Here is a 59,485-nt window from a genome sequence, read left to right on the forward strand (position 1 = left end):
CCTTTTCCTTCCTGTCTATTCTTCCTAAACGCCTGATACCCCTGGATATTCATCTCCCAGTCCTGGTCACCTTTCAGCCACGTTTCTGTAATGGCCACTAGATCGTACCCACTTGTGCTGATTTGCACCATCAACTCATTTACCTTGTTCCGAATGCTTCGTGCATTCAGGCAAAGTGTCCTTATTCCAACTTTTATCTGGACCCGCTTTGATGAGTTGCGAACACCCTCTCCCTCTACTCCCTTATCTAAATTACCGCCTTCATTCACTTGCACCCTCTCCTCTACCATTAATTTTGTAATTCCCCTACCCCTGCATCCTCCCCCCCATCAATTAGTTCCTTGATCCTAGTCAACTCTTCTAGCTCCCCTCCCCCCAACCTATCTAGTTTAAATTCTCCCCAGTAGCCTTAGCCAACCTCCCGGCCAGGATATTGGTCCCCCTGTGATTCAAATTCCACCCGTTTTTTGTATACAGATCACCCCTGCCCCTAAAGAGGTCCCAATGGTCCAGGAACCTGAATCCCTGCCCCCTGCACCAGTCCCTCAGCCACACATTCATCTTCCACCTCACTCCATTCCTGCCCTCACCTTCCCGTGGCACAGGCAGTAATCCTGAGATTACTACCTTTGCTTTCCTCTTTCTCAGCTGTCTCCCTAATTCCCTGTACTCCCTTTTCACGACCCCTTCTCCCTTCCTACCCACATCAGCGGTACCAATATGTACCGCTACCTCAGGCTCCTCTCCTTCCCACCTCAGGATTTCCGGGACGCGACTAGCGACATCCTGGATCCCGGCCCCAGGGAGGCAGAGCACCATGCGAGACTCCCGCCTACCTCCGCAGAAACGCCTGTCTGTCCCCTTCACCATTGAGTCCCCGATTAATACCGCCTTCCTCCTCTTTTCCTTAGCCCTCTGAGTTACAGGGCTGGACTCCACTCCGGAGACACGGCCACTGCTGCTTCCCCCAGGCAGGCTGTCCCCCCCAGCAGTACTCAAGCAGGAGTACTTGTTGTGCAGAGGCAAATCCACCGGGGTGCTCTCAACCACCCTAGCCTTACCCTTCCTGGCCGTCACCCACTTGGCCTCCTCCCGTGGCCCTGGTGTGACCACCTGATGATAGCTCTTGTCTATCACCTCCTCATTCTCCCTCATCAGCCTAAGATCCTCGAGCTGCAGTTCCAGCTCCCTAACACGGTCCCTCAGGAACCGCAGCTCGACACACCCCTCACAGATGTGGATGTCCGGGAGGCCAGGTGCCTCCAGGACCTCCCACATCCTACACTGGGAACAACTCACTGGTTTCACACTCATACTGGACACTTTATGTCAAGTAAGACAGTGAAAAGTTAATAAGAATGTAAGGAAACAAAAACTCACCCCTGCTCGTCCAAGCCCTGTGAGCCAAAGCCCTGACAGCTCACTCAACTTCCCACTCACTCTGCTGCCCGCTGTATACTTTGGTGCGCTTTTAAACCCTCCAAAAACTTCCCCAGGCCTCTCCTGGGCCTACTTCCGGTTTTGAAAAAAACCTCCGATTTTAAATCCAAAATTAACTGAAAAAATAAATAATTAATTAAAGTCAGAAAACCAACTCTCTTACCCTCAGCCTGCTCCTGGTACATTGGCCTTCATAAATCGGAGTATCGAGTATAAAAGTTGGAGTGTTATGGTAAGGTTATATAAGGCATTGGTGAGGCCGAATTTGGAGTATTGTGTGCAGTTTTGGTCACCTAGTTACAGGAAGGATGTAAATAAGGTTGAAAGAGTGCAGAGAAGGTTCACAAGGATGTTGCCGGGACTTGAGAAGCTGAGTTACAGAGAGAGATTGAATAGGTTGGGAATTTATTCCCTGGAGCGTAGAAGATTGAGGGGAGATTTGATAGAGTTGTATAAGATTTTGATGGGTATAGATAGAGTGAATGCAAGCAGGCTTTTTCCGCTGAGGCTAGGGGAGAAAAAAACCAGAGGGCATGGGTTAAGGGTGAAAGGAGAAAAGTTTAAAGGGAATATTAGGGGGGGCTTCTTCACGCAGAGAGTGGTGGGAGTGTGGAATGAGCTGCCGGATAAAGTGGTAAATGCGGGGTAACTTTTAACATTTAAGAAAAACTTGGACGGGTTCATGGATGAGAGGGGTGTGGAGGGATATGGTCCAAGTGCAGGTCAGCGGGACTAGGCAAAAAATGGTTCGGCACAGACAAGAAGGGCCAAAAGGCCTGTTTCTGAGCTGTAATTTTCTATGGTTCTATGGTGGGAAGATCATATGAGGAAAGGCTGAGGGACTTGAGGTTCTTTTCGTTAGAGAGAAGAAGGTTAAGAGGTGACTTAATAGAGACCTACTAGATGATCAGAACATTAGATAGGGTGGATAGTGAGAGCCTTTTTCCTCGGATGGTGATGGCTAACACGAGGGGACATAGCTTTAAATTGAGGGGTGAGAGATATAGGACAGATGTTAGAGGTAGGTTCTTTACTCAGAGAGTAGTAAGGGCGTGGAATGCCCTGCCTGCAGCAGTAGTGGACTCGTCAACATTAAGAGCATTCAAATGGTTATTGGATAAACATATGGATGATATTGGAATAGTGTAGATTAGAGGGGCTTTAGATGGGTTTCACTGGTCGACGCAACATCGAAGGCCGAAGGGTCTGTACTGCGCTGTAATGTTCTATATTCTATGTATGTATTTGTCAAGATGCCCCTTAAAAGTCTCTACCATATTCGCTTCCACTACTTCCCCGACAACGAGTTCCAGGCATCCACTACTCTCTGTGTAAAAAATCTGCCTCGTACATCTCCTTTAAACCTTGCCCCTTGCATCTTAAACCTGTGCCCCCTAGTAATTGACTCTTCCACCCTGGGAAAAAGCTTCTGACTATCCACTCTGTCCATGCCTCTCATAATCTTGTAGACTTCTATCAGGTCTCCCCTCAACCTCCATCGTTCTAGTGAGAACAAACCAAGTTTCTCCAATCTCTCCTCATAGCTAATGCCCTCCATACCAGGCAACATCATGGTAAATCTTTTCTGTACCCCCTCCAAAGCCTCCACATCCTTCTGGTAGTGTGGCGACCAGAATTGAACACTATATTCCAAGTGCGGCCTAACTAAGATTCTATAAAGCTGCAGCCTGACTTGCCAATTTTTAAACTCAATGCCCCGGCCGATGAAGGCAAGCATGTCATAGAAACCCTACAGTGCAGAAGGAGGCCATTCGGCCCATCGAGTCTGCACCGACCACAATCCCACCCAGGCCCTACCCCCACATATTTACCCGCTAATCCACGCATCCCAAGACTCTAAGGGGCAATTTTTAACCTGGCCAATTAACCTAACCCGCACATCTTTGGACTGTGGGAGGATGAGACGTGAGCACTCGGGTAGTGCACTAGAAAGCTTTAGATTGGCTAAGAGGGAGTTGAAGAGCGAGCTTAGAAGGGCTAAAAGGGGACATGAGAAGACTTTGGCGGATAGGGTTAAAGAGAATCCTAAGGCGTTCTATAGGTATGTCAAGAACAGAAGGTTGGTTAGGGCAAGTTTAGGGCCAGTTATAGATGGCAGAGGGAAGTTATGTGTGGAACCGGAGGAGATTGGTGAAGCATTGAACCAATATTTCTCTTCGGTGTTCACGCAAGGGGACATGAATATAGCTGAGGAGGACACTGGGTTGCAAGGGAGTAGAATAGACAGTATTACAGTTGATAAGGAGGATGTGCAGGATATTCTGGAGGGTCTGAAAATAGATAAATCCCCTGGTCCGGATGGGATTTATCCAAGGATTCTCTGGGAGGCAAGAGAAGTGATTGCAGAGCCTCTGGCTCTGATCTTCAGGTCGTCGTTGGCCTCTGGTATAGTACCAGAAGATTGGAGGTTAGCGAATGTTGTCCCATTGTTTAAGAAGGGGAACAGAGACTTCCCCGGGAATTATAGACCGGTGAGTCTCACTTCTGTTGTCGGCAAGATGTTGGAAAAAATTATAAGGGATAGGATTTATAGTTATTTGGAGAGTAATGAATTGATAGGTGATAGTCAGCATGGTTTTGTGGCAGGTAGGTCGTGCCTTACTAACCTTATTGAGTTTTTTGAGAAAGTGACCAAGGAGGTGGATGGGGGCAAGGCAGTGGACGTGGTATATATGGATTTTAGTAAGGCGTTTGATAAGGTTCACCATGGTAGGCTTCTGCAGAAAATGCAGATGTATGGGATTGGGGGTGATCTAGGAAATTGGATCAGGAATTGGCTAGCGGATAGGAAACAGAGGGTGGTGGTTGATAGTAAATATTCATCATGGAGTGCGGTTACAAGTGGTGTACCTCAGGGATCTGTTTTGGGGCCACTGCTGTTTGTAATATTTATTAATGATCTGGATGAGGGTATAGTTGGGTGGATTAGCAAATTTGCTGATGACACCAAAGTCGGTGGTGTGGTAGACAGTGAGGAAGGGTGTCGTAGTTTGCAGGAAGACTTAGACAGGTTGCAAAGTTGGGCCGAGAGGTGGCGGATGGAGTTTAATGCGGAGAAGTGTGAGGTAATTCACTTTGGTAGGAATAACAGATGTGTTGAGTATAGGGCTAACGGGAGGACTTTGAATAGTGTGGAGGAGCAGAGGGATCTAGGTGTATGTGTGCATAGATCCCTGAAAGTTGGGAATCAAGTAGATAAGGTTGTTAAGAAGGCATATGGTGTCTTGGCGTTTATTGGTAGGGGGATTGAATTTAGGAGTCGTAGCGTTATGTTGCAACTGTACACAACTCTGGTGCGGCCGCACTTGGAGTACTGTGTGCAGTTCTGGTCCCCACATTACAGGAAGGATGTGGAGGCTTTGGAGAGGGTGCAGAGGAGGTTTACCAGGATGTTGCCTGGTATGGAGGGGAGATCCTATGAGGAGAGGCTGAGGGATTTGGGATTGTTTTCGCTGGAAAGGCGGCGGCTAAGAGGGGATCTTATTGAAACATATAAGATGATTAGAGGTTTAGATAGGGTGGATAGTGATAGCCTTTTTCCTCTGATGGAGAAATCCAGCACGAGGGGGCATGGCTTTAAATTGAGGGGGGGTAGTTATAGAACCGATGTCAGGGGTAGGTTCTTTACCCAGAGGGTGGTGAGGGATTGGAATGCCCTGCCAGCATCAGTAGTAAATGCGCCTAGTTTGGGGGCGTTTAAGAGATCCGTAGATAGGTTCATGGACGAAAAGAAATTGGTTTAGGTTGGAGGGTCACAGTTTTTTTTTTTAACTGGTCGGTGCAACATCGTGGGCCGAAGGGCCTGTTCTGCGCTGTAATGTTCTATGTTCTATGTTCTATGAAACCGGAGCACCCGGAGGAAACCCACGCAGACACGAGGAGAATGTGCAAACTCCACACAGACAGTGACCCGAGCCAGGAATCGAACCCGGGACCCTGGAGCTGTGAAGCAGCAGTGCTAACCACTGTGCTACCGTGCCGCCCTGTCATGTCATATGCCTTCTTGCCTACCTTCTCCATCTGCATTGCCACTTTCAGTGACTTGTGAACCTGTACACCCAGATCCCTCTGCCTATCAATACTCTAAAGGGTTCTGCCATTTACTGAATATTTCCTATCTGTATTAGACCTTCCAAAATGCATTACCTCACATTTGTCCGGATTAAAGTCTATCTGCCATCTCTCCGCCCAAGTCTCCAACCGATCTATATCCTTCTGTATCCTTTCCTCAAATCTTCTTGCAATAAAAGCTAACATTAGCCATCCTAGTAGTTTGCTGCACCTGCATGTTAGCCTTCAGTGACTTTTGGACAGGGGGACCTGGAGGTCCTTCTACATCTACACTTTCTAATTTCTCATCATTTCGGAAATACTCTGCACAAACATGATTCTGAATTTAAACAGGATGAGGTGAATTCCATCATTGTGAAGACAAATTCAGATGTTTATTAGGTTGAGACTTTTTGCCAAGACTGGACATTAATAAACATGCAGACATAAAAGAAAATGGAGATCAGGAATTAAAAGCTGAACAGCGAGGTTCAGTCTCTGTATCAAACAGTGGAAACCCGTATGACCATTCAGTGTCTGGCTTTAAAGAAGAACAAAGAAAATTGATGAGCCCAGAGGTTAAGGAGTGATATGACAGGGAATTTCGCCTTGCATACCAATTCACAGCTTCTCGTACCCAGAAGTCAGATGAGTTGCCAGCAGTCTCCAGTGTTATTCCTGATATAGTTAACTAGACCAAACAAGTTGGTCCCCTTTGGATCCCTCACAAATCCTAATTCCAAGTCCTGACTGTACAAAATCCAATCCAATTTTTAAAAGCAACATGAGGAACACAAAGTTAAGATGCAACCTTTGAACCAAAGACCTGGAAAACTTTAAATACAATGCAAATGTAAAGCGAGATGTGCAGTGATTGAAAGAAAGCGAATTGACCAGTAATAAAAGATACATACAATTACAAGGAAGTTGGGACTCTAAACACTCACATACATTGGACTTTAAGTCATAATTGACACATTTGGGTTCAAAATCGATAAGGAGGAAGTGTTGATTCAACTGTCAGTACTTGACATTGAAATCGGAGCAGGAGGAGGCCATTCGGCCCTTCGAGCCTGCTCCCCCATTCAATGTGATCATGGCTGATCCTCAATCTCAATGCCATATTCCCGCTTTCTTCCCATACCCCTTTAAAATCTAAAAAAAATGTACCTCTTTCTTGAACACATTCAGTGACTTGGCCTCCACAGTCTTCTGTGGTAGAGAATTCCACAGGTTCACTACCCTTTGACTGAAGAAATTTTTCCTCTTCTCAGTCCTAGGTGGTTTACCCCGTATCCTGAGACTGTGTCCCTGGTTCTAGATTCCCAACCAGGGAAGACATCCTCCCTGCATCTAGTCTGTCCAGCCCTGTTAGAATTTTATACACTTCAGTCACATCTCCTCTCATCTTTCTAAACTCTAGTGAATTCAGGCTCAGTTGAACCAATCTCTCGTCATAGAACATTCCCACCAACCCTCATATCAGCCTAGAGACCTTCCGCTGCACTCCCTCTTTGACAAGTATATCCTTTCTTAGGTAGGGAGACCAAAACTGCATGCAATACTCCAGGTGTGGTCTCATCAAGGCCCTGTATAACTGAAGTAAGACATCCCTACTTCTGAACTCAAATTCTTTATATACCATTTGCCTTCCTAATTGTTTGCTGCACCTGCCTCTCCACTTTCACTGACTGGTGTACAAGGACACCCAGATCCTTTTATACATCCACGTTTCCCAATATGTCACCATTTAAATAATACCCTTTCTGTTTTTCAAAACCAAAGTGTATAACTTCACATTTAACCACGCTGTACTGCATCTGCCATGTGTTTGCACACTCACTCAACTTATCTAAATCACCCTGAAGCCTCCTCACAACCTCCTCACAACTCACAATTCCGCCCAGTTTTGTATCAACAGCAAACTTGGAAATGTTACATTTGGTTCCCTCATTCAGGTCATTTATATATATTGTGAACAGCTGGGGCCCAAGCACTGATTCTTGCAGTACCCCACTAGTCACTGCCTGACACTCGGAAAAGGACCCATTTATTCCCATTCTCTGTTTACTGTTTGTCAACCAATTCTTGATCCATGCCAGTACATTACCCCCTATCCCACAAGTTTTAATCTTACCCGTTAACCTCTTATGAGGGACCTTATCCAAAGCTTTCTGAAAGTCCAAATACACCATATCCACAGGTTCTCCCTTATCTATTCGACTAGTTTCATCCTCAGAAAACTCCAGTAGATTAGTTAAGCATGATTTGACTTTCATAAACCATGCTGGTTTTGTCCAATCTGTTTATGCCTTCCAAATTTTTGTTATCACATCTTTTATATACTCCAGCATCTTCCCCATTACTGATATCAGTCTCTAACTGGTCTGCAATTCTCCTTTTTTTCTCTCCCTCCCTTTTTAAATAGTGGAGTCACATTTGCTGCCCTCCAATTTGAGGAACTGTTCCAGATTCTATAAAATTTTGGAAGATGGCCACCAATATATCCAATATTTCCACGGCTACTTCCTTTAACATTCTGGAATGTAGATTAATAGGCCCTGGTGATTTGTCATCCTTTAACCCCATTAATTTCTTACAAATACTGACTTCCTTCAATTCTGCCCTCTCACTGGACCCTCAGTTTCCCCAACACTACTGCATTCTCCACCTTAATGAAGAATTATTTCATATTATGGTCACTCTTCCCCAAGGGACCCCACACAACAAGATTGTTAATTAATCCTTTCTCACTGCACAACACCCAATCTAGAATAGCCTATCCTGTGGTTGGTTCCTCAATGTATTGGTCTAAAATCCATCACATACACACTCCAGGAACTCCTCCTCAACTATACCATTGCAGGTTTGATTTCTCTAACCTATGTGTAAATTAAAGTCACCCACAATTGCAGTTGTACCTTTTTTGCAAACACCTCTGATTTCTTGTGCAATAGCTTCCCTTATACTACTGTTCCCTTATACTTCCCTTCTACTACTGTTTGGGGACCTATAGACAACCTCCAACAACGTTTTCTGTCCCTTAGTGTTTTTTATCACCACTCAAATTCTGAACCAATATCCTTCCTCACTATTGCATTGAGTTTCTCCTTTACTAACAATGCTACTTCTTCTCCTTTCCATTTCTGTCTGCCCTTCCTAAATAATGAATACCCCTGGATGTTCAGTTCCCATCCTTGGTAAACCTGCCGACATGTCTCTGTAATTGCAACAGTTTATATCTATTTGTGCTGTTACTTCATCTACCTTATTGTGAATGCTTTGTGCATTAAGACACAAAGCTTTCAGAATTGTCTTTTTAATGTTATTCATCTTAGCTTTAATTTGTATTCTGGCCCCATTTGTTTGTTCTGCCTTCCACTTTTGCTTCTTACATTTCTTTCTTTTGTTTCTATCCTTGTTTCTCCCTCCTCTGTCTCTCTGCTTAGGTTCCCATTCCTCTGCCATTCCAGTTTAAATGATGTGGAGATGCCGGCGTTGGACTGGGGTAAACACAATAAGGAGTCTAACAACACCAGGTTAAAGTCCAACAGGTTTATTTGGTAGCAAACGTCACTAGCTTTCGGAGCGCTGCTCCTTCGTCAGGTGAGTGGGAGATCTGCTCATAAACAGCAAACAGGGCATATAAAGACACAAACTCAATTTACAGAATAATGAATAATGATTGGAATGCGAGTCTTTACAGCTAATCAAGTCTTAAAGGTACAGACAATGTGAGTGGAGGGAGCATTAGCACAGGTTAAAGAGATGTGTATTGTCTCCAGACAGGACAGCCAGTGAGACTTTGCAAGTCCAGGCAAGTTGTGGGAGTTACAGATAGTGTGACATGAACCCAAGATCCCGGTTGAGGCCGTCCTCATGTGTGTGCGGAACCTGGCTATCAGTCTCTGCTCAGCGACTCTGCGCTGTCGTGTGTTGTGAAGGCCGCCTTGGAGAATGCTTACCCAAATATCAGAGGCCGAATGCCCATGACCGCTGAAGTGCTCCCCAACAGGAAGAGAACCGTCTTGCCTGGTGATTGTTGAGCGGTGTTCATTCATCCGTTGTCGTAGCGTCTGCATGGTTTCCCCAATGTACCATGCCTCGGGACATCCTTTCCTGCAGTGTATCAGGTAGACAATGTTGGCCGAGTTGCAAGAGTATGTACCGTGTACCTGGTGGATGGTGTTCTCACGTGAGATGATGGCATCCGTGTCGATGATCCGGCACGTCTTGCAGCGGTTGCTGTGGCAGGGTTGTGTGGTGTCGTGGTCACTGTTCTCCTGAAGGCTGGGTAGTTTGCTGCGGACAATGGTCTGTTTGAGGTTGTGCGGTTGTTTGAAGGCAAGAAGTGGGGGTGTGGGGATGGCCTTGGCGAGATGTTCGTCTTCATCAATGACATGTTGAAGGCTCCGGAGGAAATGTCGTAGCTTCTCCGCTCCGGCGAAGTATTGGACGATGAAGGGTACTCTGTCCACTGTGTCCCGTGTTTGTCTTCTGAGGAGGGCGGTGCGGTTTTTCGCTGTGGCGCGTCGGAACTGTCAATCGATGAGTCGAGCGCCATATCCTGTTCTTATGAGGGCATCTTTCAGCGTCTGGAGGTGTCTGTTGCGATCCTCCTCATCCGAGCAGATCCTGTGTATACGGAAGGCTTGTCCATAGGGGATGGCTTCTTTAGCATGTTTAGGGTGGAAGCTGGAGAAGTGGAGCATCGTGAGTTTATCCGTGGGCTTGCGGTACAGTGAGGTGCTGAGGTGACCGTCCTTAATGGAGATGCGTGTACACTAGATACATCGATTACATTTTCTTCCTTTGGACTCATGGCGAACAATCACTGAAACAACTATATGATGACATCAACAAGTTCCATCCCACCATCAGACTCACCATGGACTACTCTCCGGAATCGGTTGCATTCTTGGACACACGCATCTCCATTAAGGATGGTCACCTCAGCACCTCACTGCACCACAAGCCCACGGATAACCTCACGATGCTCCACTTCTCCAGCTTCCACCCTAACACGTTAAAGAAGCCATCCCCTACGGACAAGCCCTCCATATACACAGGATCTGCTCGGATGAGGAGGATCGCAACAGACACCTCGACGCTGAAAAATGCCCTCATAAGAACAGGAGATGGCGCTCGACTCATCGATCGACAGTTCCGACGCGCCACAGCGAAAAACCGCACTGACCTCCTCAGAAGGCAAACACGGGGCACGGTGGACAGAGTACCCTTCGTCGTCCAGTACTTCCCCGGAGCGGAGAAGCTACGACATCTCCTCCAGAGCCTTCAACATGTCATTGATGAAGACGAACATCCCGCCAAGGCCATCCCCACACCCCCACTTCTTGCCTTCAAACAACCACGCAACCTCAAACAGACCATTGTCCGCAGCAAACTACCCAGCCTTCAGGAGAACAGTGACCACGACACCACACAACCCTGCCACAGCAACCTCTGCAAGACGTGCCGGATCATCGACACGGATGCCATCATCTCACATGAGAACACCATCCACCAGGTACACGGTACATACTCTTGCAACTCGGCCAACATTGTCTACCTGATACGCTGCAGAAAAGGATGTCCCAAGGCATGGTACATTGGGGAAACCATGCAGACTCTACGACAACGGATGAATGAACACCACTCGACAATCACCAGGCAAGACTGTTCTCTTCCTGTTGGGGAGCACTTCAGCGGTCACGGGCATTCGGCCTCTGATATTCGGGTAAGCGTTCTCCAAGGCGGCCTTCACAACACACGACAGCGCAGAGTCGCTGAGCAGAGACTGATAGCCAGGTTCCGCACACATGAGGATGGCCTCAACCGGGATCTTGGGTTCATGTCACACAATCTGTAACTCCCACAACTTGCCTGGACTTGCAAAGTCTCACTGGCTGTCCTGTCTGGAGACAATACACATCTCTTTAACCTGTGCTAATGCTCCCTCCACTCACATTGTCTGTACCTTTAAGACTTGATTAGCTGTAAAGACTCGCATTCCAATCATTATTCAGTAAATTGAGTTTGTGTCTTTATATGCCCTGTTTGCTGTTTATGAGCAGATCTCCCACTCACCTGATGAAGGAGCAGCGCTCCGAAAGCTAGTGGCATTTGCTACCAAATAAACCTGCTGGACTTTAACCTGGTGTTGTTAGACTCCTTACTATTCCAGTTTAAACCCACCCTGACAGCACTAGCAAATACCCGCCTAGGACATTGTCCCCGGTCCTGCCCAGATACAACCCGTCCTGCTTGTACCAGTCCCACAGTCCCCAAAACCAGTCCCAATGTCCCAGGAATCTTAATCCCTCCCTCCTGCACCATTTCCCCAGCCATATATTAATCTGGTATATCCTTTTTTTCTACTCTCGCTAGCATGTGGCACTGGTAGTAATCCTGAGATTTCCACCTTTGAGGTCTTACTTTTTATTTATATCTAACTTTCCATGTTCTGCTTGTCGGACCTCATCCTTTTTTTACCTTTGTCATTGGTACCCATGTGTACCCTGACAACTGGCAGTTCATCCTCCCCTTTCACCCTTGACCCTGACACCAGGGAGGCAACACACCAGCCTGGAGTCTCTTTTGCAGCTGCAGAAGTGCCTGTCTGTTCCCCTTACTATTGAATTCCCTATCATCACAGCCCTGCCAGGTGTCCCAGTGTTGAGTGTAGGGCCAGGGAGATGGCGTTGCTGTGGACCTGTTGGGGCATAGGCGAACTGTACTGGATCCAGGCAAGCTGGGAGGCCGAAATTGATCCATGCCATGACTAACCTGTCGAAGCACTTCATAATGATGGTTGTTGGAGCCACCGGACGATAGTCATTAAGGCACACTGCCTGGCTTTTCTTTGGTACAAGGGTGATGTTTGTCTTCTTGAAACAGGTAGGGACCTGTTTCAAGAAGAGAGGTTAAAGTTGTCTGCAAATACCCCCCGGTACACCCGGCTCTGTCCCAAACTTGACAGAGCCTGGGTGCTCACTTACATCACTGTGTGGGTAGTACTTTACTCAGTTTCACATTAACCCTATATGTGCCAGACCCTGATAACACAATTGAGATTGATGTGATGAATTTGGTGAGAATTATGCAATAAAAAAGCTAGGTTTGCTGTTGGTGTGATTGCTTCTAGTGCAGAGATTGGTGTTGGTGCCAAAATTGGTTTTGGGATTAGGATTGTGTTGGGATTGTATTTGGGATTGGGATTGTGTCTGGGATTGGGATTGTGTCTGGACTGGAATTGTGTTTGGATTTGAGATTGTGTTGGGATTGGGATTGTGTTGGGATTTGGGATTGTGTTGGGATTGGGATTGTGTTGGGGTTTGGGATTGTGTTGGGATTGGGACTGTTGGGATTGGGATTGTGTTGGGATTTGGCATTGTGTTGGGATTGGGACTGTTGGGGTTGGGATTTGGGATTGTGTTGGGATTGGGATTGTGTTGGGGTTTGGGGTTGGGATTGTGTTGGGATTGGGATTGTGTTGGGGATTGGGATTGTGTCTGGATTGGGCTGGTGCCCCAACATTGGGTTGTGTTGGGGATTGGGATTGGAATTACGTTGGGATTGGGATTGTGTTGGGATTGGGGTTATATTTGGGATTGGGATTGGGATTGTGTCTGGATTGGAATTGTGTTTGGATTTGGGATTGTGTTGGGATTGGGACTGTGTTGGGATTTGGCATTGGGACTGTGTTGGGATTTGGGGTTGGGATTGTGTGGGGATTGGGACTGTGTCTGGGATTGGGATTGTGTTGGGGATTGGTGCTCGGATTGGTTTTGGGATTGTGTCTGGATTGGGTTGGTGCGGCATTGGGGCTGGAATTGGGATTGGTGTTGGTTTTGGGATTGTGTTGGGTTCCTCTCTGCCTCCTGGCCAATTCCCCGTTGTCTGAGCTGCTTCACAGTCGCTGCGATTCTCTCGCCTGCGGCGGCCGCTGGCCGGCGGCTGGGAGCCGGGGAACGGAGACCGGGGAGCGGAGACTCTGGGAGTGGAGCCTCTGGGAGTGGAGCCCCGGTACACTCGCTGCTTCGAGCCGCTGCGAGGGGTCGGCACTAGCGGCTCAGCCCGGCCTCGGGATGCTCTCGGCCGCTCCCAGGATGAGAGGCGCCTGGAAGCTGCTCCATCTGCTGCTGATGTGCCCCGTGTCCCGGGGCTGGCAGGTACCGGAGCCGGGACAGGGATGGCGGGGGGGTGAGGGGGAGGGAGGAGGGGATGGAGTGAGAGGGGGATCGACTCCTGATTGAAACAGAATGAACCCACATCTCAGCGAATCTGAATATTCTTCAGGGTGCAAATGGAGGATATTTCCCTGCCTGCTCCTCTCGCCTATTCTGTGTGTCTCTGACTCTCCTGTTTTCCGCCTCCCCTATTCTCTGTGTGTGTCTCTCTCCCCTATTCTGTGTGTGTCTCTCTGACTCTCCTGTTCTTTATCTCTGCATCTTATTGCTCAGTCAAAAGGCAGCTGTTTTTTCACACACTGCCAGTTGGGCCCCGAATATTTCTGTGATTTCAATGCATTTACAATCAGCGATATTTGACATCTAGAGGGTCCTCACTGTTGTAGATTGCAGAAAATATTAGTTCTTGTGCAATTACAGATGGTCATATCACATATTTTACCAGAAGATTGTTCACCCACGACTCAGTAGGGTACCACTTTGGTCTGTGAAGTGGCACCTAGAAAGAAATCATAGAAACCCTACAGTCCAGAAAGAGGCCATTCGGCCCATCGAGTCTGCACCGATCACAATCCCACCCAGGCCCTACCCCCATATCCCGACATATTTTACCCACTAATCCCTCGAACCCACGCACCTTAGGACACTAAGGGGCAATTTTAGCATGGCCAATCAACCTAACCCGCACATCTTTGGACTGTGGGAGGAAACCGGAGCACCCGGAGGAAACCCACGCAGACACGAGGAGAATGTGCAAACTCCACGCAGACAGTGACCCGAGCCGGGAATCGAACCCAGGTCCCTGGAGCTGTGAAGCAGCAGTGCTAACCACTGTGCTACCGTGCCGCCTGGATATACTGTACCTGGATTTAGTCTGATCAAAGATTTGAGCCCATAATCTAGGTTGAATCAGTGCACTTACCAAGAGCAAGGCTCAGTGGCAGGGGCAGTACCAAGATTTGATTTTTAAAATTTGATTTATTATTGTCACATGTATTAATATACAGTGAAAAGTATTGTTTCCTGCGCGCTATACAGACAAAACATACTGTACATAGAGAAGGAAACGAGAGAGTGCAGAATGCAGTTACAGTCATAGCTAGGGTGAAGAGAAAGGTCAATTTAATGTGATGTAGGTCCATTCAAAAGTCTGACAGCAGCAGGGAAGAAACCGTTCTTGAGTCGGTTAGTATGTGATCTTTTCCCTGACAGAAGTCGGTGGAAGAGAGAATGTCCGGGTGTGTGAGGTCCTTGATTATGTTGGCTGTTTTTCCGAGGCAGCAGGAAATGTAGACAGAGTCAATAGATAGGAATTTAAAGTTTATTTATTAGTGTTACAAGTAGGCTCACATTAACATTGCAATGAAGTTACTGTGAAAATCTCCTAGTCATTATACTCCGGCACCTGTTCAGGTACACTGAGGGAGAATTTATTATGGCCAATGCATGTCTTTGGAGTGTGGGAGGAAACCGGAGCACCTGGAGGAAACCCACATGGACAGGGGGAGAACATGCAGACTTCGCACAGACAGTTGACCTATGCCGAGAATCGAACCTTGGTCCCTGGCACTGAGACAGCCATGCTAACCACTGTGCTGCCCAGACTGGTTTGCGTGATGGGCTGGGCTTTGTTCACGACCTTTTGTAGTTTCTTGCGGTCTTGGACAGAGCAGGAGTCATACCAAGCTGTGATTCAACCAGAAAGAATGCTTTCTATGGTACATCTGTAAAAGTTGGTGAAAGTCATAGTGGATATGCCAAATTTCTTTAGCCTCCTGAGAAAGTAGAGGCATTGGTGGGCTTTCAGGAGCAGTACCAGGAAGGCTTGGTGACAGGGGCAGAGAGTTGCTTCTGTGTATGAGCTGACATCTTTTCCCGATGAGATGGTACATTGTCTTCTTAGGTACAGGTAAAAGATCCCTAAGCACACTTCACAGGAGAACAGGAGAGCACTCCCTGATGTTCAGGCCAATATTTATTCCTCAGCAACATTTCATAGAATCGTAGAATCCTACAGTGCAGAAGGAGGCCATTCAGCCCATCGAGCCTGCATCAACAAGAATCCCACCCAGGCTTTATCCCCATAACCCCACATATTCATGCTTCTAATTTCCCTATGTCTAAGGGCAATTTAGCATGGCCCATCAACCTTTGGACTCTGGGAGGAAACCGGAGCACCCGGAGGAAGCCCACACAGAAACGGGGAGAATGTGCAAACTCCACACAGTCACCCGAGGCTGGAATTGAACCTGGGTTCCTGGCGCTGTGAGGCTGCAATGCCATCCTCATACTGCCACCCATTGTGATTGGGGACTCCACAATTAAGGGGACAGATAGGACAGATAGGAGGGTCGGAACTAAAGGTAGGGACTCAGGGTTGGTGTGTTGCCTACCAGGGGCTGGGGTCCGGGATGTGTCTGACAGGGTATTCAGGACTCTTAGGGGGGAGGGAGATAAACCACAAGTTATTGTACATGTGGGGACACACGACATAGGGAGGATAGGGGAAGGGGATATTAGGCAGGGATTTATGGAGTTGGGGTGGAAACTAAAGGCCAAGACTGACAGAGTGGTTATCTCTGGACTCTTGCCTGTACCACGGGATAGTTTAGAGAGGAATAGGGAGAGGGAAGGTTTGAATTCATGGCTGAGGGGATGGTGCAGGAGGGAGGGGTTCAGGTACTTAAGCAATTGGGGCTCGTACTGGGGAAGGTGTGACCTCTATGAGAAGGATGGTCTACACCTTAATCAGAAGGGGACCAATATCCTGGGGGGTAAATTTGCTAAGGCCATGCAGGGAGGTTTAAACTGATTCGGGGGGGGGGAGGGATCCTGAGTAGTGGGGCTGAAAGTGAGGGATGCATGGATGGGGACTGCAATGCACGGCATTGCAGAGGTGGGGTGGAGCAGGGTTTGAAATGTGTATACTTCAATGCCAGGAGTATTCGCAATAAAGTGGGTGAACTTGCAGCGTGGATCAGTACCTGGGACTTCGATGTTGTGGCTATTTCAGAGACATGGATAGAGCAGGGGCAGGAATGGATGCTGCAGGTCCCGGGGTTCAAATGTTTTAGTCGAAGTAGGGAAGGAGGTAGAAGAGGGGGAGGGGTAGCATTATTGGTCAGAGATTGTATCACAGTGTCAGAGAGGAGGTTTGATGAGGACTTATCTGTTGAGGTAGTATGGGCGGAGATTAGAAATAGGAGAGGAGAGGTCACCCTGTTGGGAGTCTTTTATAGACCTCCTAAAAGTTCTAGAGAGGTTGAGGAAAGGATTGCGGAGTCAATCCTGCTTAGGAGTGAAAGTAATAGGGCAATTGTTATGGGGGATTTTAACTTGACTAATATTGACTGGAATTGTTATAGCTCTAGCTCGTTAGAGGGGTCAGTTTTTGTTCAAAGCGTGCAGGAAGGTTTTTTGACTCAGTATGTAGACAGGCCAACTAGAGGTGAGGCTATATTGGATCTGGTGCTGGGAAATGAGCCAGACCAGGTGCTAGACTTGGAAGTTGGTGTGCATTTTGGTGATAGTGACCACAATTCGGTTACGTTCACCTTAGTGATGGAAAGGGATAGGCATGAACCTCGGGCCAGTGGTTTTAGCTGGGGGAAGGGTAATTATGAGGCTATTAGGAGAGAATTAGGAAACATAGGTTGGACTAGGAGATTACAGGGACTGGGAACGTCCGACATGTGGAGTTTTTTCAAGGAGCAGCTACTGCGAGTCTGTGATAGGTATGTCCCTGTCAGGCAAGGAGGAATTGGTAGGGCTAGGGAACCGTGGTGCACCAAAAAAGTTTCTTTGTTGGTTAAAAAGAAAAAGGAGGCTTATGTTCGGATGAGACGTGAGCACTCGGGTAGTGCACTAGAAAGCTTTAGATTGGCTAAGAGGGAGTTGAAGAGCGAGCTTAGAAGGGCTAAAAGGGGACATGAGAAGACTTTGGCGGATAGGGTTAAAGAGAATCCTAAGGCGTTCTATAGGTATGTCAAGAACAGAAGGTTGGTTAGGGCAAGTTTAGGGCCAGTTATAGATGGCAGAGGGAAGTTATGTGTGGAACCGGAGGAGATTGGTGAAGCATTGAACCAATATTTCTCTTCGGTGTTCACGCAAGGGGACATGAATATAGCGGAGGAGGACACTGGGTTGCAAGGGAGTAGAATAGACAGTATTACAGTTGATAAGGAGGATGTGCAGGATATTCTGGAGGGTCTGAAAATAGATAAATCCCCTGGTCCGGATGGGATTTATCCAAGGATTCTCTGGGAAGCAAGAGAAGTGATTGCAGAGCCTCTGGCTCTGATCTTCAGGTCGTCGTTGGCCTCTGGTATAGTACCAGAAGATTGGAGGTTAGCGAATGTTGTCCCATTGTTTAAGAAGGGGAACAGAGACTTCCCCGGGAATTATAGACCGGTGAGTCTCACTTCTGTTGTCGGCAAGATGTTGGAAAAAATTATAAGGGATAGGATTTATAGTTATTTGGAGAGTAATGAATTGATAGGTGATAGTCAGCATGGTTTTGTGGCAGGTAGGTCGTGCCTTACTAACCTTATTGAGTTTTTTGAGAAAGTGACCAAGGAGGTGGATGGGGGCAAGGCAGTGGACGTGGTATATATGGATTTTAGTAAGGCGTTTGATAAGGTTCACCATGGTAGGCTTCTGCAGAAAATGCAGATGTATGGGATTGGGGGTGATCTAGGAAATTGGATCAGGAATTGGCTAGCGGATAGGAAACAGAGGGTGGTGGTTGATAGTAAATATTCATCATGGAGTGCGGTTACAAGTGGTGTACCTCAGGGATCTGTTTTGGGGCCACTGCTGTTTGTAATATTTATTAATGATCTGGATGAGGGTATAGTTGGGTGGATTAGCAAATTTGCTGATGACACCAAAGTCGGTGGTGTGGTAGACAGTGAGGAAGGGTGTCGTAGTTTGCAGGAAGACTTAGACAGGTTGCAAAGTTGGGCCGAGAGGTGGCGGATGGAGTTTAATGCGGAGAAGTGTGAGGTAATTCACTTTGGTAGGAATAACAGATGTGTTGAGTATAGGGCTAACGGGAGGACTTTGAATAGTGTGGAGGAGCAGAGGGATCTAGGTGTATGTGTGCATAGATCCCTGAAAGTTGGGAATCAAGTAGATAAGGTTGTTAAGAAGGCATATGGTGTCTTGGCGTTTATTGGTAGGGGGATTGAATTTAGGAGTCGTAGCGTTATGTTGCAACTGTACACAACTCTGGTGCGGCCGCACTTGGAGTATTGTGTGCAGTTCTGGTCCCCACATTACAGGAAGGATGTGGAGGCTTTGGAGAGGGTGCAGAGGAGGTTTACCAGGATGTTGCCTGGTATGGAGGGGAGATCCTATGAGGAGAGGCTGAGGGATTTGGGATTGTTTTCGCTGGAAAGGCGGCGGCTAAGAGGGGATCTTATTGAAACATATAAGATGATTAGAGGTTTAGATAGGGTGGATAGTGATAGCCTTTTTCCTCTGATGGAGAAATCCAGCACGAGGGGGCATGGCTTTAAATTGAGGGGGGGTAGTTATAGAACCGATGTCAGGGGTAGGTTCTTTACCCAGAGGGTGGTGAGGGATTGGAATGCCCTGCCAGCATCAGTAGTAAATGCGCCTAGTTTGGGGGCGTTTAAGAGATCCGTAGATAGGTTCATGGACGAAAAGAAATTGGTTTAGGTTGGAGGGTCACAGTTTTTTTTTTTAACTGGTCGGTGCAACATCGTGGGCCGAAGGGCCTGTTCTGCGCTGTAATGTTCTATGTTCTATGTTCTATGTTCATTTAAAAGCAGAAAATGCTGGATAAACTCTGCAGGTCTGGCAGCATCTAGAGAGAGAAACAGAGTTAAGGTTTTGAGGCTGTATGATGGTTTAAGAGCTTGAAGAGGGTCAGAAATGTGATGGATTATCTAGTGTGAGAGGGGATGGAGCAGAATAGAAGGTCACAGATAGGTCGCAATGAAAGAGAGATTGACAAAGAGATTTGGACACAAGACAAAAGGAGTGTTGGAATGGTAAGGTGCTGACCCTCGCAGAAAGGTAACATAGCAGAATAAAGGTCAGTGTCGAGTGAAAGCAAAACTGAAGAACAAATGACTGATGGCCCTGTGGAGGAGGGGGTTTGTGTTCAGATAAACAGAAAACAAAAAAGGAGTCAAGATGGAGAAGAAAGGTCACATTCTAAAGTTGATGAACTCAGTGTTCAGTCCAGAAGGCTGTAACGAGTCTAATCGGAAGATGAGGTGTTGTTCTTGCAGTTTGCGTTGGGCTTCCCTGGAACATTACAGCAAGCCAGGGACAGACATATGGACATCAGAGCAAGATGGTGAGTTGACATGGCAACAGGAAGGTTGGGATCATGCTTGCGGATGGAGTGAAGGTGTTCCTCAAAGTGATCACCCAGTCTGCGTTTGGTCTCCCCAGTGTAGAGGAGACCACATTGTGAGCAGCGAAGGAGACACAAGTGAAACTCTGCTTAACCTGAAAGATGTGTTTGGGACCTTGAACGGTGAGGAAGTAAAGAGGCAGGAGTTGCACCTTTTGTGATTGCGAGGGTAGGTGGCGTGGGAGGGAGATGAAGGGTTGGGGCAATAGAGGAGTGGATCAGAGTGGCACAAAGGGTGTGATCCCTATGGAATTCTGTGGGGGAGGCAGTGGCGTAGTGGTATTGTCACTGGACTAGTAATCCAGAGACCCAGGGCAACATTTGGGGACCAGGGTACAAATCCCACCACGGCAGATGGTGAAATTTGAATTCAATAAATATCAGGAATTACAAGTCAAATGGTGACCATGAAACCATTGTCGTAAAAGCCCATCTGGTTCACTACTGTCCTTTCGGGAAGGAAATCTGCCATCCTTACCTGATCTGGCCTACATGTGACTCCAGATCCAGAGCAATCTCAAATGCCCTCTGAAATGGACAGCAGTTAGGGATGGGCAATAAATACTGGCCCAGCCAATGATACTCATCCTGTAGATGAATTTTAAAAAAATCACATTTCTATCCCTCTTTAGTTAGAACAAAGAACAAGAACAAAGAAAATTACAGCACAGGAACAGGCCCTTCGGCCCTCCAAGGCTGCACCAGCCATGCTGCCTGGCTTTGAACTAAAACCCCCTACCCTATCCCTCTATTCCCATCCTATTCATGTACTTGACAAGACGCCCCTTAAAAGTCACTATCGTATTTGCTTCTACTACCTCCCCCGGCAGCGAGTTCCAGGCATCCACCATCCTTTGTATAAAAAAAAACTTGCCTCGTACATCTCCTTTAAACCTTGCCCCTCGCACCTTAAACTTATACCCCCTGGTAATTGACTCTTCCATCCTGGGAAAAAGCTTCTGACTATCCATTATCCATGCCCCTCATAATCTTGTAGACTTTCCACCAGTAGGAAAAACTAGAACCAGAGGGCAGGCACAACCTCAGACAAAAGGGGTGATCCTTTAAAACAGAGATAAGGAGGAATTCTGAGAGGAGATATATTCGAGGGTTCGGGCACTGAGTCTATATGGTTAGAACTGAGAAATAAGAAGGGGGAAATCACTTTGATAGGGTTGTACTATAGGCCCCCAAATAGTCGGCGAGAAATTGAGGAGCAAATATGTAAGAAGATTACAGATAGCTCCAAGAAAAATAGCATGGTAATAGTCGGAGATTTTAACTTTCCCAACATTGACTGGGACAGCCATAGTATTAGAGGGTTGGATGGAGAGAAATTTGTTGAGTATATTCAGGAGGAATTTTTCATTCAGTATGTGGATGGCCCGACTAGAGAGGGGGCAAAACTTGACCTCCTCTTGGGAAATAAGGAAGGGCAGGTGACAGAAGTGTTAGTGAGGGATCACTTTGGGACCAGTGACCATAATTCTAAGATAGCTATGGAGAATGATAGGTCTGGTCCAAAAGTTAAAATTCTAAATTGGGGCAAGGCCAATTTTGATGGTATCAGGCAGGAACTTTCAAAAGTTAATTGGGGGAGTCTGTGGGAAGGCAAAGGGACGTCTGGTAAGTGGCATGTTTTCAAAAGTGTGTTAACCAGGGTTCAGGGTAAACACATTCCTCTTAGAGTGAAGGGCAAGGCTGGTAGAAGTAGGGAACCCTGGATGACTCGGGATATTGAGGCCCTGGTCAAGAAGAAAGAGGCACATGACATGCATAGGCAGCTGGGATCAAGTGAATCTCTTAAAGAGTATAGGGGGTGTAGGAGTAGAGTTAAGAGAGAAATCAGGAGGGCAAAAAGGGGACATGAGATTGTTTTGGCAGATAAGGCAAAGGAGAATCCAAAGAGCTTCTATAAATACATAAAGGGCAAAAGAGTAACAAGGGAGAGAGTAGGACCTCTTAAGGATCAACAAGGTCATCTATGTGCAGATCCATAAGAGATGGGTGAGATCCTAAATGAATATTTCTCATCAGTATTTACTGTTGAAAAAAGCATGGATGTTAGGGAACTTGGGGAAATAAATAGTGATGTCTTGAGGAGTGTACATATTACAGAGAAGGAGGTGCTGGAAGTCTTAAAGCGCATCAAGGTAGATAAATCCCCGGGACCTGATGAAGTGTATCCCAGGACGTTGTGGGAGGCTAGGGAGGAAATTGCAGGTCCCCAGCAGAGATGTTTGAATCATCGACAGTCACAGGTGAGGTGTCTGAAGATTGGAGGGTGGCCATTGCTGTGCCTTTGTTTAAAAAGGGCTGCAGGGAAAAGTCTGGGAACTACAGGCCAGTGAGCCTCACATCAGTGGTGGGTAAGTTGTTTGAAGGTATTTTGAGAGACAGGATCTACAGTCATTTAGAGACGCAAGGACTGATTTGGGACAGTCAGCACGTGAGTGGAAAATCATGTCTCACAAATTTGATTGAGTTTTTTGAAGGGGTAACCAAGAAGGTCGATGAGGGCAGTGCAGTTGATGTTGTCTACATGGACTTTAGCAAGGCCTTTGACAAGGTACCGCATGGTAGGTTGTTGCATAAAGTTACATTTCACAGGATCCAGGCTGAGGTATCTAAATGAATACAAAATTGGCTTCTTGACAGAAGCCAGAGGGTGGTTGTAGAGAATTGTTTTTCAAACTGGAGGCTTGTGACCAGCAGTGTGCCTCAGGGATCAGTGCTGGGTCCACCGTTATTTGTCATTTATATTAATGATTTGGATAAGAATAAGTTTGCAGATGACACTAAGATTGGTGGCACAGTGGACAGTGAAGAAAGTTATCTCCAATTGCAACGGGATCTTGATCAATTGGGCCAGTGGGCTGATGAATGGCAAATGGAGTTTAATTTAGACAAATGTGAGGTGATGCATTTTGGTAGATTGAACCAGGGCAGGACTTACTCAGTTAATGGTAGGGCGTTGGGGAGAGTTACCGAACAAAGAGATCTAGGGGTACATGTTCATAGGTCCTCGAAAGTGGAGTCACAGGTGGACAGAGTGGTGAAGAAGGCATTCGGCATGCTTGGTTTCATCGGTCAGAACATTGAATACAGGAGTTGGAATGTCTTGTTGAAGTTGTACAAGACATTGGTACGGCCACACTTGGAATACTGTGTGCAATTCTGGTCACCGTATCATAGAAAGGATATTATTAAACTAGAAAGAGTGCAGAAAAGATTTACTAGGATGCTACCAGGACTTGATGGATTGAGTTATAAGGAGAGGCTGGATAGACTGGGACTTTTTTCTCTGGAGCGTAGGAGGTTGAGCGGTGATCTTATAGAGGTCTATAAAATAATGAGGGGCACAGCTCAGCTAGATAGTCAATATCATTTCCCAAAGGTGGGGGAGTCTAAAAGTAGAGGGCATAGGGAGAGATACAAAAGTGACCAGAGGGGCAATTTTTTCACACAGAGGGTGGTGAGTGTCTGGAACAAGCTGCCCAAGGTAGTAGTAGAGGCGGGTACAATTTTGTCTTTTAAAAAGCATTTAGATAGTTACATGGGTACGATGGGTATAGAGGGATATGGGCCAAATGCGGGCAATTGGGATTAGCTTAGGGTTTTTTTAAAAAAAGGACGGCATGGACAAGTTGGGCCGAAGGGCCTGTTTCCATGCTGTAAACCTCAATGACTTTATGACTCTATGAATTTCTTCAGCCAGAGAGTAGTGAATCTGTGGAACTCTTTGCTGCAGAAAGCTGTGGAGGCCAGGTCATCGAGTGTCTTTAAGACAGAGATAGAGGCTGCCCCTCAACCTCCATCGTTCCTGTGACAACAAACCAAGTTTCTCCAACCTCTCTTCATAGCTAATGCCCTCCATACCAGGCAACATCCTGGTAAATCTTTTCTGTATCCTCTCCAAAGTGTCCACATACTTCTGGTAGTGTGGCGACCAGAATTGAACACTATATTCCAAGTGCGGCCTAACTATGGTTCTATAAAGCTGCAACATGACTTGCCAATTTTAAAAATCAATGCCCTGGGCCAATGAAGGCATGATGTGGAGATGCCGGCGTTGGACTGGGGTAAACACAGTAAGAAGTTTAACAACACCAGGTTAAAGTCCAACAGGTTTATTTGGTAGCAAAAGCCACACAAGCTTTCGGAGCTCTAAGCCCCTTCTTCAGGTGAGTGGGAATTCTGTTCACAAACAGAGCTTATAAAGACGCAGACTCAATTTACATGAATAATGGTTGGAATTCGAATACTTACAACTAATCAAGTCTTTAAGAGACGAAACAATGTGAGTGGAGAGAGCATCAAGACAGGCTAAAAAGATGTGTATTGTCTCCAGACAAGAAGGCAAGCATGCCATATGCCTTCTTGACTACCTTCTCCACCTACGTTGCTACTTTCAGTGACCTGTGTACCTCTACATCCAGATCCCTCTGCCTATCAATAATCTTAAGGGTTCTGCCATTTACTGCATATTTCCCATCTGTATTAGACCTTCCAAAATGCATTACCTCACATTTGTCCGGGTTAAACTCCATCTGCCATCTCTCCGCCCAAGTCTCCAACCCATCTATATCCTGCTGTATGCTCTGACGGCCCTCATCGCTATCCGCAATTCCACCAACCTTTGTGTCGTCCACAAACTTACTAATCAAACCAGTTACATTTTCCTCCAAATCATTGATATATATTACGAACAGCAAAGGTCCCAGCACTGATCCCTGAGGAACGCCACTAGTCACAGCCCTCCATTCAGAAATGCACCCTTCCACTGCTACCCTCTGTCTTCTATGACTGAGCCAGTTCTGTATCCATCTTGCCAGCTCACCTCTGATCCCATGCGACTTCACCTTCTGTACCAGTCTGCCATGAGGAATCTTGTCAAAGGCCTTACTGAAGTCCATGTAGACAACGTCCACTGCCTTAGCCTCATCAATCATCTTTGTCACTTCCTCGAAAAACTCAATCAAGTTCGTGAGACACGACCTCCACTTCACAAAACCATGTTGCCTCTCGCTAATACATCCACTTATTTCCAAGCGGGAGTAAATCCTGTCCCGAAGAATCCTCTCCAATAATTTCCCTACCACTAAAATAAGGCTCACCGGCCTGTAATGACTCGGATTATCCTTGCTACCCTTCTTAAACAAGGAACAACATTGGCTATTCTCCAGTTCTCTGGCCAATTACTCCATTTGAGTATTGTGAGCAGTTTTGGGCCCCATATCTAAGGATGGATGTGCTGGCCTTGGAAAGGGTCCAGAAGAGGTTCACAAGAATGATCACTGGAATGAAAAGCTTGTCGTATGAGGAATGGTTGAGGACTCTGGGTCTGTACTCGTTGGAATTTAGAAGGATGAGGGGGGGATCGTATGAAACTTACAGAATACTGCGAGGCCTGGATTGAGTGGACGTGGAGAGGATGTTTCCACTAGTAGGAAAAACTAGAACCAGAGGGCAGGCACAACCTCAGACTAAAAGAACGATCCTTTAAAACAGAGATGAGGAGGAATTTCTTCAGCCAGAGAGTGGTGCATCTGTGGAACTCTTTGCCGCAGAAAGCTGTGGAGGCCAGGTCACTGAGTGTATTTAAGACAGAGATAGATAGGTTCTTGATTAATAAGGGGATCAGGGGTTATGGGGAAAAGGCAGGAGAACGGGGATGAGAAAAGTATCAGTCATGATTGCGTGGCGGAGCTGACTCAATGGGCCGAGTGGCCTAATTCTGCTCCATGTCTTATGGGACTTCCCCTGTAGCCACTGAGGATGCAAAGATTTCTATCAAGGCTCCAACAATTTCCTCCCTTGCCTCTCTCAGTATTCCCACATATATCCCATCAGGTCCTGGGGACTTGTCTACATTCATGTTTTTCAAGAACCCCAATACCTCCTCTTTTTTGATCTCAACATGACTCAAACCATCTACATACCCTTCCCCAGACTCATCATCCACCAAGTCCTTCTCTTTGCTGAATACTAATGCAAAGTACTAATTTCCTCTGGCTCCACACATAGATTCCCTCCCCTGTCCTTGAGTGGTCCAACCCTCCCCCGGCTACCCTCTTGCTCTTTATGTATGTATAAAAAGCCTTGGGATTTTCCTTAATCCTGCTGGCCAATGACTTTCCGTGACCCCTTTTAGCCCTCCTTACTCCTTGCTTAAGTTTTTTTGTACTTTCTTTGTAGACCACACTTGCTTCGTGTGTTCCCAGCCTCCTAGCCTTGACAAATGCTTCCTTTTTCTTTTTGACTAGGCTCACAATATCTGAATAAAAGTCACACGGACTCAAAATGATAACTCTGTCTCTCTTCACAGACACTGCCAGATCTGCTGAGTTTATACAGCATTTTATGTTTTTATTTCAGATTTCCAGTATTCACAGTATTTTGCTTTTATTATCACCTAAACATATTATCTGGTCGTTTATCTCTGTGCTGTTTGTGTGATCTTGCTGTGCACAATTTGGCTACCAGATTCCTACATTATGACAGTAACTACACTTCAAATGTATTTAATTGGATTAAAGCGTTTTGTGATGTCCTGAAGTTGTGAAAGTTGCTATTTAGCTGCTTTTAGCCTTTTATTTGGAACTTGGTCTGTGGCATTGCAGAAAGAATGTCTAATACCACAATAAGCAGCAAGTGTAATGTAAAGTTAAAGAAGCAGGATGAAATAAGGATACAATATTTTACGCAGCAAGTTGTAACCTGGAAGGTGCTGCCTCAAAGGGCAGTGGAAACTGATTCAATAGGAACTTGCAAATGGGAATTGGATAAATATTTGAAAGGAAAAATTTGCAGAACTCTGGGGAAAGAGCCAAGAAGAGTGGGATTAATTACATAGCTCTTCCAAAGAGCTAGCACAGGCACACTGGGCCAAATGGCCCCCTTCTGTGCTGTACCATTCTGTGATTCTAGGTACAGATTTAAAATTATATGACACTTTTCAAGTCCCAAAATGATTTAACATAGAACATAGAAAGCCACAGCACAAACAGGCCCTTCGGCCCACAAGTTGCGCTGATCATATCCCTACCTCTAGGCCTATCTATAGCCCTCAATCCCATTGAATCCCATGTACTCATCCAGAAGTCTCTTAAAAGACCCCAACGAGTTTGCCTCCACCACCACCGACGTCAGCCGATTCCACTCACCCACCACCCTCTGAGTGAAAAACTTACCCCTGACATCTCCTCTGTACCTACCCCCCAGCACCTTAAACCTGTGTCCTCTCGTAGCAACCATTTCAGCCCTTGGAAATAGCCTCTGAGAGTCTACCCTATCCAGACCTCTCAACATCTTGTAAACCTCTATCAGGTCACCTCTCATCCTTGGTCTCTCCAGGGAGAAGAGACCAAGCTCCCTCAACCTATCCTCATAAGGCATGCCCCCCAATCCAGGCAACATCCTTGTAAATCTCCTCTGCACCCTTTCAATGGCTTCAACATCTTTCCTGTAATGAGGTGACCAGAACTGCGCGCAGTACTCCAAGTGGGGTCTAACCAGGGTCCTATAAAGCTGCAGCATTATCTCCCGACTCCTAAACTCAATCCCTCGATTAATGAAGGCTAGTACGCCGTACGCCTTCTTGACCGCATCCTCCACCTGCGAGGCCGATTTAAGAGTCCTATGGACCCGGACCGCAAGGTCCTTCTGATCCTCTACACTGCTAAGAATGGTACCCTTCATATTATACTGCTGCTTCATCCCATTGGATCTGCCAAAATGGATCACTACACACTTATCCGGGTTGAAGTCCATCTGCCACTTCTCCGCCCAGTCTTGCATTCTATCTATGTCTCGCTGCAACTTCTGACATCCCTCCAAACTATCCACAACACCACCTACCTTGGTGTCGTCAGCAAACTTACCAACCCATCCCTCCACTTCCTCATCCAGGTCATTTATGAAAATGACAAACAGCAAGGGTCCCAGAACAGATCCCTGGGGCACTCCACTGGTCACTGACCTCCATGCAGAGAAAGACCCCTCCACAGCCACTCTCTGCCTTCTGCAGGCAAGCCAGTTCTGGATCCACAAGGCAACAGCCCCTTGGATCCCATGCCCTCTCACTTTCTCAAGAAGTCTTGCATGGGGGACCTTATCGAACGCCTTGCTGAAGTCCATATAGACCACATCCACCGCTCTTCCTTCGTCAATGTGTTTGGTCACATTTTCAAAGAACTCAACCAGGCTCGTAAGGCACGACCTGCCCTTGACAAAGCCGTGCTGACTACTTTTGATCATACTAAACTTCTCTAGATGATCATAAATCCTGTCTCTCAGGATCCTCTCCATCAACTTACCAACCACTGAGGTTAGACTCACCGGTCGGTAATTTCCCGGGCTGTCCCTGTTCCCTTTCTTGAATATAGGGACCACATCTGCAATCCTCCAATCCTCCAGAACCTCTCCCGTCTCCATCGACGATGCAAAGATCATCGCCAAAGGCTCCGCAATCTCCTCCCTCGCCTCCCACAGTAACCTGGGGTACATCCCATCCGGTCCCGGCGACTTACCAACCTTGATGCCATTCAATAGTTCCAACACATCCTCTTTCTTTATGTCCACATGCTCGATCCTTTCTGTCCACCGCAAACCAGCAGTACAACCACCCAGATCCCTTTCCACCGTGAATACCGAGGTAAAGTATTCATTAAGCACCTCCGCCATTTCTAACGGTTCCGCACAAACAATCACGTGGTCACAATTGTAATACAGTCAATACAGACCAACAATGAGGCAAATATTCAGATGACACTTTTAGTGGTTGAGAGATAAATGTTGACCAGGACACTCGGAGAGCTGGAAGGGGCTAAATGAGAAATGGAAGCAGGTAAAGTGAGTACTTTCAAAAATGAATGATATAAGTAATTAAAAAGAGGCCTGTGGAGGAAGGGTGTTGGACTGATTGGTTATTCAAATGGCTCCCTTGACCATTCTGTGATCCTATGAACTCGTCTGCATCTCAGATAGTCTGCCTAAGATTTTGTACATCAGGCTGGAAGTGTCCCATTTAAAGTAAAAGTAGCTGCTCCTGCCTGTGTCTCAGAAATGGATCTACCTGGCCCTTTGATAGGCTGAATGGCCTTTTCTGCACTGTATCTTAGAATCTTAGAAACCCTACAGCACAGAAAGAGGCCATTCGGCCCATCGAGTCTGCACCGACCACAATCCCACCCAGGCCCTACCCCCATATCCCTACATATTTTACCCATTAATCCCTCTAACCTACGCATCCCAGGACACTAAGGGCAATTTTAGCATGGCCAATCAACCTAACCCGCACATCTTTGGACTGTATGACTCTGTAACACAGCAAAGAGGAAAAGTATTCCAACTGTGACATCATTTTGCTAATGTTCCATTAAGGCACAAAAAAGTCTTACTACTGCTAAGTAATTACAGATAAGTTCAGAGTTTAATTTTTAGTGAGGTAGATTTGCAGATTCAAAGATTCTTGCAAATTTTAGGCTTTCGCTCAGAGAAAGATGGTGAGAATCTTTGTTTCTCTCCCTTTTTTTGAATAAATTAACTTCTAGATTTTGCACCCAATTACACCACATCAGCACATGCTAAACTGGCCAGGCCCAGTTTAAAATCAGGCAAAAGGTCATTGGCTGTAATCGCAGCTGACTTGACTGCTCTCACTTTACCCCCTCTTGTCTTCACAGAATCACTCTTGCCTTTTTTTAAAATACTTTTCCAATTCAATCAAATCAAATCCAATTCAGAGTCTCAACAAGTTGAGACATTTCAGATCCAGGCTGACAAGACAGGGCGAGCGACCAAACCACCCTGTCCTGGGCCTGATCTACATGAGCCAAGCTGATTGGAGAAGGGGGAGGATCCTTCTCCAAGACTTGAGCTCATTTGCATCTTAGCCAAAAGGCCGAGATGCCGCTTTAAAAAATTGCTTCATATGAAACATATGAAGCTTCAGTATAACCTAATGACCTCAACCAAGTGCGGCCGACCATGGGCTGCCGACCATACTACACTTGATCTTAGCCAAAAGGCCGAGAAGCGATTTAAATTTTATTCTTTCATGGGATATAGACACAACTTTCTTTCTTTTCCATCTTCTGGGCTCTGACTGTGTTTTGCCTTTTTCCTGATCTGTTCTTTTTCAAATGATCTTTATGATTCTCCAGTTCTGATCAAGTTATTAGTCAAAACTAACCCATTCCTAATCATCCCCACTGGATATTTGTAAATCTCATGCATTGGGTTACATACATCTCCCCAGTCCACCTCTGGAAGCTGCACCAGCCTATCCGCCTTATTTATCCATTGTCTTCTTGCCGTTGATAATTTTGACATTGTCGCGTGTCTCCCTGGTTGGTGACTTGATAATATTCATCTAATTTCTCTGGGATTAATCCAGGCTTTCATAGTGTACTCCATCTTTGTTATGAACTTTTATGCAGCATACTTGCAACTAAAATTGTTTGTGTATTTTTGGCAGAAACGTCTCCCTGGTGTTAAAGTGAAGTACGTATTCTTGGTGTGGTTAGGAATCCTGGTGGGCAGCTGGGTGCTTTACATGCACTACTCGTCCTACTCAGAATTGTGCCGAGGTCACATTTGTCAAATGATAATTGTAAGTACTAAGAGTTTGGATATTTTGCCTTTTCCAATTAGTACAAAGTCTGAGACCGGAAGAGAGCCAGGAATTAGCACAGTGCTCATTCTTGAGTCATTAAACCTATCATTTAATTTTTAAAAAATCATTATGGGAGTGAAATATCAGATACAAAAATAGCCAGGATTCTTGATTTTGATTGCTTTCCAAAGCAAGAACTCCTGATCTTGATTGCTTTCCAAAGCCAGAATTCCTGATTTTGATTGGTTTCCAATATCAATGCCTCAATCTGCTTCCGGACTACAGAATAACTATTCCACACGATGAATAAAAGTGAATCAGGTAAAAGGCATTCGTGAATCCCTTAATTTTACCAAACATATTGCAGAGCTGTGCATCCATCTCAGACCCCTAATTTCATAAAGGAATTTTATCTTACTGGTAAATCTTCTCCCATAAACTTCAGGAAGATGAGGCAGGAGGAAATTGATCAACTTTTGAAACAGAAAGAGTTTCAAACCCCAAATTCTGAAGTTGTGAAAGGATTGGTTCATTCCCTCTTGTCAAAAATCTGGATATGTCTTGATCGAGGCAACAATTATAACCTGCAGAAATTATTTTTCTTCTAGTGTGATCGCTACAAGAAAGGGATTATTTCTGGCTCTGCCTGCAAGGACCTGTGTGAGGAAAACACACTGCTCTTCCAACAATGTCTGTCGTCAGACCCAGTCCATCAGGTACGCAATTTATTGGTGCAACTAGATGAGTGTGAGCAAAATAGTTCCTGTACTGCAGTTTACAGTTGTTAGGGTCCAGTGACAGTGAAGCAGATGTTTAAGTACAGACAAAATAATTGCAGTGCATGTGATGTAGGTACACCCACTGTGCTGTTAGAGGAAGTTCCAGGATTTTGACCCAATGACAGTGAAGGAACGGCGATATATGTCCAAGTCAGGATGGTGAGTGACTTGGAGGTGACTTGGTGGTGTTCCCAGATATTTGCTGCTTTTGTCCTTCTAGATGGTAGCCGTCATGGATTTGGAAGGTGCTGTCTAAGGAGCCTTGGTGAGTTGTTGCAGTGAATCGTGTGGATGGTACACAGTGCTGCCACTCAGTGGTGGAGGGAATGAATGTTGAACGTGATTGCTTTGTCCTGGATGATGTTGAGCTTCTTGAGTGCTGTTACGAGCAGCACTGATCCAGGCAAGTGGAGAATATTCCATCACATCTGGTAGCCACAGTATTTATCTGGTTAGTCCAGCTCAGTTTCTGATCAATGGTAACCCCAGGATGTTGACATTGGGGATTCTACAATGGTATTGCTGTTGAATGTCAGGGTGAGATGGTCAGTGCCTGGCACTTGTGTGTCGCATAAATAATACTTGCTACTTGTCAGCCCAAGCTTGAATTTTGTGTCCAGATCTTATTGCATTTGAACATGGACTGCTTCAGTATCTGATGAGTCACAAATAGTACTGAACATTGTGCAGTCATCAGCAAACATCCCCACTTCTGACCTTCTGATGGAAGGAAGGTCATTGATAAAGCAGCTGAATTGGTTGGGCCTAGGACACTACCCTGAGGAACTCCTGCAGTGATGTCCTGGGATTGGGATGATTGACTTCCAATCACCACAGCCATCTTCCTTTGTGCCAGGTATGACTCCAAGCAGCAAAGGGATTTCCCGCTGATACCCATTGACTCCAGTTTTGCTAGGGCTCCTTAATGCCACACTCAGTCAAATGCTGCCTTGATGTTAAGGGTTGTCACTCTCGCCTCATCCATTCAGCTCTTTTATCCAAGTTTGGACTAAGGTTATAATGAGGTCAGGAGCTAAGTGACCCTGGCGGAACCCAAACTGAGCATCAGTGAGCAGGTCATTGCTGAGTAAGTGCTGCTTGATAGCACTATTGATGACCCCTTCCATCAGTTTACTGATGATCGAGAGTAGATTGGGCGGTAATTGGCCGGGTTGGATTTGTCCTGCTTTTTGTGGACAGGGCATACCTGAACAATTTTTCACATTGTTGGCTGATGCCAGTGTTGTAACTGTACTGGAACAGCTTGGCGAGGGGAGCGGCAAGTTTGGAGTACAATTCTGGGGAAGACAAGGTTTAGTGAGAGAGAAGAACTGAAGGAAATCAGTATTAGTAGATAAATTGTGTTGGAGAAATTGGTGGGATTGAAGGCCGATAAATCTCCAGGGCCTGATAATCTACATCCCAGAGTACTTAAGGAAGTGGCCTAGAAATATTGGATGCAATGGTGGTCATCTTCCAAGATTCTATAGACTCTGGAACAGTTCATAAAATCATAGATCATAGAATCCCTACAGTGCAGGAGGCCATTGTGCCCATCAAGCCTGCACCAACAACAATCCCACCAAGCCCTACCCCCATAACCCCACGCATTTACCCTGCTAACCGCCTGACATTTCCTACAGATTGGAGAATAGATCATGTAACCGCACTTTTTAAAAGGGAGGTAAAGAGAAATCAGGGAATTATAGACCAGCCTGACGTCGGTAATGGGAAAACTTCTAGAATCCATTCGCAAAGAATTTATAGCATAGCACTAGGAAAGCAATGGCTGGGTCAGAGAGTCAGCATGGATTTATGAAAGGGAAATGATGCTTGACCAACACATTAGAAACACTTGAACTCTTACCTAATCCCATCTGCCAGCACTTGGTCCATATTCTATTCGTGGATGGAAGAAAGTGATCTTTTCATCATCCTGTAATTCCTCTGATCACAGGAACTGGCACTGAGAAATCAAAAGTAATCCAATACGGATATTACCAGGCTCTCATACAGTGCAAGATTTTATGGTAAGAAGCTTGTCAAAGATGGAAGCTCAGGGAAAGGCCAATATAAGTCATTGTATGCAAGAATGTTGGATGCATTGGCCATGCTAAATTCTCCCTCAGTGTACTTGAACAGGCGCCAGTGTGGTGACTAGGAGATATTCACAGTAACTTCATTGCAGTGTTAATGTAAGCCTACTTGTGACACTAATAAATGGACGTTAATGTTAAAATGTTAAATTGTTGCCATTGTTTCATCTCAAAAGGTTTATGGAGGACTTTGGAGGGGTAAGGAAATCATCATCAAGTGTGGGATAGAAGAAGCTTTCAGAACAGATCTGAATCTGGATTCTTTACCTCAGAAGGACCTGATGCTGTTTGACAAACCAACTAGGGGGACCTCAATGGATGAATTCAAGCAAATGCTGCTGACATTCCTGAAGGTTTGTTTAAGGGAATTTCTCCACATTCCAATCAGATACATGTCCATCAGATATCCACATATCTATCAGATATCCACATATCTATCAGATACATCACACAATCAGAGATACACAGTAATATGGTTTGCATTTTAAGATTATCAAGCAAATAAAAACATAGGCCGAAACCCTATTACCTTGCCCATCCCAGAATCTGGGCGGGCGAGGATCCCGAAACAGAAATCTCCGTTGGCCTCGGGCGGGATTTTACGATCTCGCCTAAGCAAGGCTGTAAAATCCTGCCCGTAGAAACTGGAAGCAGGAGGAGGCCATTCAGCCCCTTGAGCCTGCTCCGCCATTCATTTTGATCATGCCTGATCATCAAATTCAATATCTTGATCTCCCCCCTTCCCCCCATATCCCTTGATCCCTTTAGTCCCAAGAGCTATATCTAGTTTCTTCTTGAAATCACACAACGTTTTGGCCTCAACTACATTCTGTGGTAGTGAATTCCAATCAATGCATTGCATGAATTCCCTAGAAACAGGATGAACAGGTAGCAAATGAAATAAATAAGAGACTATTTGCAGGTGGATCAATTTATAATACACTATGTCCTCTTAAAGTCTGCAACTTGTTTCCTACATTTCCAAGTCCTGTGCTATCTGCAAACTTTGCCCTGTACACCCAAGTCCAGCTCATTACAATCTATCAGAAAGAGCAGTGATCCTAATGCCAGTCCTTGGGAAACACCTCTACATTTCTCCTTTCAGTCTGAAAAATTACCATCCACCACTCCTCTCTGCTTTCTGTCCCTTAGTCAGTTTTCACATTTGTGCATATACTGTCCCTTCAATCCTGTGGTTTTCAATTTTGCCAACAAGTCTAATATGCGGTACTTTGTCAAGTAACCTTTGAAAGTTCACATATGCAATAATAACCTTCTTTGCTACTTCAAAAACTAATTAAATTTATTGAAGTGCATAGAATCCCAACAGTGCAGAAGGAGGCCATTCAGCTATCAAATCTGCACCAACTCTCTGAAAGGGCATCTTATCCAGTCCTACCTCCCTCTCTATCTCCGTAACCCCATACATTTATCCCGCCAATTTACCTAACCTGTACATCTTCGGACTGTGGGAGGAAACCAGAGCACCAGGAGGAAACCCACGAGACACAGGAAGAACGTGCAAACCGACAGTCACCCAAGGTTGGAATTGAACCCGAGTCCCTGGCGCTGTAAGGCAGCAGTGTCAACCTGTCTTAAACAGGTCCTTCTCGATCCAGAACTGTTTTCAATGCCCCAGAAACCTGAAACTCTGCCCCTGTACCATTTCACCAGCCACACATTAAGATGTTATATTTTAATATTCTGATGTTCGCTTGGAACAGGGTGTATTATACAATAAATGGCAGAGTCATCAGGAGTATAGAAACACAGAGGGACCTAGGTGTGCAAGTCCACAAATCCTTGAAGGTGGCAACACAGGTGGAGAAGGTGGTGAAGAAGGCATATGGTATGCTTGCCTTTATAGGACGGGGTGTAGAGTATAAAAGCTGGAGTCTGATGTTACAGCTGTATAGAACGCTGGTTCGGCCACATTTGGAGTACTGCGTCCAGTTCTGGTCGCCGCACTACCAGAAGGACGTGGAGGCGTTAGAGAGAGTGCAGAGAAGGTTTACCAGGATGTTGCCTGGTATGGAGGGTCTTAGCTATGAGGAGAGATTGGGTAGACTGGGGTTGTTCTCCTTGGAAAGACGGAGAATGAGGGGAGATCTAATAGAGGTATACAAGATTATGAAGGGTATAGATAGGGTGAACAGTGGGAAGCTTTTTCCCAGGTCGGAGGTGACGATCACGAGGGGTCACGGGCTCAAGCTGAGAGGGGCGAAGTATAACTCAGACATCAGAGGGACGTTTTTTACACAGAGGGTGGTGGGGGCCTGGAATGCGCTGCCAAGTAGGGTGGTGGAGGCAGGCACGCTGACATCGTTTAAGACTTACCTGGATAGTCACATGAGCAGCCTGGGAATGGAGGGATACAAACGATTGGTCTAGTTGGACCAAGGAGCGGCACAGGCTTGGAGGGCCGAAGGGCCTGTTTCCTGTGCTGTACTGTTCTTTGTTCTTTGTATTTTCCTAGATGCAGAAATGCTGACTGCAGGACTTCAGCTTTCTTCTCCCTGCGTCATCGGTTGCCATGTGCCCCACACAGACAGTGACCCAAGCCGGGAATTGAACCCGAGTCCCTGGTGCTGTGTGGCAGCAGTGCGAACCACTGTACCATCGTGCCACCCACCACTTTGGCACCAGGCAGATAACACACCAAGTGGGATTCACTATACTCCTGTCTTTAGCACTCACTATCAAATCCCCCACGGTCCTACATTTTTATGCTTTATTTTCTTGTGCAGTCACCGTTCCACAAGTTGCATTCCTCCGAGGAGACACAGAGCGTTCCTGCTCTGCTTGTCTATTCCTACCTTGATCAATGGCTACCCACTTACTCTCCACCTGAACTCTCTGTGGCTGTGTGGTGACCACTTCCTGAAAAGTGTTCTCAAGGAAATTCGTAGCCTCTCTTATGGCCTGCACTGACTCATTCACTCATCAAGATCAGAAACTTTGGGTTTGAGTTTGAGAAGCTGGAAGTGTGTGTTATTCAGAACACAGGATGCATCCGAGAGTCCTCACACAGCACACAAAATGCAGGAAATGGGTTTTAGCTGTCCCATCATTTTATTTAAAAGTATACTTACTTTTGTAATATGTTTGTAGTTTAGTATCCACTTTTATTTTTTATTTATACCAGATTTTTGCGGTAAGGAATTTTATCTTTTTAATTTTACTGTGCTTTACTTTTAATTTTATCCCTTTTTAGGAGTCGTAGCGTTATGTTGCAACTGTACACAACTCTGGTGCGGCCGCACTTGGAGTACTGTGTGCAGTTCTGGTCCCCACATTACAGGAAGGATGTGGAGGCTTTGGAGAGGGTGCAGAGGAGGTTTACCAGGATGTTGCCTGGTATGGAGGGGAGATCCTATGAGGAGAGGCTGAGGGATTTGGGATTGTTTTCGCTGGAAAGGCGGCGGCTAAGAGGGGATCTTATTGAAACATATAAGATGATTAGAGGTTTAGATAGGGTGGATAGTGATAGCCTTTTTCCTCTGATGGAGAAATCCAGCACGAGGGGGCATGGCTTTAAATTGAGGGGGGGTAGTTATAGAACCGATGTCAGGGGTAGGTTCTTTACCCAGAGGGTGGTGAGGGATTGGAATGCCCTGCCAGCATCAGTAGTAAATGCGCCTAGTTTGGGGGCGTTTAAGAGATCCGTAGATAGGTTCATGGACGAAAAGAAATTGGTTTAGGTTGGAGGGTCACAGTTTTTTTTTTAACTGGTCGGTGCAACATCGTGGGCCGAAGGGCCTGTTCTGCGCTGTAATGTTCTATGTTCTATGTTCTATCTGATTAGGGTTAGCGGAAGATGGGTGTCACGGTGGCACCCATCTGCCTCACAGCGCCAAGGACCCAGGTTCAATTCCAGCCTTGGGTCACTGTCTGTGTGGAACAAAGAACAAAGAACAATACAGCACAGGAACAGGCCCTTCAGCCCTCCAAGCTCGCGCCGCTCCCTGGTCCAAACTAGACCATTCTTTTGTATCCCTTCATTCCCACTCCATTCATGTGGCTATCTAGATAAGTCTTAAACGTTCCCAGTGTGTCCGCCTCCACCACCTTGCCCGGCAGCGCATTCCAGGCCCCCACCACCCTCTGTGTAAAATATGTCCTTCTGATATCTGTGTTAAACCTCCCCCCGCCTCACCTTGAACCTATGACCCCTCGTGAACGTCACCACCGACCTGGGGAAAAGCTTCCCACCGTTCACCCTTCTATGCCTTTCATAATTTTATACACCTCTATTAAGTCTCCCCTCATCCTCCGTCTTTCCAGGGAGAATAACCCCAGTTTACCCAATCTCTCCTCATAACTAAGCCCCTCCACAGGCAACATCCTGGTAAACCTCCTCTGTACTCTCTCCAAAGCCTCCACGTCCTTCTGGTAGTGTGGCGACCAGAACTGGACGCAGTATTCCAAATGCGGCCAAACCAACGTTCTATACATCTGCAACATCAGATCCCAACTTTTATACTCTATGCCCCGTCCTATAAAGGCAAGCATGCCATATGCCTTCTTCACCACCTTCTCCACCTGTGACGTCACCTTCAAGGATCTGTGGACTTGCACACCCAGGTCCCTCTGCGTATCTACACCCTTTATGGTTCTGCCATTTATCGTATAGCTCCTCCCTACATTATTTCTACCAAAATGCATCACTTCGCATTTATCAGGATTGAACTCCATCTGCCATTTCTTTGCCTGTTTGCACGTTCTCCCCGTATCTGCACAGGTTTTCTCCAGGTACTCTGGTTTCCTCCCACAGTCCAAAAGACGTTCTGGTTATGTGCATTGGCCATGCTAAATTCTCCCTCAGTGTACCCGAACAGGTGCTGGAGTGTGGCGACTAGGGGAATTTCACAGTAACTTCATTGCAGTGTTAATGCAAGCCTACTTGTGACAATAATAAATAAACTTTAAAAATTTAAGTTACTTTGATTTTTTATATATTTACTGATGTTACTTACTTAAATTAATTTGCATCTCCTTTCCCTCTGTATCCATTTCCCCACATGGTCAATTCCCCATTGCTCACTGAGTAGATTCACCCAGCCGTGTGTGTTGAGTCAGAGAGAGGGTTGATCATAGAATCATAGAAACCCTACCCTGCAGAAAGAGGCCATCGGGCCCATCGAGTCTGCACCGACCACAATCCCACCCAGGCCCTACCCCCATATCCCGATACATTTACCTGCTAATCCCTCTAACCTACGCATCTCAGGATACTAAGGGGCAATTTTAGCATGGCCAATCAACCTAACCCGCACATCTTTGGACTGTGGGAGGAAACCGGAGCACCCGGAGGAAACCCACGCAGACACGGGGAGAATGTGCAAACTCCACACAGACAGTGACCCAAGCCGGGAATTGAACCCAGGTCCCTGGAGCTGTGAAGCAGCAGTGCTAACCACCGTGCCGCCCTAGTGTTAGCTCACTAACTTTTGAAAAGAATCAATGTTCGCCACAATAACTAATACCTTGTCAGACAACCACTTGCAGCCATTTAACTGTTAACTGGCTTGAAGTGTGTAAGTAAAGTCCTCAAAATAAGAAAACAAGGTTAAATTTCAGTTTGATGATAATGCTCAGTCAGTACGTTCCTCTGTTCTTTATCAATGAATTCCCACACACTAAATTTCCCCAGCTCTGTCCTCACAGCTGTACCAATATTGAACCAATATTTCTGAAGCATTGAACCAATATTTCTGAAGCATTGAACCAATATTTCTCTTCGGTGTTCACGCAAGGGGACATGAATATAGCTGAGGAGGACACTGGGTTGCAGGGGAGTAGAATAGACAGTATTACAGTTGATAAGGAGGATGTGCAGGATATTCTGGAGGGTCTGAAAATAGATAAATCCCCTGGTCCGGATGGGATTTATCCAAGGATTCTCTGGGAGGCAAGAGAAGTGATTGCAGAGCCTCTGGCTCTGATCTTCAGGTCGTCGTTGGCCTCTGGTATAGTACCAGAAGATTGGAGGTTAGCGAATGTTGTCCCATTGTTTAAGAAGGGGAACAGAGACTTCCCCGGGAATTATAGACCGGTGAGTCTCACTTCTGTTGTCGGCAAGATGTTGGAAAAAATTATAAGGGATAGGATTTATAGTTATTTGGAGAGTAATGAATTGATAGGTGATAGTCAGCATGGTTTTGTGGCAGGTAGGTCGTGCCTTACTAACCTTATTGAGTTTTTTGAGAAAGTGACCAAGGAGGTGGATGGGGGCAAGGCAGTGGACGTGGTATATATGGATTTTAGTAAGGCGTTTGATAAGGTTCACCATGGTAGGCTTCTGCAGAAAATGCAGATGTATGGGATTGGGGGTGATCTAGGAAATTGGATCAGGAATTGGCTAGCGGATAGGAAACAGAGGGTGGTGGTTGATAGTAAATATTCATCATGGAGTGCGGTTACAAGTGGTGTACCTCAGGGATCTGTTTTGGGGCCACTGCTGTTTGTAATATTTATTAATGATCTGGATGAGGGTATAGTTGGGTGGATTAGCAAATTTGCTGATGACACCAAAGTCGGTGGTGTGGTAGACAGTGAGGAAGGGTGTCGTAGTTTGCAGGAAGACTTAGACAGGTTGCAAAGTTGGGCCGAGAGGTGGCGGATGGAGTTTAATGCGGAGAAGTGTGAGGTAATTCACTTTGGTAGGAATAACAGATGTGTTGAGTATAGGGCTAACGGGAGGACTTTGAATAGTGTGGAGGAGCAGAGGGATCTAGGTGTATGTGTGCATAGATCCCTGAAAGTTGGGAATCAAGTAGATAAGGTTGTTAAGAAGGCATATGGTGTCTTGGCGTTTATTGGTAGGGGGATTGAATTTAGGAGTCGTAGCGTTATGTTGCAACTGTACACAACTCTGGTGCGGCCGCACTTGGAGTACTGTGTGCAGTTCTGGTCCCCACATTACAGGAAGGATGTGGAGGCTTTGGAGAGGGTGCAGAGGAGGTTTACCAGGATGTTGCCTGGTATGGAGGGGAGATCCTATGAGGAGAGGCTGAGGGATTTGGGATTGTTTTCGCTGGAAAGGCGGCGGCTAAGAGGGGATCTTATTGAAACATATAAGATGATTAGAGGTTTAGATAGGGTGGATAGTGATAGCCTTTTTCCTCTGATGGAGAAATCCAGCACGAGGGGGCATGGCTTTAAATTGAGGGGGGGTAGTTATAGAACCGATGTCAGGGGTAGGTTCTTTACCCAGAGGGTGGTGAGGGATTGGAATGCCCTGCCAGCATCAGTAGTAAATGCGCCTAGTTTGGGGGCGTTTAAGAGATCCGTAGATAGGTTCATGGACGAAAAGAAATTGGTTTAGGTTGGAGGGTCACAGTTTTTTTTTAACTGGTCGGTGCAACATCGTGGGCCGAAGGGCCTGTTCTGCGCTGTAATGTTCTATGTTCTATGTTCTATTATAATCTTGGGGCTATATTCAGGATTACAGCATTGCCATCACTCACAATGCTCTCACTTTTTACAGTCTAATCTTGGAGATCAGCAATCGCTTGGGAACCTTGTCAACAGAATAATCAGCATGGCAGATATCAACCAGGACAACAAAGTCTCCTTAGCTGAAGCAAAGTCTATCTGGGCCTTGCTTCAACTCAATGAGTTTTTATTGATTGTCTCTCTGCATGAAAAGGAACACACAGCGCAGTTGCTAGGATACTGTGGAGACCTGTACATCACTGAGAAGATCCCACACCACTCACTTTACAGCATCAAGGTACCACGTTTCCTTGAAGCAGTTTTGCCTTCAATAGTGCACAAGAGCCTGAACCAGTGGTTTTCTCCTGCATGGCCACAGAGAGCAGAAATCACCATTGGCCTCTTGGAATTCGTGGAGGAGATTTTTCATGGCACTTATGGCAGCTTTTACATCTGCGACACAGACCCAGGCAACATTGGTTACAATGAGAAATATGATTTTAAAATGGTTAACTTAAGGAAGGTGGTGACAGAAATGACTCTTAAAGGATTCTACAAAGGACGCCATTGTGAACACAACACAGACTGCACATATGGGAAAGACTGCACAGCAACCTGTGACAAACTCGTGAAGCAATGCAATACTGAACTGATACAACCAAATCTGGCCAAGGTTTGTGGCCTGTTACAGAAGTATCTGCTGTATGGAGCACCCAGTGATTTCAGAGATGAATTACAGAAGCAGCTACAGACCTGTATGACACTGAATGGATTAGCGAGCCAGATGGAGGTACATCATTCACTTCTATTAAACAACATCAAAACACTACTTTGGAAAAAGATTTCTAATTCCAAATATTCATAAAGGGTCAGAGATTCTCTAAGCATCATTGTGTTGTATCTGGAGATTTTTCTCAAATGTAATTTATGAATTAGTAACTACTGTGTCAACAACCTCAAGTAAAGTCTGAAGCAAATAATGTGGTTCGAGATAATTGAAAATAAACTGTAGATGCCATGTTAAACCATACGCCTAATATAGTACAAAGGATGCAGACATTATTAAAGGTGAAATATAGCAACCATACAACAAGGAACATCCTTCTTCATTCGCCTGTCAGATATTGTTGGACATTACAGAACAATCCCTCTTGTGTCTTACTCTGTTAGTCACAACCATTGAGTAGATTCTCATCCAGAGGTGCAGTGTCTCTCTGACCCTCCAGGAAATCCCTGACCCGACAGCAAAGCACGGAGATGATGAACCTTTATAAAACATTGGTCTAGCTTCAAACAAAATATTACACTGAATTTAACACAACTATCAGTTAGAAGGTGCAGGGGCACATGAACTCTAGTCGTTACTGTGCTCACTGCCTCCACCTCCCCCCCACCCCTGGCTCTGCTTCTTGGACATCCAGGGGCAGGGGTGCTGTCAGGTAGTCCGCCAACCCTTAGAGCCAACTGGGACTTTTAAGTGGACAATTAATGGCTTCATGGTGGTAGCGAATTCCACAGGCTGACTGACCACTCTCTGGATGAAGAAATTTTTCTTCATCTCTATCCTAAAAAGTTTATCCGTATCCTCAGACTGTGACCCTTGGTTCTGGACTCCCCCCACCATTGGGAGCATCCTTCCTGTATCTACCCTGTCTAGTCCTGTTAGAATTTTATAAGTTTCTATGAGATCCCACCGCCTTCCCCGCCCACCCCTACGTTAGTTCTACCAAAATGCATCACTTCACATTTATCTGGATTGAACTCCATCTGCCATTTCTTTGCCCAAATTTCCAGCCTATCTATATCCTTCTGTAGCCTCTGACAATGTTCCCCACTATCTGCAAGTCCAGCCATTTTCGTGTCGTCCGCAAACTTACTGATCACCCCAGTTACACCTTCTTCCAGATCGTTTATATAAATCACAAACAGCAGAGGTCCCAATACAGAGCCCTGCGGAACACCACTAGTCACAGGCATCCAGCCGGAAAAAGACCCTTCCACTACCACCCTCTGTCTTCTGTGACCAAGCCAGTTCTCCACCCATCTAGCCACCTCCCCCTTTATCCCATGAGATCCAACCTTTTGCACCAACCTACCATGAGGGACTTTGTCAAACGCTTTACTAAAGTCCATATAGACGACATCCACGGCCCTTCCCTCGTCAACCATTCTAGTCACTTCTTCAAAAAACTCCACCAGGTTAGTGAGGCATGACCTCCCTCTCACAAAACCATACTGACTATCGTTAATGAGTTTATTCCTTTCAAAATGCGCATACATCTATCTCTAAGAATCCTCTCCAACAACTTCCCGACCACGGACGTCAAGCTCACCGGCCTATAATTTCCCGGGTTATCCTTCCTACCCTTCTTAAATAACGGGACCACATTAGCTATCGTCCAGTCCTCTGGGACCTCACCTGTGTCCAGTGACGAGATAAAGATTTGCGTCAGAGGCCCAGCGATTTCATCTCTCGTCTCCCTGAGCAGCCTTGGATAGATTCCATCAGGCCCTGGGGATTTGTCAGTCTTTATATTCCCTGAAAAACCTGATCCTTCCTCCCTTGTAATGGAGATTTTCGCTAACGGGTTAACACTCCCCTCCGAGACACTCCCAGTCAACACATCCCTCTCCTTTGAGAATACCGACGCAAAGTATTCATTTAGGATCTCCCCTACTTCTTTGAGCTCTAAGCATAATTCCCCACTTTTATCCCTGAGAGGTCCGATTTTTTCCCTGACAACCCTTTTGTTCCTAACGTATGAATATAATGCCTTGGGATTCTCCTTAATCCTGTCTGCCAAGGACATTTCGTGACCCCTTTTTGCCCTTCTAATTCCTCGTTTGAGTTCTTTCCTACTTTCTTTGTATTCCTCCAGAGCTCCCTCCGTTTTTAGCTGCCTGGACCTAACGTACGCCACTCTTTTCTTTTTGACCAATCCCTCAATTTCCCTGGTTATCCACGGTTCTCGAATCCTACCCTTCCTATCCTTTTTTTACAGGCACATGCCTATCCTGCAACCCTAACAACTGTTCCTTAAAAGACTCCCACATGCCAGATGTGGGGATTTACCCTCAAACAGCCTCTCCCAATCAACAGCTGCCAATTTCTGCCTAATCCCACTAAAGTTAGCCTTCCCCCAATCCAACACCTTACCCTTGGGACACCACTCATCCTTTTCCATCACTATCCTAAAGCTAACAGAATTGTGGTCACTATTTGCCACATGTTCCCCTACCAAAACTTTGAAGACCTGACCGGGCTCATTCCCCAGTACCAGGTCCAGTATAGCCCCCTCTCTAGTCGGGCTATCTACATATTGTTCCAAAGAACCTTCCTGTATGCATTTTACAAATTCCTCCCCATTCAGACTCCCAGCCCTACGCGATTTCCAGTCTATACCAGGGAAATTGAAGCCTCCCACTACAACAACCCTATTTTTCCTGCACCTATCCATTATCTCCTGACATATCCGTTCTTCCACTTCCCTTGGGCTGTTGGGGGGCCTGTAGTATATCCCCAACATAGTGACTGCGCCCTTCCTGTTTCTGAGCTCCACCCACAGTGACTCGTTACATGACCCCTCTGAATTGTCCTCCCTCTGCACCGCTGTAATATGCTCTCTAACTAACACTGCTACTCCCCCACCTCTTTTGGCCCCTCCTCTGTCTCGCCTAAAACACTTGTACCCCGGAATATTCAGTTGCCAGTCCTGTCCCTCTTTCAACCAAGTCTCTGTCACCGCAACCACATCCAAATTCCTCGTAAGCATTAAGGCCCTAAGTTTGTCTGTCGTACCTGCTACGTTCCTTGCATTGAAGTAGATGCACTCCAGACCTCCAGGCCCAGTGAGGTCATCCTCCCCCAGAGTGCTCTTCTTCTTTGCCAGCCTTGTCCTGGCCCCAAGCTCGTCCCCAGCCTCTACACTTGTAGACATAATCTTTTGATCCCCACCCCCCTGCCATATTAGTTTAAACCCACCCGAAGTGCACTAGCAAAACTCCCAGCCAGGATATTCGTGCCCTTCCAATTTAGTTGTGACCCGTCCTTCTTGTACAGGTGCCCTCCTCTCTTGAAAACTTCCCAGTGATCCAGGAATATGAAGCCCTCCCTCCTGGACCAGTCCTTCAGCCAAGCGTTCAATTGTACTATCTCCCTATTCCTAGCCTCACTGGCCCTAGGCATTGGGAGCAGCCCAGAGATTGCCACCCTGGAGGCCCTACTTTTTAGCCTATTTCCCAACTCCCTGAATTGCTCTCGTAGGATCCCCCTGCTCTTCCTAAATACGTCATTTGCACCAATGTGTACAATGACATCCGTCTCTTTATCCTCCCCTTTTAATATGCCTCCTATCCGCTCGGAGACATCCAGTACCCCAGCACCAGGTAGGCAGACTACCATCCTGGAGTCCTGTTCGCACCCACAGAATCGCCTGTCCGTGCCTCTAACCGACGCATCCCCCACCACTATTGCTCTCCTAATCCCTCTGTGCCAGTGACCTGGTCACTGTGGCTTAGCCGTGGAGAGTCATCCTCCTCCACACTATCCAAAACAATATACTTGTTTTGGAGGGGGACAACCACAGGTGACCCCACCACTAATTGCTCACTCCCCTCCCCTCTCACACCTGTCGCCGAGCCCTTCCTATTATGAAAGACAGCCACTGGAGTACTCTCTGGTATGTTACCCTTATGACCTTTACTCCTCCTAACTGTCTTCTCCCTGAGGCCCCGGTGTAACTACTTGCCTATAACTTATGTCTATTTGTCTCTCATTCTCCCTGACTAGACTAAGGTCATCAAGCCGCTGCTCCAGTTCCCTGACACAGTTCCTCAGGAGCTGCAGTTCCATGCACATGGCGCAAATGTGAACCTCCGGGCGGCTAGGTGTTTCTGGGAACTCCCACATCCCACACCGAAAGCAACAAACTGGCCTATCACTCATAGCTACCCTTTTCCTTTATGGGAATGGAAAAAAAAACCTACCCCGCTTCGCCCTTTCCCCCGAAGCCCTGTGAGCCAAAGCCCTTACAGCTCACACTCTGCTCCCTGCTCCTGACGCTGCCCGCTCAAAAGTGCGGCCTGCTTTTAAACTCTCCAGAAAACCGGTTACACTGAGGAAGAATTTAACACGCCAATGCACCTAACCAGCACGTCTTTCGGACTGTGGGAGGAAACTGGATCACCTGGGTGAAACCCACGCAGACACTGGAGAACGTGTAGACTCCACACAGTGATCCAAGCCATGATGTGGAGTTGCCAGCGTTGGACTGAATGCCACTCACCTGATGAAGGAGCACCGCTCCGAAAGCTCGTGCTACCAAATAAACCTGTTGGTCTTTAACCCGCTGTTGGGAAACTACTTACTGATCCAAGCCAGAAATTGAACCTGGGTCCCTGGTGCTGTGAGGTTGCAGTACTTTTTGAACAGCATCAAGATAGATAAGTCGCCAGGACCGGATGGGATGTACCCCAGGTTACTGTGGGAGGCGAGGGAAGAGATTGCAGAGTCTCTGGCGATGATCTTTGCGTCGTCGATGGAGACGGGAGAGTTTCCGGAGGATTGGAGGATTGCGGATGTGGTTCCTATGTTCAAGAAAGGGAATAGGGATAGCCCAGGAAATTACCGACTAGTGAGTCTAACCTCAGTGGTTGGTAAGTTGATGGAGAAGATCCTGAGGGACAGGATTTATGAACATTTAGAGAAGTTTAGTATGCTCAAAAGTAGTCAGCATGGCTTTGTCAAAGGCAAATCGTGCCTTACGAGCCTAGTGGAGTTCTTTGAAAATGTGACTAAACACATTGACGAAGGAAAAGCGGTAGATGTGGTTTACATGGACTTCAGCAAGGCATTCGATAAGGTCCCCCATGCAAGACTTCTCGAGAAAGTGAGAGGGCATGGGATCCAAGGGGCTGTTGCCTTGTGGATTCGGAACTGGCTTGCCTGCAGAAGGCAGAGAATGGTTGTACACGGGTCTTTTTCTGAATGGAGGTCGGTCACCAGTGGAGTGCCCCAGGGATCTGTTCTGGGACCCTTGCTGTTTGTCATTTTCATAAATGACCTGGATGAGGAAGTGGAGGGATGGGTTGGTAAGTTTGCCGACGACACAAAGGTTGGAGGTGTTGTGGATAGGTTGGAGGGATGTCAGAAGCTGCAGCGTGACATAGATAGGATGCAAGACTGGATGGAGAAGTGGCAGATGGACTTCAACCCGGATAAATGTGTAGTGGTCCATTTTGGCAGGTCAAATGGGATGAAGGAGTATAATATCAAGGGTAAGACTCTTAGCAGTGTAGAGGATCAGAAGGACCTTGGGGTCCAAGTCCATAGGACTCTTAAATCGGCCTCGCAAGTAGAGGAGGTGGTTAAGAAGGCGTATGGTGTGCTGGCCTTCATCATTCGAGGGATTGAGTTTAGGAGTCGGGAGATAATGTTGCAGCTTTATAAGACCCTTGTCAGACCCCACTTGGAGTACTGTGCTCAATTCTGGTTGCCTCATTACAGGAGGGATGTGGAAATGATTGAAAGGGTGCAGAGAAGATTTACATGGATGTTGCCTGGATTGGTTGGCATGCCTTATGAGGATAGGCTGAGGGAGCTCGGTCTTTTCTCCTTGGAGAGACGAAGGATGAGAGGTGACCTGATAGAGGTGTTCAAGATGTTGAGAGGTATAGATCGGGTGGATCTCAGAGGCTTTTTCCTAGGGCTGAAATGGCTGCTACGAGAGGACACAGGTTTAAGGTGCTAGGAAGTAGGTACAGAGGAGATGTCAGGGGTAAGTTTTTCACTCAGAGGGTGGTGGGTGAGTGGAATCGGCTGCCGTCAGTGGTGATGGAGGCAAACTCGATACGGTCTTTTAAGCGACTTCTGGATGAGTACATGGGACTTAATAGGATTGAGGGTTATAGGTAAGCCTATATATAAGCCTAGGTAGGTAGGGACATGACCGGCGCAACTTGTGGGCCGAAGGGCCTGTTTGTGCTGTATTTTTTCTATGTTCTATGTTCTACTAACCACTGTGCCACCACAAGAGGGGATATGAGAAACCTCTGGTTGGTACAAGTAGGGAAAATCCTAAGATATTCTATAAGTATATCAATGGAAAGAGGATAACCAGGGAAAGAGTAGGGCCCATTAGGGACCAAGGGGGAAATCTGTGGGTGGAGCCAGAGAATATTGGTAGAGTGTTGAATGAATACTTCACATCGGTCTTCACCCAAGAGAATGAGGACGATGGTATGGAATTCAGGGAGAGAGACTGAGAGGTTCTTGAGCAAATTGACATTGGGAAGGACAAGATATTGGAGGTGTTGGCAGCCTTAAAAGTGGATAAATCTCCAGGTCCGGATGAATTGTGTCCCAGGCTACTGTGGGAGGCAAGGGAGGAGATTTCAGGGCTCCAACTCATTTTTTAAATTCCTCTCTGGCCACAGGGGTAGTGCAAGAAGACTGGAGAACAGCTAATGTGGTTCTGCTATTTAAGAAGGGTTGTAGAGATAAACCAGGGAACTACAGATCAGTGAGTTTCACGTCAGTAGTCAGGAAACGACCGGAGAAAATTCTTAAGGAGAGCATCTATCTCCACTTGGAGAGGCAAAGCTTGATCAGGGATAGTCAGCATAGCTTCGTCAGAGGAAGGTTAGACTAACATAAGAACATAAGAACATAAGAAATAGGAGCAGGAGTAGGCCATCTAGCCCCTCGAGCCTGCCCCGCCATTCAATAAGATCATGGCTGATCTGACGTGGATCAGTACCACTTACCTGCCTGATCCCCATAACCCTTAATTCCCTTACCGCTCAGGAATCCATCCATCCGCGCTTTAAACATATTCAGCGAGGTAGCCTCCACCACCTCAGTGGGCAGAGAATTCCAGAGATTCACCACCCTCTGGGAGAAGAAGTTCCTCCTCAACTCTGTCTTAAACCGACCCCCCTTTATTTTGAGGCTGTGTCCTCTAGTTTTAACTTCCTTACGAAGTGGAAAGAATCTCTCCGCCTCCACCCTATCCAGCCCCCGCATTATCTTATAAGTCTCCATAAGATCCCCCCTCATCCTTCTAAACTCCAACGAGTACAAACCCAATCTCCTCAGCCTCTCCTCATAATCCAAACCCCTCATCTCCGGTATCAACCTGGTGAACCTTCTCTGCACTCCCTCCAATGCCAATATATCCTTCCTCATATAAGGGGACCAATACTGCACACAGTATTCCAGCTGCGGCCTCACCAATGCCCTGTACAGGTGCATCAAGACATCCCTGCTTTTATATTCTATCCCCCTCGCAATATAGGCCAACATCCCATTTGCCTTCTTGATCACCTGTTGTACCTGCAGACTGGGCTTTTGCGTCTCATGCACAAGGACCCCCAGGTCCCTTTGCACGGTAGCATGTTTTAATTTGTTTCCATTGAGATAGTAATCCCATTTGTTATTATTTCCTCCAAAGTGTATAACCTCGCATTTCTCAACGTTATACTCCATTTGCCATATCCTCGCCCAAATCTGAGTGTATTTTTTGAGGTGGTGACCAGGTCTATAGACAAGGGTAGTGCAGTCGATGTAGTTGATATGGATTTCAGCAAAGCCTTTGACAAGGTCTCAGATGGGAGACTTGTAAAGAAGACAAATGCACATGGGATACAGGGTAATTTGATAAAATGGATTCAAAATTGGCTCAGTTGTAGGAGACAGAGGGTGATGACAGAAGGCTGCTTTAGTGACTGGAAGCTAGTGTCCAGTGGCGTACCACAGGGATCCGTGTTGGGCCCCCTATTATTCATCATTTATATAAATGACATTGATGACTATGTGGGTGGGTAAGATTAGTAAATTTGCAGATGATACAAAGATTGGCCGGGTGGTTAACAGTGAGGCGGAGTGTCTTGGGCTACAAGATATAGATGGGATGGTTAAATGGGCAGATAAGTGGCAGATGGAATTTAACTCTGAAAAAGGTGAGTTGATACACTTTGGAAGGAGTAATTTGACAGTATTCAATGAACGTCAGGACACTAGGAAGTTTGTGGAACAAAAGGACCTTGGGTGTTTGTCCATAGATCCCTGAAGTTGGAAGAGCACGTTAGTAGGGTGGTAAAAAAGACCTTTATCGAGGCATAGATTACAAAAGCAGAGAAGTCAATTTGGAGTTGTATGAGGCCACAGCTAGAAGGCCCTGGTTCTGCTGGTCTTTTGGTGTGCTGTGGAACATTCCTTGTTCAAGTCGGGACTATTTCAGTACCACTTCGTGCTCTCCTCTGGACCTGGAAGAATGTATCCATCTTGCTTCCAATTTCTACCCTCTCTTACCTTCACATGGTCCAACTCCAACAATTCCAGTGGCAAGATCGGACAAAGTCAGCATGGATTTATGAAAGGGAAATCATGCTTGACAAATCGACTGTCATAGAGTCAGAGGTTTACAACATGGAAACAGGCCCTTTGGCCCAACTTGTCCATGCCGCTCCTTGTTTTTTTTAACCACGAAGCTAGTCCCAATTGCCCGCATTTAGCCCATATCCCTCTATACCCATCTTACCATGTAACTGTCCAAACGCTTTTTAAAAGACAAAATTATACCCGCTTCTACTACTACCTCTAGCAGGCACTCACCACCCTCTGTGTGAAAAGATTGCTCCTCTGGACACTTCTGTATCTCTCCCCTCTCACCTTAAACCTATGCCCTTCAGTTTTACTCCCCTACCTTTGGGAAAAGATATTGACTATCTAGCTGATCTGTGCCCCTTATTATTTTATAGACTTCTATAAGATCACTCCTAAGCCTCCTATGCTCCAGAGAAAAAAGTCCCAGTCTATCCAGCCTCTCCTCAAACCATCAAGTCCCGGTAGCATCCTAGTAAATCTTTTTTGCACTCTTTCTAGTTTAATAATATCCTTTCTATAATAGGGTGACCAGAACTGTACATAGTATTCGAAGTGTGGCCTTACCAATGTCTTGTACAACTTCAACAAGACGTCCCAACTCCTGTATTCAATGTTCTGACCAATGAAACTAAGCATGCTGAATGCCTTCTTCACCACTCTGTCCACCTGTGACTCCACTTTCAAGGAGCTATGAACCTGTACCGCGAGATCTCGTTGTTCTATAACACTCCCCAATGCCCTACCATTAACTGAGTTAAGTCCTGCCCTGGTTCAATCTACCAAAATGCATCACCTCGCATTTATCTAAACTAAACTCCATCTGCCATTCGTCAGCCCAATTGATCAAAATCCCGTTGCAATCCAAGATAACCTTCTTCACCGTCCACTATGTTACCAATCTTGGTGTCATCTGCAAACTTACGAACCATGCCTCCTAAATTCTCATCCAAATCCTTGATATAAATAACAAATAACAGTGGACCCATCACCGATCCCTGAGGTATACCGCTGGTCACAGGCCTCCAGTTTGAAAAACAACCCTCTACAACCACCCTCTGTCTTCTATCATCAAGCCAATTTTGTATACATTTGGCTACCTCACCCTGGATCCCGTGAGATTTAACCTAATGCAACAACCTAACATGCCGTACCTTGTCAAAGGTCTTGCGAAAGTCCATGTAGACAACATCAACTTCACTGCCCTCATCTACCTTCTTGGTTACCCCTTCAAAAAACTCAATTAAATTTGTGAGACATGATTTTCCACTCATAAAGCCATGCTGACTGTCCCTAATCAGTCCTTGCCTCTCTAAATGCCTGTAGATTCTGTCTTTCAGAATACCTTCTAACAACTTGCCCACTATAGATGTGAGGCTCACCGGCCTGTAGTCCCCAGGCTTTTCCCTGCAGTCCTTTTTAAACAAAGGCACAGCAATGGCCACCCTCCAATCTTCAGACACCTCACCTGTGACTGTCGATGATTCAAATATCTCTGCTGGGGACCTGCAATTTCCTCCCTAGCCTCCCACAACGTCCTGGGATACACTTCATCAGGTCCCGGGGATTTATCTACCTTGATGCGCTTTAAGACATCCAGCACCTCCTTCTCTGTAATATGTACACTCCTCAAGACATCACTATTTATTTCCCCAAGTTCTCTAACATCCATGCTTTTCTCAACAGTAATTACTGAGGAGACATATTCATTTAGGATCTCACCCATCTCTTGTGGATCCGCACATAGATGACCTTGTTGATCCTTAAGAGGACCTACTCTCTCCCTAGTTACTCTTTTGCCCTTTATATATTTGTGGAATCTCCTTTGCCTTATCTGCCAAAACCATCTCATGTTCCCTTTCTGCCCTCCTGATTTCTCTCTTAACTCTACTCCTACACCCCCTATACTCTTCAAGGGATTCACTTGATCTCAGCTGCCTATGCATGTCATGAGCCTCCTTCTTGAGCAGGGCCTCAATATCCCGAGTCATCCAGGGTTCCCTACTTCTACCAGCCTTGCCTTTCACTCTAAGAGGAATGTGCTTGTCCTGAACCCCGGTTAATACATTTTTGAAAGTCTCCCACTTACCAGACATCCCTTTGCCTGCCAACAGACTCCCTCAATTAACTGTTGAAAGTTCCTGTCTGATACCATCAAAATTGGCCTTGTTCCAATTTAGAATTTTAACTTCTGGGCCTGACCTATCATTCTCCATAGCCATCTTAAAACTAATGGAATTATGATCACTGGTCCCAAAGTGATCCCTCACTAACACTTCTGTCACCTGCCCTTCCTTATTTCCCAAGAGGAGGCCAAGTTTTGCCCCCTCTCTAATCGGGCCATCCACATACTGAATGAGAAATTCTTCCTGAATATACTCAACAAATTTCTCTCCATCCAACCCTCTAATGCTATGGTTGTCCCAGTCAATGTTGGGAAAGTTAAAATCCCCAACTATTATCACCCCATTTTTCTTGGAACTATCTGTAATCTCCTTACATATTTGCTCCTCAATTTCCTGCTATTTGGGGGTCTGTAGTACAACCCTATCAAAGTGATTTCCCCTTTCTTATTTCTCAGTTCTATCCATATAGACTCAGTGGGTGAACCCTCGGATATATCCCCTCTCAGTACTGCCATGATGTTTGCCCTAATCCAAAGTACAACTGCCCCTCCTCTCTTACCTCCTGTTCTATCTTTCCTATAGGATCTGTACCCTGGAACATTGAGCTGCCAGTCCTGTCCCTCTCTTAGCCCTGTTTCAGTAATTGCTATAATATCCCAGTCCTATGTACCCATCCATGCCCTGAGTTCATCTGCCTTGCCCGTCAGACCTCTTGCATTGAAATAAATGCAGTTTAATCTGGACTTCCCTTGCTCTCTGCTCTGCTTTTGCCTGCCCTGTCGAGTACTAGGGTTACTGACACTGCTTTTATTACTTAATGTGCTTTCTTTAACTTCTGTGCTGTCCTCAACCTCTTCTTCTGTCTCCCTACTGCTTTGGATCCCATCCCCCTGTTAAACTAGTTTAAACTCTCCTGAGTGGCTCTGCCAAATCTCCCCACCAGGATGTTCGTCCCCCTCCAGTTCAGGTGTAACCCGTCCCACTTGAACAGGTCACTCCTTCTCTAGAAGTGATCCCAATGATCCGCAAATCTAAATCCCTGCCCCCTGCACCAGCTCTCAAGCCACGCATTCATCTGCCTAATCTTCCTGTTTCTACTCTCACTAGCATGTGGCAGCGGCAATAGTCCAGAAATTACTACAAAGAATACAGCACAGGAACAGGCCCTTCGGCCCTCCAAGTCTGCGCCGCTCATGTGCCCACTAGACCATTCTTTTGTATCCCTCTATTCCCAGTCTGTTCATGTCGTTATCTAGATAAGTCTTAAACGATCCCAGCGTGTCCGCCTCAATCACCGTGCTTGGCAGTGCATTCCAGGCCCCCACCACTCTGTGTAGAACATAAGAAATAGGAGCAGGAGTAGGCCATCCAGCCCCTCGAGCCTGCCCCGCCATTCAATAAGATCATGGCTGATCTGAAGTGGATCAGTTCCACTTACCCGCCTGATCCCTATAACCCCAAATTCCCTTACCGATCAGGAATCCATCTATCCGTGATTTAAACATATTCAACGAGGTGGCCTCCACCACTTCAGTGGGCAGAGAATTCCAGAGATTCACCACCCTCTGAGAGAAGAAGTTCCTCCTCAACTCTGTCCTAAACTGACCCTTTATTTTGAGGCTGTGCCCTCTAGTTCTAGCTTCCTTTCTAAGTGGAAAGAAGCTCTCCACCTCTACCCTATCCAGCCCCTTCATTATCTTATAGGTCTCTATAAGATTCCCCCTCAGCCTTCTAAATTCCAACGAGTACAAACACAATCTGCTCAGTCTCTCTTCATAATCAACACCCCTCATCTCTGGTATCAACCTGGTGAACCTTCTCTGCACTCCCTCCAAGGCCAATATATCCTTCCGCAAATAAGGGGACCAATACTGCACACAGTATTCCAGCTGCAACCTCACCAATGCCCTGTACAGATGCAGCAAGACATCTCTGCTTTTATATACTATCCCCCTTGCGATATAGGCCAACATCCCAAAAATGTAAAAAACGTCCCTCTGATATCTGAGTTATACCTCGCCCCCCCTCACCTTGAGCCCGTGACCCATTGTGATCGTCACCTCCGACCTGGGAAAAAGCTTCCCACTGTTCACCCTATCTATACCTTTCATAATTTTGTACACCTCTATTAGGTCTCCCCTCATTCTCCGTCTTTCCAGGGAGAACAAGCCCAGTTTACCCAATCTCTCCTCATAGCTAAGACCCTCCATACCAGGCAACATCCTGGTAAACCTTCTTTGCACTCTCTCTAAAGCCTCCACGTCCTTCTGGTAGTGCGGCGACCAGAACTGGACGCAGTACTCCAAATGCGTTCTATGCAGCTGCAACATCAGAGTCCAGCTTTATACTCTATACCCCGTCCAATAAAGGCAAGCATACCATATGCCTTTTTCACCACCTTCTCCACCTGAGCTGCCATCTTCAAGGATTTGTGGACTTGCACATCTAGGTCCCTCTGCGTTTCTATACTCTTGATGGCTCTGCCATTTATTGTATAACTCCCCCCTACATTAGTTCTTCCAAAATGCATCAGTTCGCATTTATCTGGATTAAATTCCATCTGCCATTTCTCCGCCCAATTTTCCAGCCTATCTATATCCTGCTGTATTGTCCGACAATGTTCATTGCTATCCTCAAGTCCAGCCATCTTCGTGTCATCCGCAAACCTGCTGATAACACCAGTTACACCTTCTTCCAAATCATTTATATATATCACAAATAGCAGAGGTCCCAGTACAGAGCCCTGCGGAACACCACTGGTAACAGACCTCCAGCCAGAAAAAGACCCTTCGACTGCTACCCTCTGTCTCCTGTGGCCAAGCCAGTTCTCTACCTATCTAGCCACCTCTCCTTGTATCCCATGAGCCTTAACCTTTTAACCAACCTGCCATGTGGGACTTTGTCAAATGCCTTACTGAAATCCATATAGACGACATCCACGGCCCTTCCTTCATCAACCGTTTTTGTCACTTCCTCAAAAAACTCCACCAAATTTGTAAGGCACGACCTCCCTCTTACAAAACCATGCTGTCTGTCACTAATGAGATTGTTCCGTTCTAAATGCGCATACATCCTGTCTCTAAGAATCCTCTCCAACAACTTCCCTATCACGGACGTCAAGCTCACTGGCCTATAATTACCCGGGTTATACCTGCCACCCTTCTTAAATAACGGTACCACATTCACTATCCTCCAATCCTCAGGGACCTCACCTGTGTCCAATGAAGAGACAAAGATTTCCGTCAGAAGCCCAGCAATTACATCTCTCGTCTCCCTGAGCAGTCTAGGATAGATGCCATCAGGTCCTGGGGATTTGTCAGTTTTAATGTTACCTAAAAAACCCAACACTTCCTCCCTTGTAATGGAGATTCTCTCTAACGGGTCAACACCTCCCTCTGAGACACTCCCAGTCAACAAGTCCCTCTCCTTTGTGAATACCGATGCAAAGTATTCATTTAGGATCTCCCCTATTCCCTTGGGTTCTAAGCATAATTTCCCTCCTTTGTCCCTGAGAGGTCCAACTTTTTCCCTGACAACTCTTTTGTTCCTAACATATGAATAAAATGCCTTAGGATTCTCCTTAATCCTGTCTGCCAAGAACATTTCGTGACCTCTTTTTGCCCTTCTAACTCCCCATTTGAGTTCTTTCCTACTCTCTCTGTATTCCTCCAGAGCTAGGACAGAGATGAGGAGAAATTTCTTCACCCAGAGTGTGGTCAGTCTGTGGAATTTGTTACCACAGAAAGTAGTTGAGGCCAAAATATTGTACGCTTTCAAGAAGTAGTTATAGTACTTGGAGTGAAAGGGATCAAAAGAAATGGGGGAAAGGCGGGGTCAGCCAATGAGTTGGATGATCAGCCATGATCATAATGAATGACAGAGCAGGCTCAAAGGGCCTAATGGTCTCTCCTGTTCCTATTTTCTATGTTTCCCTACTTGAATGGTCTCCAATTCTGGAGATAGATGGTCTAATATTGATGACAAGCTGTTCTTGAGTCAGTTGCTACATGTTTTCAGACTTTTGTATCTTTTTCCCTATAGAAGGTAGAAGAGAGATTGTCCAGGGTACACGGGGTCCTTGATTATGCTGGTTGCTTTTCCAAGGGTAGACTTGGATGGGAGGCTGGTTTGCATGATGGACTGGGGTTCATTCACGACCCTTTGTAGTTTCTTGCAGTCTTGATCAGAGCAGGAGCCATACCAAGCTGTGGTACATCCAGAAAGGATGCTTTCTATGGTGCATCTGTAAAAACTGGTGAGAGTCGTAGTGGACATGCTGAATTTCCTTAGCCTTCTGAGAAAGTAGAGGCATTTGTGGGCTTTCTTAACTATAGCATTGGCTTGAAGGTTGTTGGTGATCTGGAAACTTGAAGCTCTTGACCATCTCCACTTCACTGCCATTGACATAGACAGGGGCACGTCCTCCACTACACTTCCTGAACTCGATGACAATCTCCTTCGTTTTGTTGACATTGAGGAAGAGATTATTATCGTCACACCAGTTCACCAGATTCTCTCTTTTCTGTACTCTATCTCATCATTGTTTGAGATCCGACCCACTATGGTGGTGTCATCAGCAAACTTGAAAATAAAGTTGGAACAAATTTGGCCACACAGTCATAGGTGTATAGGGAATATAGTAAGGGGCTAAGAACACAGCCTTGTGGGGCACCAGTGTTGAGGATAATTGTGGTGATGTTGTTGTTGCCTATCCTTACTGATTGTGGTCTGAGTTAGGAAATCTCGGATCCAGTCGCAGAGCCTCAGGCCACGGAGTTTGGAGATGTGTTTCGTGGGAATGATGGTGTTGAAGGCTGAGCTGCAGTCAATAAATAGGACTCTGACATAAGTGTCCTTGTTATCCAGGTGTTCCAGGGTTGAGTGCAGGGCCAGGGAGATGGCGTCTGCTGTGGACCTGTTGCAGCGGTTGGCAAACTGCAGTGGTTCCAGGCAGTCTGGGAGACCAATTTGGTTTATTATATTTGCTGCTCCTAATGCAGTCTCCTTTACACTGGGGAGACTAAACGCAGACTGGGTGACTGCTTTGCAGAACACCATCGCTCTGCCCGTAAGCATGATCGCAACCTTCTGGTCGTTTGCCATTTCAACTCACCATTTTGCTCTCGCGCTACATTTCCGTCCCTGGCCTGTTGCAATGCAAGACGTTTAACACCACCAGGTTAAAGTCCAACAGGTTTATTTGGTAGCAAAAGCCACAGGTGTGGCTTTTGCTACCAAATAAACCTGTTGGACTTTAACCTGGTGTTGTTAAACTTCTGACTGTGTTTACCCCAGTCCAACGCCGGCTTCTCCATATCACTGTTGCAATGCTCCAGTGAAGCACGATGTAAACTGGAGAAACAGTGTCTCATCTTTCAGTTAGGCTTGTTACAGCCCTCACAGCGCTAAACATCGAGTTTAACAACTTCTGACCATGAACTCTGGTCTCCATTTTGATTATTTTCCCCCAACCCCATCCCCGCACACAGCCAGCCTGTAACTTGTTCTTAAGTTTTGCTTTCAGAGTGCTGGCCCTTGTTATGTTATTAACACATTCCACTATCTGACCTTTCTGCCACAATTGCCAAGGACAATTAGGGATGGGCAATAAATGCTGGCCTAATAAAAAATATTAACACATGCCTTAGTCTTTAACACCATCATTAACACTCTCCTTGTATCCATGATGTGGAGATGTCGGCATTGGACTGGGGTGGGTGCACTAAGAAGTCTCACAACACCAGGTTAAAGTCCAACGGGTTTATTTGGAATCACGAGCTTTTGGAGCGCTGTTCCTTCCTCAGGAGAGGAATCCATGACATCTTTGTCAAATCTCACATGAGTTTCCACCTATCACTGACCACCTATTTTACTCCAACCCCTGTCTTCAACAATATAAAACCCATCACATTTCTCCCTCTCTTCAGCTTGAGAAGAGTCAGACATCTGAAACATTTACTGTTTCTCTCTCTCCACAGATCCCGCTCAGCTTTTCCAGCATTTTCTGTTTCTGGTATTTTAAGATTTCCAGCATCCACAGGATCTCCCTATTGTCCAAGCTGGACATTGAAGCAGAATCCCCTAAAGAAGCTAAAATCGCTTTAAAACACCCCAATCTCCTGACAATATGCCTAAGCACAGTCCCTAGGTTGGACAAGATCAGCTCAGCCCTTTGGACCTGGCACTCTCAAGAGTGCGATACCCAGCATTCCCCTGCAGCTTGGAAACATAGAAACTAGAAGCAGGAGTAGGCCATTCGGCCCTTCGAGCCTGCTCCGCCACTCATTTTGATCATGGCTGATCATCAAATTCAATATCCTGATTCCACCCTTCCACCGGAGCTTAACCATCACAGCTACCGCCCATTCCGAGTGGTAAGCACCCTGTAAAAAAAACCCAGATCCTTTGGAGGATACATAATTAGGAGTTGAACAGGCAGACTTTAGAACCAATGGCTTTCCTTACATCCGATTCCCAACAGTGAAATTCCGAACTCTAACCCAAAATAGATGTCGTCAAAAGATGAATTTTAAATCTTCACAAGTTACCTAAACCCTCCACTACCAGGACTAGACAATGCCTTGATGAAGCACTAACCCAGGTTTAAAAGAAAATGCAGCAGGGAAGTAACTGCCCCTAGGTGTGTGTCAGATATTCCAACGTGAAGGAGAGAATGCATATAAGAACATAAGAACATCAGAAATAGGAGCAGGAGTAGGCCATCTAGCCCCTCGAGCCTGCCCCGCCATTCAATAAGATCATGGCTGATCTGACGTGGATCAGTACCACTTACCCGCCTGATCCCCATAACCCTTAATTCCCTTACCGATCAGGAATCCATCCATCCGCGCTTTAAACATATTCAGCGAGGTAGCCTCCACCACCTCAGTGGGCAGAGAATTCCAGAGATTCACCACCCTCTGGGAGAAGAAGTTCCTCCTCAACTCTGTCTTAAACCA

The 59,485-nt window shown here is 46.2% G+C and overlaps 1 protein-coding gene and 1 pseudogene across 1 annotated transcript; one reads left to right on the plus strand and one right to left on the minus strand.

The window, feature by feature from the left end:
* Positions 1–13,300: 13,300 nt before the first annotated feature.
* dipk1b (divergent protein kinase domain 1B) lies at positions 13,301–42,105 on the plus strand. The gene is made up of 5 exons (XM_078226144.1): positions 13,301–13,682; positions 30,569–30,703; positions 31,315–31,422; positions 33,758–33,934; positions 41,071–42,105. Exons 1-5 carry the CDS (start codon positions 13,599–13,601, stop codon positions 41,881–41,883), a joined length of 1,317 nt encoding a protein of 438 aa, XP_078082270.1. The 5' UTR covers positions 13,301–13,598; the 3' UTR covers positions 41,884–42,105.
* On the minus strand, positions 29,912–30,131 carry LOC144503268 (U2 spliceosomal RNA; annotated as a pseudogene).
* Positions 42,106–59,485: the final 17,380 nt, after the last annotated feature.

The sequence above is a fragment of the Mustelus asterias genome, chromosome 13 (assembly GCF_964213995.1).
Source record: "Mustelus asterias chromosome 13, sMusAst1.hap1.1, whole genome shotgun sequence".
NCBI classification, from domain to species: Eukaryota; Metazoa; Chordata; class Chondrichthyes; order Carcharhiniformes; family Triakidae; genus Mustelus; species Mustelus asterias.

Excerpts from the sequence above, each read along its gene's own strand:
- dipk1b (XM_078226144.1), top strand. The coding sequence starts at position 13,599 with ATGCTCTCGGCCGCTCCCAGGATGAGAGGCGCCTGGAAGCTGCTCCAT. Across the intron at positions 13,683-30,568 it reads CCGTGTCCCGGGGCTGGCAG|AAACGTCTCCCTGGTGTTAA; the intron begins GTACCGGAGCCG and ends TATTTTTGGCAG. Across the intron at positions 31,423-33,757 it reads CGTCAGACCCAGTCCATCAG|GTTTATGGAGGACTTTGGAG; the intron begins GTACGCAATTTA and ends TCATCTCAAAAG.